The 69256-nt window shown below is 37.6% G+C and overlaps 1 protein-coding gene across 6 annotated transcripts; it reads left to right on the forward strand.

Annotated features, from left to right (window-relative positions):
- The first annotated feature begins 11104 nt into the window (after positions 1-11104).
- On the forward strand, positions 11105-52616 carry TAB2 (TGF-beta activated kinase 1/MAP3K7 binding protein 2). 6 transcript variants are annotated; one of them, XM_014532153.1, is made up of 9 exons: positions 11105-11253; positions 11689-11802; positions 19008-19095; positions 26871-27061; positions 31904-33401; positions 45656-45816; positions 46023-46116; positions 47452-47532; positions 50534-52616. In XM_014532153.1, the coding sequence occupies exons 4-9, from the start codon at positions 26960-26962 to the stop codon at positions 50674-50676; spliced, it is 2079 nt and encodes a 692-aa protein (XP_014387639.1). In that variant the 5' UTR covers positions 11105-11253; positions 11689-11802; positions 19008-19095; positions 26871-26959; the 3' UTR covers positions 50677-52616. The 6 variants fall into 6 exon arrangements, with proteins under 6 accessions (XP_014387639.1, XP_005884755.1, XP_005884757.1 ...); XM_005884693.2 differs by lacking the exon at positions 11689-11802; XM_005884695.2 differs by lacking the exons at positions 11689-11802; positions 47452-47532.
- Positions 52617-69256: the final 16640 nt, after the last annotated feature.

Below are 69256 nucleotides of genomic sequence, written 5' to 3' on the forward strand. Positions count from 1 at the left end.
TTATTCAGGATGAGATAGGAAGCCACTGAAGAGTTTTAAGCCTTTTGCCCTCACTTATAACATGATTTATTTTTTGGTCCTTGTATATGTATAGTTCTATATCATTTATCATGTGTATAGGTTTACGTAACCATCACAGTCAGGATATAGAACTAGAAGTACTCATCACCACAAAGACATTTCTTTGTGTTATCTCTATATAGATGTACCTCGACATAGGATCGGGTTATTTCCAATAAACCCATCATAAGTTGAAAATACCGTTAAGTCGAAAATGTAGTACGCCTAAGCTACCAACATCAAAGCTTAGTCTAAACGAGCTTAGAACACGTTACATTAACCTACAGTTGGGCAATTTTCTTGAGGTTCATTTCAAGAGTAATTGCCTTCCTCTTCTTATCAGAAGCAAGAGTCAAAGATACAGGCATTTTGTAGACATGATGGGATGTGAAAACAAAACACAATGTCCAAAATGCTGGCAACACACAACACTGTAGAACATTGGTTGCTTACCCTGGTGTTCTTGGGGCTGATGGAGAGCTGCAGCTCGCTGCCACTGAACAGCATCACATGAGAGAGTATCTACTGAATATCACTAGCACGAGAAAAGATCAAAATTCAAAATTTGAAGTTCATTTCTACTGAATGTGCATTGCTTTTGCACCATGGTTAAGTTGAACTATGGTAAGTCAGGGACCATCTATATATAGTCAGACCTTTCCCACAACCTTAACCTCTGGCAATCACTGATCTGTTCTCTATCACTTTAATTTTAGTACTTGGAGAGTGTTATATAAATGGAATTATACATTATGTTATCGTTGGTTTATTTCACTCAGCATTATTTCCTTAAAATCCATCCAATATGTTGTGTGTTTCAGTAGTTCCTTTCATTTTAATGCTAAGAAGTATACCATTGTATGGCTGTACTACAATTTTTTTAACCATTGACTGACTGAAGGACTTTTCTGTTTCCAGTTTGGAGTGATAAAAATAAAACTGCTGTAAATAGTTTCGTACAGGTTTTTATGTGAAAATATATTTTTATCTCTCTAGAGTAAGTTCCCAGGAGTGCAATTGATGGGTTGTGTGATAAGTATATGTTTTACTTTATAAGAAGCTACCACTTTTCCAGAGCAGCTGCATCATTTTACATTCCCACCAACAATATACGTGAGATTCAGTTTCTCCGCATCCTTGCCAGCATTTAGTATTTATTTTTTATTTCAGTGATTCTAATAGGTATGTAGTGACATCTCATTGTACCATTAATTTGCATTTCCCTAATGGCTAATGATGTTGAGCATATATTCATGCACTTTGCTATCTATATGTCCTTTTTGGTGAATGTCTGTTCAAGTCTTTTGCTCATATTCTAATGGGATTATTGATTTCTTGTTGAAATTAGTGAGTTCTTTACATATTCTGGATACAAATCCTTTTTTGAGTATGTGATTTGTAAATATTTTCTCATGGTCTGCAGCTTATCTTCTTCTTAACAGTGGCTTTTGCAGAGCAAACAAAAAAAAATAATTTTGATGAAGTCTAATTTATCCACTTTTTCTTTAATGGATTGTTCCATTGTTGTCAAATCTGTGAATTCTTTGCTTATCCTCAGATCCCAAAACTTTGTTCTGTTTTCTTCTAAAAGCTTTATATCTTGCATACATAATTCTGTAATCCATTTTTACTTAATCCTTATAATAAAAGGCTAATATGCAAATTGTCTCCTCGGGAGTTCTACCGCTCAGTATGACGTGGGCTGACCACCAGGGTGCAGTGCAGAATGAAGGAAGGCCCCGACTGGCAGCTGGGGGAAGGAAGGCCCAGATCAGCCCTGATCACCAGCCAAGCCTAGGGACCCTACCTGTGCACAGATTTTGTGCACCGGGCCTCTAGTTTTTATATAAAAGTGTGAAGTTTAGATTGAAGTTTATATTTTGTCTATGGATGTCCAGTTGTTTCTACACCATCTGTTGAAAAAAATATTCTTTCTCCATGGCCTGGCCAGTGTGGCACAGTTCATTGGCCATCGTCCTGTGTACCGAAAGGTTGCTGGTTTGTTTCACAGTCAGGACACATGCCCAGGTTGCAGGCTCCATCCCTGGTAGGTGGTATGCAGGAAGCAGCCACTCAGTGTTTCGCTTTCACATCAATGTCTCTCTCTCCCCCTCTCCCTCTTTCCCTCTCCCTTTCCTCTCTAATAATCAGTTTTAAAAAGTTATCCTTCCTCCATTGAATTGCATTTGCACCTTTGTCAAAAATCAGATGACTGTACTTGTGAGAATCTATTTCTGAATTCTCTGTTCTGTTCCATTGATCTTTGAGGCTATCCTTCTATCAGGAATTACTGTCTTGTTTACTGTAGCTGTATAGTAAGTCTTAAAATCAGGTAGTGAAATTCCTCTAACTTAATACTCCTTATTCAGAATTGTTTTAGCTGTTCCACCTCCTTAACATGTAAAGTTTTGAATCTACAAAATAATCCTGCTGGGATTTTGGTAGGAACTGCACTAAAACCATAGTTCAATTGGGAAATTGACATTTTTATTTTGTTTTTTAATCCATTAACACAGTATATCTCTCCTTATATATAGGAGATCTTTTAAGATTTACACCTAGAACAGGGGTGGGCAAACTTTTTGACTCGAGGCCACAGTGGGTTCTTAAACTGGACCGGAGGGCCAGAACAAAAGCATGGATGGAGTGTTTGTGTGAACTAATATAAATTCAAAGTAAACATCATTACATAAAAGGGTACAGTCTTTTTTTTTTTTTTTAGTTTTATTCATTTCAAACGGGCCGGATCCGGCCCGCAGGCTGTAGTTTGCCCACGGCTGCACCTAGAAACATTTTTTTGAAGCAATTGTAAGTACTGCTGTGTTTTTAAGTTATTCATTGCCAGTTTATAGCAGTATGGTTGATTTCTGTGAGTTGACCCTGTATCCTGAGACCTTGCTAAACTAAACTATTCTAGGAGGTTTTTTTTATTGATTTCGTACATTTTCTAATGTGTCTGTGAATAGAGACAGTGTTTTCCCTTCTATGTGCCTTTTATTTCCTTTTCTTGCCTTACTTCTCTGGCTAGTATTTCCAGTACTATGTGTCATAGGAGCGGTGAAATCAAACAAGCTCGTCTTGTTCCTGATCTTACAGGAAATGCATTCAGTCTTTCACCATTAAATATATGTTAGTTGTAGGGTTTTTTGCAGATTCTTTTTATTAGGTTGACAAGCTATTCCTAGTTTAAGAATTTTTATCATGACTGAGTACTGAATTTTGTCAAATGCCTTTTCTCCTTTAATTGATATGATGATCATATGGCTTTTCGTCTTTAAACTGTTAACTGATGGTATCTTTTCTTTTTAAAGATTCATCCTGGCTGCTCCCTGTGGAGTAAACTATCAATCTGTTCTCTGTGTCTATGAGTCTGTTTCTATTTTGCTTGTTAGTTCAGTTTGTTCATTAGATTCCACATATGAGTGAAGTCCTATGGTACTTGTCTTTCTCTGACTGGCTTATTTCACTTAGCATAACGTTCCCCAGGTCCATCTATGCCAGTGGTTCTCAACCTTGGCTGCATGTTAGAATCACCTGGGAATCTTTTTAAAATCCTGATTTCTGGGCCTCATCCTCCGGAAATTCATTCTGTTTTGTTATGGGGTGGGCCACAACATTAGTAACAAAGAAACAGAATTTCCGGAGGATGAGGCCCAGAAATCAGGATTTTAAAAAGATTCCCAGGTGATTCTAATGTGCAGCCAAGGTTGAGAACCACTGATCTATGCTGTCACAAAGGGTAAAATTTTATTCCTTTTACTGCCGAGTAGTATTTTATTATGTAAATGTACCATAACTGTTTTATCCACTCATCTACTGATGGACACTTGGGCTGCTTCCAAATCTTGGCTATTGTAAATAACAGTGCAGTGAACACATATTCATTTGAATTAGTGTTTCAGGTTTCTTTGGATAAATACCCAGAGCCTGACCGGCATGATTCAGTGGTTGAGCATCAACCTATGAACCAGGAGATCACGATTTGATTCCCTGTCAGGGCACATGCCCGGGTTGTGGACTCGATCCCCAGTGTGGGTATGCAGGAGGCAGCCGATCAGTGGTTCTCGCTCATCATTGATATTTCTATCTCTCTCTCCCTCTCTGAAATTAATAAAAATATATTTTAAAAATAAATGCCCAGAAGTGGAATTGCTGGGTCATAAGGCAGTTCTAGTTTTTTATTTTTTTGAAGGATATAATAATTATTGTTAAGCCTTTTTTCATTTGTCTCTCTTGATCCCATTCTTTTCTGCATTTTATCTAACCTTTCTGACCCCTTTTTAGTTAGTTCTTGGTCTTCATGTCTCCTCTCTTCCTGCCTAGCCTCTTTTCCATTATTCCCAAGGTCAATATCACCACCTTCTGCTGAATTTCACTAAAATTATCTTTCTTTGTAATCATATATTCTGTATATTATGCATTTAAAACCATTCTGAGTGGAAATATGTAGCTTTCTCCAGACTGGCTTAGGGGTCCATGACACCAGATCTAATGGAACCAAACTGGGGATGGTTAGGAAAACATGTCAGTAAGTTTTAGTTGAAGTGCTAAGCAGGGGAGAAGCCTAGTGAATTTTTCATTTGTTTTAATTATGAAATAAATGTTAATTTAGAACATTTTTAAATTTTATTAAGTTTTTAAAAAGAGGGAAGACCTCTTTTTAGCTCACAACGATAGATAAGCTAAGATTTCAAGGTAAAAAGAAAAAATTGTCTATAATCCCACAATCACTTTTGTTACCCTCTTATTGTGTATCTCTTCCAGCTTATTAATTTCTTGTTCAAAGGAGTAAAATATTTAAAGCGGTTATGTAGGGGCATTTCTTACTCTGCTAAACAGTACTTGATAGGTCAAGTGGAAAGTCCTTGCGGGCAGGGAGGTAAGCTGTGGTCGGGTCATTTAGATGTTGGATGATTGGGATAGGGTGGTAGCAGTAGGGGTGGAGTAGACTTGACTATTCCAAGAGGTGTTTAGAAAGAAGGACTTACAGGACTCGGTGGTAAATAGTGGGGCTGAAATGCATGGAGTGTAAGGGAAAGTATCAGAAAGGAATGGAATAGGGTGCCTAAATTAGTATTGTTGAAATAATAATGCACAGATCCACAATACCATATCCAAAATCCAGAGGACAGCTGTTTTTTAGAATTCAAAATATTTAGTTTTAACATATTGTATATATATAATATAAAAGCCTAATATGCAAATTGTCCCCTCAGGAGTTTAACCGGGAGACTGGGAGTTCGATCACTCACTATGATGTGTGCTGACCACCAGGGGGCAGTGCAGAATGAAGGAAGGCCCCCCGCCAGCCGGAAGGCCCTGATTGGCCCTGATGGCCAGCCAGGCCTAGGGACCCTACCCGTGCACGAATTTTGTGCACTGGGTCTCTAGTATTATGTAATACTTAACACCCTCAGTGAGGTCTGAGGCATCACTCAGTAATTAAACACTAATATTTCTGTTGTGAAATATGGAAATATTCACAGTAAGTAGGCCTATTAATAGCCTCGAATCAGTTCAAAGCAGATTTTTGCCACTACCAGATGAGTTTTGACATGGAGTTTCATGAAAAAACCTTTTCAGTACTTTTTAGATTTCAGTACTATGGAAGTGATAGTAGACTGTATTGACTAGCATCCAGTGAGGAGAGTCTTAGGAATTGTGTTTTAAGAAGTCATAGTTATTAAGTGGATGAGATTTAAAGGAGTTGAGAAAGGTAAAGAAAGGCAAGAGAAGAGCTTAGGTAATTTCAGTTATCAGGCTAAAAAAAGAATTCCTACGTCTTTTAAAAATGAGAAGTTGAGAAGGGAAGCTAGTTTAGAAAAGAGTTTTAAGTTTTAACTTGCTTCACATGAGTTTCCCTTTTATGTTTCATGTATTCCATATCATGGGTAAATGAACTTAAAAGTTCGGATTTACTGGACTAAAAAATTTCCTTTTAAGATAAGCTCTGAATTTCTAGAGCCTTCAGACTTTTGTAGGTTGGGAGTGGTTGGAAAGGTGTTCCTAGATAACTAAGAATTGGGGCCCTGCACACCTGGAAAATAGACTGAAGGAGTGGAGTTGAGGTACTTGTCCACTAATAGTATTCTTTTCTGTATAGTTGAATCATTAATATGGCCATATTTATAATGATATAAATATATTCAAAAGGAGTAATTGTTGCAGCACCAGTGGTAGCTGACATGTTTTGAATGCTTACTATGTACCAGGCACTGATCCAAGTGCTTTACAGCAAGCAGTCTAGTGATATCTGTTTCTGCCTTGTAAATTGGGGCATGATATCAACCTAGAGCATAGGTAGTGGTGTGATTTTTGATTCCCAGTTCACTTTAGAAATCTGAAATATAGATAATTAATGCCTGAATATATAGAATTGAGTAGGTTTTAACTGTATTGCTATTCTGTGACTTTTAAAAAAATCTACTTTTAATACTGGAATCAGTACATTAATACTGTCATATAAAATCTCTTAGAAATAGGGACAAGTCTTTAATAAATATGAAATGAAGTCCAGTAATTACACTTAAAATTAGTTTAATTGCTTTATATTTACTGTGTATAAATGTATGCATTATTTTGTTATTCATACATATTAAAAGGCAAATTTTGTCATAAACTTTTATTCAAATTCTGCTACCAATTTGTATTATTTGAACTTTGTTTTTCTTCTTATTAAATAAAGGTCTTGGACTAGATAGTCTGTAAGGCTCCTTTTAGTATCGAATTCTATGATTCTGAATATTTAAGTTTCATCAAGTGAAATAGAAAACTTAAACTTTAAATCAAAGGAGATTCTCCTTATATTATGCTCTTAAGTGTAGATGAGATAGATGCCAAAGAAAGAAGGTAGAGAATGAGCGCCATAACTTTGCACCTACATACTTTTGATAAACATTAGAAACAAATACAGAAATAAGGATCCTTGGAAACTAGAAAAACAGACCAGAAAAGTTTTTAAGAAAAGAATGATCACTAATTATTCAAGTTAGTAATCAATCAATAAAGTTAATACAGTCTAGAAGAAGGAACTCTGGACCTGGAGTTAGAAAGCCATGAGTGCATTTCTGTCCCTAACTCTGCTGCTTATTGGAGTTTTGATAATCAGTAAATTACTTAATTTTCTGAAACTTGCAAAGTGAGAGTAATAACTACCTCGCCTTTCTCAGTGGTTTCATAAGGATCAAGTGATAATGGTGAATTAGAAGTGCCTCTAATAAAACTTTAAAATATTTATGAACCTAAGTTATTGCAAAAATGTGAATGAGGATCCTTTAAGAGGTTGGATTTGGTGATTTGAATAAAACTAATATCAAGGGAAGAAACTTGAAGGCAGATTAAAACAAGTTGAAGCCAAAGTATAAGTATTCAGTAGATAAGTTTGGCATGGTATGAATGGTAAGAGATACATGGACTAGCATAGCATATTCATTCTTTACATTGCTATAGCAAGGTTTTGTATTCATGTTTCTGTTTCTTTCTGGATTAGAAGTAGGTAGAGGACAGGAACTGCAGCTCACTCTGTTTCCTCAGTGCCTTGAAAATAGCAATTTCAATAAATAGCTTTGTGAATAAATACTTGCTAAACAGGACATAACTGGTAAAGAACATTTTTGTGATATGAGTGTGTACATGGATATTTGTGTAAGATGGTGAAGACTTAAACATGTTCATAGGTTGAAGGGAGAGAATGAAAAGAAAGGGGTTGGTTTCATCAAGAAAATATGAAGGAGATAGCATCTGGAACCATAAATAAAAAGTGCTCATCTTACTAGTTAGTAAGAGACTTCCCCGAAAAAAGCACCAGACCCAGTAGGAGGTTATACTGTTAAATTCCTTAAAACATCAAGCACCAGATAACTATATTAGAACAGAGAAGGCAAAAAGGTAAGCTTCCCAGTTCTTTTTACAAAGACAGCACATATCCTATATAATAAAAGGCTAATATGCAAATCGACCAAACAGCAGAACGACAGGTCGCTATGATGCGCACTGGCCACCAGGAGGCAGACACACAACACAGGAGCTGACCCCTGGTGGTAAGAGCGCTCCCACAGGGGGAGTGCCACTCAGCCAGAAGTCGGGTACACAGCTGGTGAGCGCAGCGGCGGTGGTGGGAGCCTCTCCTGCCTCCGCGGCAGCACTAAGGATGTCCGACTGACAGCTTAGGTCCGCTCCCCACGTGGGCTCCCGGACTGTGAGAGGGCACAGGCCCGGCTGAGGATCCTTCCCCCCACCCCCCGAGTGCATGATTTTCGTGCACCAGGCCTCTAGTTATAAAATATGAGCCCAAAAGACTATACACCAAACTCACAAAAGTTGTTGCAAAAAAAATGCTTAATAAAACTGTCAAATGGAATTTAGCATTACATTAGCAGAATAATACTGTAATCGGATTCACCCTAGGAATATAAGAATAAATCAAATTAAATTATATTATCAGGTGAGAAGGAGGGGGGGATGACTAAGGAACCAAAAAGGGAGAAATAAATGTTTACTTCTGATAGGAATCCTTAGTGAAACAAGAATAAATTAATGTACTTAAGATTTTATATATCTCAGACCAGAAGTCAGCATTTTTTATGGTAAAAAACTAGAATTCCTATTTTATTATTTAGTGAAGTACAAAATTCCTTTTAAAAAGCCATGAATCAAAAAAGGTGTGGCCAGCATTAGTATTACATAACATTGTCTTGGGAATGCTGGCCAATGTAATTAGACAAAAAAAAAACAAAATAGGTGTAATTATTTGAAAAGAAGGAGGCAAATTCATTATTTATAAGTGACATTATATGTGTGGAAAAGCCAAAAGAATCAACTGAAATATTACTGTAATGAGATTTCAGTATGAAACCTAGTTAATCTAAAGGGGGGTTTTTTTTGTGTGTTTCTTTTTGTTGTTGCTTTTATGACCTTTAAACTGAAAATCTATCCATATAGGTTAATGGGGATTCTCATTCTTAAAATACTTTTTTTTTTGGCCTTCTGGAGAATGCACAGACTTATTTAATCTTATCTCTAAGTAAATTGCAGTCTATTTTGAATAAGAGACTTTTCAAGTTAACTTCTAAAAACTACTTTGAGCCCAGCTGGAGGTCAGGGCACAGGCCTGGGTTGCAGCTCGATCCCCAGTGTGGGATGTGCAAGAGGCAGCCAATCAATGATTCTCTCTCAATATTGATGTTTCTCTCTCTCCCTCTTCCTTCCTCTCTGAAATCAATTAAAATATATAAAGAAAAACTATTTTGAAATAAAGTTGCAGCAGTAAATACATTTAGAAGGACTTTAAAGTTTTTCTTTATTCCTGTGGCTGTGATACTTGCTCTATTGCTTAGTAATGCCAGGAAAGGTGTAATTTGATCTTTGAGCCATATTTGGTAAATAATAATTTTGTGTGGAAACCACTGTTCTGTCAGTAAGAGGAAAATTATTGCACAAATGTAAGGGTTTTCTTTGCCCTTAAGGCATTTTCTGACTTAAAGACTTAAGTTATATCATGTATTGATTCTTTTGTTTTTTAAAAAGCACTGTGTAACCTTAAAAAGGGTATTGACAAAAGTATTTTCTACTTTACTTGGAGAAGAATTGCATGTCTTTTTGTTTGCCACTAATTCTCTTTATATCCTAGATGTAAATTCTTATATTTTTATTCATCATTAACTCTCAGAATTGAACTCTCACACAAATTTACCTTGTAGTTCTGCAAGCAATGATGAAAAATGAGTTATATCTCTTAGGATGTGATGCAGATGATTTATTTAAAACTAAAGCTGGTTACACAGCTGTTGCTTTAGCATTTATGAAAATGAACACTTAAGTATATCCATGTTTAGAACAAAAAATGTATTGAATACCTAATATATGCCAAGTTTTTAAGTGCTTTATAGACTTTAGCGAATTCTCATGGCAATCCAGTGAGGTGGGCAGTGGTGTCCCATTTCATAGAAAGGAATCTTCTGCAGAGAGTTTTTGTCCAAGGCTAGATCTATCCCTCCCAGACTTTTTTTTTTTAACCAACCATATACCATCACAGTGATGGAAAATTTGCATTTTTCTTAAAAACTACTTTTACTCTATTTTGCTTTGTTGTATTGCTAGTTACCAAGAATGCAAAAAGTTATTTGAATCCTTGTCTTCACTTTTTTATTTTTTTATTTTTTTTTTGGTCCTGTTACAATTCTCACCAGCAGCCATCATTTGGCAGCAGCAGAGAATTCAATTTATTTTGACTGCTGTGGGATTGGTTTCTTGGAAAAACTCCTTAGGGTGCTAGCCTGCCAAGTATAAGGACATTGTTTGCAGGCCTTAGTGATCTAATTAGTACACCAATCTACCACTTTTCATATCCTACCATTTCTGTAACCTTTGTAGTTGTATGGTTGTTGTTTTTAATATGGACCTAACAAAAACTTTTTAAAATAATTGAATCTAATTTGGTTATGGAAAAAAGAATTTCCAACGTGATGCAGAGTCACTATAAGCTATTCTTTGCTTCCCTCTTTAAGAATTACCAAGTTTGTTATTTTTTATTAGAACTTGAAATTAAATTTACTGCTTGGATGTATCTAAAGCATTTTTTAAAGAAACCTCTGAGAATTGATTTTAGGAAATTAGGGGAACAGTTAGAAGACCATTGTAAATAAGATAGCAAGCAAAAGAGAAAAACAAAATGACCTGAAAATGAGGACTTTGGAAAGTTTTACCATTGAAATTGGGTTTATTGTTTTTCTCTTTCTGTTATACTCTGTGGTCTGATGTTGGACAGTCTATTGCTGAAAGCCACTAGAGATTTCATAAAAGCTACTATTTCAATATCTAGAATCGGGAGTCCAGAATAGAATTGGGTAGATAAAAATAATGACAGCGAATGTAAATAGCATCTTCTGATAACTTGTAATTTAAGAGACCCTCTTTCCACTTTGAAATATTTTATGTGAGAGACATTGGGAACTACCTCACTGCTGTTAGATCTCATAATGTTATCTGGTCACGTTTCTTGTTCTGCCTACCTCTAGTTTACTCTAGTTTCTCTTCTGCTTTCAAGGCTCCAGACCCCGTTCCTGGACCTGCCCTGGAAAAGAAGTATCCAGTAGAGATGAGCTCACTGCAGTTACTTAATTAAAAATTTGTAAGCTGCAAAAATGGCAGTGAGCCAACCAAGAACAGCTACAATTTGAATTTTTCTATTTCCAGGTATGCTAAAGTCAATGGCACCAGTCAAGCTTAGCCTATGTAACTGCCTTACGATGAAATCTATAATAACCAAAACTTTACTTTCAAAATTTGTGGTCATCTTGCTTTAAAATATAGTAGCCTCCCTAACATCTAGGTAACTTGCAGCTAGTATTGACCTTAACATACCTTTTGCGTGAATATTCCTAATTGAACTGTTTGCTAGTGGCAGCAAACTAATCCAGAAATAATTTAAGAAAAATAAATTTGAAATACTATTGAGTTAAGCCCTGTAAATGTACAGAACGTAATCTGGTCTTCATTAAAGAGTAAACATTAACCATAATAGAACTGTCTTCCTCTCGGGTTCACGTATAGTACAAGTAATATAGGGAATTAAGTAAATGAACTAGTTCTCCATCCTGCGTTTCTCAACCATTTCTAAAATATCTTTAGGTAAAGAGTAAACATATTCTTCAGTAACTGGAAGTCATAAGTAAGACTTCTGGATATACAACCAAATAATGTATTATATAGAACCATTACCTGAAGAAGTTAATTATTTTAAATGTAAGTATGTAACTAATATTTGCTATATTTTTTTTCTTGAGTGCGCAAAAGAAACCAGACTAGAAAGTAGTTGGAATTTTAGCAACAAAATTAAAACTGAGGTTTCCTGCTGCCTTAGATTTTAACCAAGAGAAAATTTATGAATATTTTGAGGGTTGAGGTCAGTTAGCTTTTAAGGACCTTTATTGCTTTTACCAATTTGTACAGATTTAGAAACAGAATTAATCCATAAAAGGTGATTTTATTTACTAAAAAAAGATAACCATACATATCTTTTGATTTTAAAGGTCAATTCAGATAGGTTAGAGATTACCAATATTGAACAGAGGAATATTCCAATTGCTATCTTAAGAGATGATACTAATATTCTAGCTTGTGCTTTCCTTATATTCCTACGTTGTTAATGTATAATTAATTTAATGTTAGCCAATCTAGTCAGCATTAGGTCACTGATTATGTGCCATATTATTTGTTTGGTAAAATTTGTTTTGAAAAAAATTTAATATGAGTGTTGAATTAGGACTGGAAAGGGAGCTACTACTAGAATTATAGGAACATTACCACTGTTATATGAATTAAAGGAGAAATTGTAGAGGGAATTGCATCTGAATTTCAAGTCTTATTAGTTATCACTGGGGCTATCAGAAATGGTAAAACAAATCTATATTATTGAATGCAAGTTGTGTTTAAAGCACTGTGCTAGACACAGTAAAGATGTCAAAATGAATAAACCTTACTTTCATTGATTTTATAGAGAGTAATTTTTTTTAAAGTATCATAATAGAGGTATAAACAATGTACTTGAAAGTACCAGAGAGAATCAATATTTTATAAAGGGAAGGTAATGTTTCTACTGAGCCTTGAAGGATAGATAGAATTCTTCAGAGAGAGTGGAAAGAGTATTTCTAATTTATGGAAATGAAAGTAAGTAATATGATCTAGAAATTGTGAACAATCCATTGTGCCTAGAGAATAGTGGGGTACAGGATGATATGATGGGAGATGGAGCTATGCTATACATGCTTTCCAAAGTCAAGTGAAGGAGTTTGATTTAATTCAGTAGATAATGGAATCCATTCAAGATATTTTAGGCCCTAACCGGTTTGGCTCAGTGGATAGAGCATCGGCCTGCAGACTGAAGGGTCCCAGGTTCGATTCCGGTCAAGGGCATGTACCTTGGTTGCGGGCACATCCCCCAGTAAGGGTTGTGCAGGAGACAGCTGATCGATGTTTCTCTCTCATCGATGTTTCTAACTCTCTATTCCTCTCCCTTCCTCCCTGTAAAAAGTCAATAAAATATATTTTTTAAAAAAAATAAAATTAAAAAAAAAAGATATTTTAGCCCTGGTGTATTTAAATCAATGACTCTTTTGAAAAACTGAATGTGGCAGAGCAAGGGTTGCTTGATAAAGTTAAAGATTAGGCAGTAGTAATACCTAATAAAGGGCAACATTTATTATTATATGTCAGGGATTGTGTATGAAGAGTTTTATGTGCAGTTTCTCATTTAATCTTACTTCAGGAATATTGTGAGGAATAATATGTGTTAACCATTTAGCACAGGACTAGTAATTATAAGCTCAGAACATTGTTCTTGTCCACATTTATGTGTGATAAATCCTATGAGAGTGTTGTGTTTATTGGGAGACTCTTAAGATAGTAACAATAAACTTATTTTTCTACTACCCCTTACCTCTTTCTTTTAAACATTTAAACTAAGGGTGGGGGATCTTTTTTCTGCCAAGGGCCATTTGGATATTTATAACATCATTCGCGGGTTATATAAAATTGTCTACTTAAAAATTAGCCGTTTATATTTGGTCAAACATTTAATTAACTCACCTCTAATGTCTTGGCAGGGCCAGACCAAATGATTTTGCGAAACTGGATGTTTCCCACCTCTGTTACTTAGTTTGAGGACTGCATATTAGTTCATGTTGAGTTAACCTTAGGGTAAAAAAAGAGAGAGATATTGAATGTTAACTGTAATCTTATCTAATAAAGACAGAATATGCAAAAAAAAAAAAAAAAAAGAGAGAGAGAGAGAGATAGACCAGGCCTTTTTTATTTTTTTTAACCAGTGGATTGATTATAAGGTACAAGACTAAACATAGAGGTAGTCTTGAATAAATTACATTAATTTAATTAAAACATAACTGTAGATCTCATCTGTCAAGCATCCCGAAAATTGATAATTGTTGCAGCTGTTAACAGCTATATCAGTAACAGTTTCAACATAGATAACATAGTCCTTTAAGTATTTAAAATTACATATAGTTGGCTAAGTACAGGTACTTTCAAATAACTCATTCCATTATTAGTCTCCTACCCATGTATCAGAATACAAGTTACGTTATGTGAAAATATATAGGAAATAATTTTATAAGGAAAATCTTCTGCTCTAATTATCTCAATTGTTTATGACTAATTATACAAATAATACATGCATATATATTCTTATGAAGAATGAAAACATAGCAAAGATGACTAAACCTCCTTGGACCATCTTCTATCATGAGTCCTTTACCCAGCTCTCTCTTCCAAATAATTAGTGATATCCTTTCAGAACCTTTCCTATACATACATATAAAATATCTGTTTAAAATTTCTCTTTTTTGTATCTTTTTTAAAAAACACAAATCTATAATACATGGGTTTTGCATCTTTTTTTCATTTGGTAATGTCTTACAAGTCTTTCCATATAATTATCTGGATATCTTACTCCACTTTTTAAAAACGGTTGCATGGTATTCCTTAGTATTGCTATACAATGATTTACTTATTCATTCCTCATTGAACATTCAGGTTGTTAATACACACTGAGATGGTCATCCTTGTATGCTCCTCTTTGAATACCTATGTTTGTCTAGATTAGATGCTTTAATTTATATAGATAGAGAGGTAGAACTCTGGTACTTTATTACTAGCAACTAATTTCATTCAACTCATCTCACAACTGATTGTAGTAACAGTGGGTAGTGACACCACAGTTGATCTGCTACTGACTCCGTTGAAACTAAATATATCTGTTAATATGTCTTTGCGTGATTCTCTTCAGTTTAAAAAACTATGGTATAACAATTGTCTTCTCTGCTCTATATGTGGGGAGGATAAAATGACATAACAGATGTGCTGTGAGAAGTCCAGTATAAATCTGAAATCTAGATTATAATCTTCTCAAAAGCATGGACTATTTTATTCATTTTTGCATAATAAGAGCACATTGCATAGCATATAGTAGGCAATGTTTCTGGAATGGATCCCAGGAATGGTGAACTAAAAAGTGGGTCATATCTATGAGAAAGTTCCAGACTAGTAGAATTTTCTTATATGTATATTTTACATTATCTGAAAACTGTTTATTTTCACTGAAAATTTCTCACCTTTTCATCTTCATCTCACTTCTCAGCTGCATTACAGCCATAATTCCTCAAATTTATCATGTTCTATCATGGTTTCCCCCCCAATACAGTAACCAGTGATATCCTGCAAGACTTTTATTATTTACTAGAGGCCCGGTGCATGAAATTTTGGGGATGGGGGTGGGGGGCAGGGACTGCCCAGCCTGCACCCTCTCTAATCTGGGACCCCTCGGGAGCTGTCCGACTGCCGGTTTAGGCCCGATCTCCAGGATCAGGCCTAAACTGGCAGTCGGACATCTCTCTCACAATCCAGGACCACTGGCTCGCCTGCTTGCCTGATCACCCCTAACACTGGCCCCCCTGCCAGCCTAATCACCCCTAAGCGCCTCTGTCTGCCAGCCTGGTCACCCCCAACTGCCCCTACTGCCGGCCTGGTTGCCCCACGCAGCCCGCTGTTCAGTCGTTTGGTCAGCCCTCACTAACCCCCCTGCCGGCCTGGTTGCCCCACACAGCCTGTTAGGTCGTCCGTTTGGTTGTTTCCGTTGCAACAGTCACTTAGGCTTTTATATATGTAGATTTTTCGTGGTTAAGCTCAAGTACTGCATTCTTTGTGAAGTTTCTCCTGCCTATCTTTAATTCCTGAGTTTAGGCATTTCTTTCTCTTGACTTCATTGCAGCTTATACACCTCTTCATGCACAGAGTGGATATTGCTGAATGAATGCATGCCTACCTATGGGACTTGGTAGAATGTCACAGAACCAGGCAGGGCCTGGAACTTCAGAGATAAATTATCTGAATCAAGAAAGTGAAAGGCATGCTGTTTTTGCTGACTTATGGGATGTAACATGCATGGTGCAAAGAAGGGAAGTTAGATCTTCTATAATGTAACCCTGCCTAACCCTCTTCTTCAGCCTCATCTTTCATCCCACTTTCTCCTTAGTCTCAGTCCCTTTACTTCAACATTAGCCAGCTACTTATGGTTTCCCAAACTTTCCATGCTATTTTACTCCATGAAGTCTTTCCTCAGGCAACTACTTATGTCTGAAATATTCTTTTCCTCTCACCTATCTACCTAGTAAACATATTTTCATCTTCCAAGGTCCAGCTTAGCTGTCACTTTCTGTAATGAATCCATTGAAATCAGAATTAACTGATCCCTCCTTTTCCCTTGTGTACTGCACATTATATCTGTAACTACTCAGTTATTACATGTCTTTGATGTGTGTCTTTTCCTACTAAAATTTGTTAAACATAGGCAACTGTGCTTTTATTAATTTTAATATTTTAGCACCAATTATAGTATTTTTTTTAATTTTTTTTATTGCTTAAAGCATTACAAAGGGTATTACATATGTGTCCTTTTTTTCCCCGCCCTTGACAATACCCCGGCTTCCCCTACCCCCCAGTGTCTTATGTCCATTGGTTATGCTCATATGCATGCATACAAGTCCTTCGGTTGATCTCTTACCCCCCTCCCTCCTGCACCCCAACCCTCCCCAGCCTTCCCGCTGCAGTTTGACAATCTGTGTGAGGCAGCTCTGCCTCTGTATCTATTATTGTTCAAAAGATTATAATGGTCTCTATTATCCATGAATGAGTGAGATCATGTGGTATTTTTCCTTCATTGACTGGCTTATTTCACTTAGCATAATGCTCTCCAGCTCCATCCATGCCGTTGCAAATTGTAAGAGTTCCTTCTTTTTTACAGCAGCATAGTATTCCATCGTGTAGATGTACCACAGTTTTCTAATCCATTCCTCTACTGATGGGCACTTAGGCTGTTTCCAGATCTTAGCTATGGTGAATTGTGCTGCTATGAACATATGGGTGCATATATCCTTTCTGATTGGTGTTTCTGGTTTCTTGGGATATATTCCTAGAAGTGGGATCACAGGGTCAAATGGGAGTTCCATTTTCAGTTTTTTGAGGAAACTCCATACTGTCTTCCATAGTGGCTGCACCAGTCTGCATTCCCACCAGCAGTGCACAAGTGTTCCTTTTTCTCCACATCCTCTCCAGCACTTGTCGTTTGTTGATTTGTTGATGATAGCCAGTCTGACAGGTGTGAGATGGTACCTCATTGTTGTTTTGATTTGCATCTCTCGGATGATTAGTGACTTTGAGCATGTTTTCATATGCCAATTATAGTATTAAGTTATAGGCATGCAACAGGTTTATTAAGTAAGCTACACACACACGCACACATGATACATATAAAAATATAATATATGAAAAATAACACATTATAAAATGTTATTTCATAAAGATGCTAATTAAATTATCACTTGCATATATTTTACAGTTCAAAGTTCATATTTCATTAGGGAAGTCTTTCTATACTTATGGATAAATATTATAGGATGAGATTCTGATTCTTTTTTATTCAATTATACAATTAAAAATATTAATTGAATATTCCCTAAGGATACCTATAATTATTTGGAAAAATATGAAACAGATTTATATATAATAAATCTGCTGAGATAGGAGTTTCTATACAGTTCTGAGATGATTCTTGACAATCTAACAAAAATTCATTTTACCATAGCCATAATAAGATGAATAGCCAACTATACAATCAAGTGTTGGATTTGAAAGACTGGCACATACTTAAGAAAATTATTGCATTGTACATATTGTATTTTAGAGACTTGATTCAGTTCAATATTGTTTTATTAGTTTTAATTTTGCTCATGTTGAATTCTCTTTCTTTTTAAGAATCTGAGTACTATTATAGTGATGAAATCTTGTTTAAATGTTTTCCTTTGCACATAGATTTTATCTTTGTTAGCAGGCTTAGAGGTCTCATAATTTACCATAGTTGTCAGATTACCAATCAATTTTATGTGTATAATTTAAAATTTGCCAATTTAACTTTTGGTTAGTTATGAAAAGTTTTAAGACATCAATAATAACTGTCCATTTACATTATGTCTTACTTGTGAACTTAGTTGTCACACTCCCAGTCACATTCCCAGTGTTAACCCAGAGCCATAACACATACCTAGCATCTGGGTATCAGTTCATTCTGGGGAAAAGTCAACTGAGAACCATTACGTTAGAAAGAAGATGGGCAAAGTGATAGAGAATAGGAAAAACAGAGCCAAGAAAGGATTGAAACTGCATGGGGATCAGTTGGTGAAAGTTCTCATAACTTTCTCTTAATCTTCATAGTAAGATGCCATTTTAGATGAATATTTTAACCAAATTATTATAATTACCACATTAAATCATTAAGTTAACTGGTTCATTACAAATGTTTATGGTTAATGTGACATGGAAATTGGTTCTTTCAGATGCTTTCATTTTCTTTCTCCTTTCCCCCCTTTTTACTCATAAATAGGACCTTATTGTCATACCACATATTTATAGCATCTTTTTTTAAAGATTATATTTATGCACAGTATGGATTATCCAAAAATTAAGTAAAAAGAGGGGCACTAAACAGTAACTCTGGTTTTTTGTTTTTTGTTTGTTTGTTTAATATATATTTTTATTGATTTCAGAGAGAAAGGGAGCGGGAGAGAGAGAGAAACATCAATGATGAGAGAGAATCATCAATCGGCTGCCTCCTGCACACCCCCTATTGGGGATCGAGCCCGCAACCCGAGCATGTACCCTTAACCAGAATAGAACCTGGGACCCTTCAGTCCGCAGTCTGACGCTCTAGCCACTGAGCCAAACTGGCTAGGGCAGTAACTCTGTTTTTATCTTAAAGCCCTTATGTATTGGAAAATAATGAGAGGTGAATTGGAAAATACACAAAAAGGTCGTTATATAATATGTTTTGATGAATTATAACCATTCTGTCTTAGATTTATTGCACTTTTTTTGATCCTTAGAAAATGGTAGCACTCACCACAAAACCACAGTACATAAATTGCCAAGTGTGGCTGAATTGCACATTCCTTTTAGAAGAACGTATTACTGGTAAGCCTTTTAGCCATAAGAAATGGTCAGCATTCATAGACTTGAGTCAGTGTATTAAAAGAGAAAATTGGGAGGCTTTATTTTTAAGAAGAGGTAGTGTACATCATTATGTTACTTCATCTATTAATGTTTATTATTTTTCTTTAGAAAGTAAATTAGTATAGGATTATAAAGTTGAGAAATCTATAGTTTGGTAACATGATTCATTGCTCCCTTTTAGCTTATAAAGAACTCTAAACATAATAGTTAACCTAAATTAAGTAGCATTCATATGATTGATTTAGTATGTTGCTATTATTTTATTTTTGCAAATAACTGGTTAATGATGTAAAATTATTAAATATGACATCTGTTTTATGCTAAAGACAGATTATAATTATCTTGTTTTTAATCTTGAATGGTTGTTAGTATTTGAATTTTAGATTTTTTTTTACATAGCTATAATTCTTATACTTGAACTTGTAGAAAAATAGCTTGATATAGATTTGCGGGGGAGGGAATTTTGCTTTGCTCTCGTAAATTTGTAACATCATGTTCTAAGAAATATAATTCTAATTTGCTGTTAAAAATAATTTTGAAATTTTTCATGTTTAATGACATTTGTAAATTCTTTTAAAGTTAAAAAATTGAAGTCCACACTCATCATACGAGGAATACAACTGTCCATGGCTTGTAGGCAATTTGAATCTTAATTCTTATGTACTATAACACCTCATTGACCCCCTCGTCATCAGGGAATGAGGCATTCTCTGAACGTGCTATGTAATTTAAGCTTATCTCTTAAAGTACTGAATCACAAAAATAGACAAGAAGACTGGTTGTATTGTTTACTTTCCCTCTGAAATAAACAATACATTTCATACTTGAAATTTTATGATTCAAACCATCATCTTGAGTGAGAATTATATTGTGTGGTTGTAATTTATATGTGGTAGGAATTGAAACATTAAAAGGGGAAAAAATGTGAAGTGCATCAGTTATTACCTAACTGGCACTTGATGACATATGTACATAATACATCAATAATGTAAAAGGTGCTTAAAATTGTATACGTAACTAGGCAGGTAATAGAATTATTTTTCTGGCTAAATCCTAAAATCTTCCAAACCTTCCAAAAGGTTTCAAAATTTGCTTTAACTTTTATTTAAAAAATTAATAGCATCATCCTGCTATTTTTATTGCATATCATTACTTCTTTCTATCATAGTTATTCTTTAAAGAATAACTCAACTGCAGTGTGGTAATGTCAGGCAATCCACAGAAAAGGCACATTATAATTAGTGATAAGAAACTGCTAACACAGCCGTGGGCAAACTACGGCCCGCGGGCCGAATAAAACTAAAAAAAAAAAAGACCGTATCCTTTTATGTAATGATGTTTACTTTGAATTTATATTAGTTCACACAAACACTCCATCCATGCTTTTGTTCCGGCCCTCCGGTCCAGTTTAAGAACCCATTGTGGCCCTCGAGTCAAAAAGTTTGCCCACCCCTGTGCTAACATCATATTGACAACCAAAGATAAGTTGAAACATTCTGCCTTCACAGTAGACATCCTGGGGAAGTTAGTGTTAATATTTGTTGGGGTCAGAGGGGCTTTGCAGTCGTTCTGTTAACATTTCACATAGGTATTTATTTCTAAAAATCACCATGCTTTGCAAATTGTACCAAAAACAAACAAACAGGGTTTATGGAAAAAAATAGAATTTGGGGTACAACACTCAAAAACTTCATTAAGTGAACATTAAAAAAAGATAGGAACCTTAAAAAAGCATGTATAAATGTTAAGCGGTTAAGAAATATATAAATATTTATACAGCATTTATACAAATAAATATTGTTCTTTGCTTTGAAAAAGCCTGAAGTTTGCTTATGGAAGTAAACGTAAGTGTGGCAGCTTATTATTGTGAAGTGGTCAAAGGAGGGTTTTCTGAAATCAGAAGGAAAGTTGTAACTCAAGATGTGGATGGATGTGACCAACTGACTGCATACAGATGCAGTGAGTGAGGGAGCTAGCAGATGTTTGAGGTGTGTTCATATTTACATTTTGTGTATTCATTAACTTGTTTCAGGTGAATATGATTTTCTGTATTCATCTGGTATTTCTTACAGACAAAATCACAGCAAAATTTACTTAATGTTCAAATTGTTCCCTAATATATCAATTATATTGGAACAAATATGCAGTTTCAAGGCAAGGTATTATAGCAGCACTGACTTATAGCTGAGGGTAAGAAAATCACTTTAGTTTGGAGAGACTACTACTTTTTATAGTAGTCTTTAAAATAGATATGTATTCTGATGCATAGAGATTCCTTGCAACAGATATTTACTAAGCATCTTCTAGTTGCCATACACTTTCTAAATATTTAGGATACAGCAGTGAATAAGTTACTTTCTCCACTTTGAAACTAATCCTATATAATAAAGAGCTAATACGCTAATTAGACTGAACAGCAGTACGACTGTCTGGACAATCTTCCGAACAAAGCCAGGGCTGCAAGGGCCGACCGAGGCTGAGAGGGCCAGCTGGGGCTGTGAGGGGCTGCGAGGGCTGAGCCCCTTGCACAGATTTTGTGCATTAGGCCTCTAGTGTTACTATAAAGAATTTGTTGCCAAGAGTTGGTTTTTAAGAGGTAAAATTGGACAGATATGTGAAAGAGGAAGTCTAGCAAGGAGTCTACTGCGCAACAAGGCTTTTCTCTAACCTCTCAAATTACATACTTTTACAAGATTTCCTAGATCCTGTGTAACTCGAGATTCCTATATTCACAGAAAAAAAAAATTATCTCCAGAGCTTACATCCCAAGTGCCCATCAGTAGATGAGTAGATAAAAAAAAAAAAAAACAGAGGTACATTTACACCCTGGAATACTATGCAGCAGTAAAAAAGAAGGATCTCTTACCCTTTGAGACAGCACGGAGGGACCTGGAAAGTATGCTAAGCGAAATAAGCCAGTCAGAGAAAGACAAGTATCACACGATCTTACTCATATGTGGAATCTAAAGAACAAAATACTTCCTAAATATCTTTTAAGTTTTTCCTTCTACTCGGTCTCCATTGGTTTCTCTGCAATTACAAGCTGTTACATTTCCTGGTTAGACTACAGCAGTTTTCTAACTGGTCTTCTCACATATTCTTTTGCCGTTTTCTCTGTTATAGCCAGCCGTTCTCCAAATATACGTTATTTCTCAATCATGTCACCTTCCCTACTTCTGAGCTTAAATCCTTCAAGTGGCTTCCCATTACTCTGAAAGTAAAACCTCCAAATTTTAATGGCCTATAAAGCACTTCATGATTTGGGCCCTACCTTTTTCTTGCTCTGTTCTCTACAATTTTCCATACCACCTTTTAATTTCTGTTTTTGAATGATGTGGAAAAGATGAAAAAATTGACTGATAGCAAGATAAACTGAGATGGCAGGCATCAGATCTGGTAGCAGAAGGAGACAGACAAAAGATAAAATAGTGGGCAAGTTAAAATTGTTACCTAAATATGAACGTGTATTTAACCCATGGGTTTCTGTGGCCTGGAGAGCAAGGGCATTATGAATGACACATAGTAAAGACTGAATTCTATTGTGTTCCTCCAATTAGTATTGATATTTGGTTGGTTGTTTTGTTTGCTTGCTTGTCTGTTTTAGTTAACTTGGCTGAACTCAAACTATAGACTGAAATCTCAGTTTTATTTTAGCCTTAGCCTGGCTGCTTGGAATCACTCACATATGTGTAGTTTGGGGATCAGAGATGTGTGTAGATAGAATATGTAGAATTTGGTGCTTCTTTTCTTTCTGTGATTTACTCACTAGTTTTCAGCTGTTGTGGTTATGTCAAAGTCTGTCCTTTGTTTCAGTAAGCGAGTAAGGTTGCAGGTTTTCTGTCTAGGTTTTATCTACCCGAACCAACTGGGGCCTGCTTTCTGGCTATAAGCTATTTTTAAAAATGGAAAGTCACCCTATGCTGTACTCTCTCCTAAGTACTGACTCCCTTCTCCCCATCCGTAGCACCACCACCACCACCCCATTGCTGTTTCTGCTTTCTGCCTTCAAGTAGTTGCTTTTTATACTTTGTCTATTGTTTATAGTTGTTCTTGGTGAGAGAGTTGGTCTAGTAGGAGCTACTTAGCCATTACAGAAAGTAAAACCCCCAAATACATTTGTACATTTGAACAGTTTCTTCATTTGTGTACTTGATAGTCTTTATGAGAAAAGCAAGTGATAGTTTTTTAAAGAATTTTAGAGCTTTCTGTATATGTTTTAATAATGAAATAAGTTGAAATTTATTTTCATGATTTATCCTCTTTTAAATAATAAAATGTTCCTGAATTAGACTGAAAATGTATTTGCTTCGTCCTCTGGATAAGCTTCTCCCTCTGGATAAGCTTCTCCCTCTAGATATTTGCTTCTGGGAGCAGCACATATCTAGATTATTAGAAATGTCGTGAAACAAAGGAATTTGAAGAAATCAAACAGTAAAACCTTCATTTCATCGAAATGTTGCTTCTTTGACCTAGATCCTGGGGAGACAGCAGTAAGCTTCAAAGTTCTTAATCCTGTGGAACTAACATTTTGGAGATACCTAGATAGATAATAAGTATATGTCATGCATCGATAAATGCTATGAAGAAAAAGGGTATAAGAATGTGATGGGTTGGTAGACAAGTGTGGCATTATTTTAGATAGATTGGTCAAGGAAGCTGTTTCTGAGGAAGTGACATTTGGTTAGAGATCTTCATGAGGTAAGAGAAGGAGCCATGCAAGCAATCCGAGGGGAAAGTATCCCAGACACAAGGAACAGCCAGTCCAAAAGCCTAAGGGAGGAATGAGATTGGCTTCTTTGAGAAATCGAAGAACCAAAGGCTCAGTTCAGAACTGAGGGAACACGGAGAATGGTAGGAGATGAAGTTTGAGGGTTGGTAGTTAGCCAGGAGCTGTGTGTTGTAGGATTTTGAGCAGGGAGAATGACTGACTTAATTTTTACAAAGATCACACCCCTCAGTAGAGTGGGGGATGCATGTAGAACAAAGAGTGAAGCAGGGAAGATATCAGTTAGGAGACCTTTGCTTTCAATCTAGGTCAGTGGTTCTCAACCTTCCTAATGCCGCGACCCTTTAATACAGTTCCTCATGTGGTGACCCCCAATTTCATTGTTACAAATTGAACATAATTAAAGCATAGTGATTAATCACAAAAACAATATGTAATTATATATGTGTTTTCTGATCGTCTTAGGTGACCCCTGTGAAAGGGTCGTTCGACCCCCAAAGGAACATAATTGCATAGTGATTAATCACAAAAACAATATGTAATTATATATGTGTTTTTCGATGGTCTTAGGCCACCCCTGTGAAAGGGTTGTTCGACCCCAAAAGGGGTCGCGACCCACAGGTTGAGAACCGCTGATCTAGGTGAATTATGATGGTGGCTTGGACAAAAACAGTAACAGAGATGGGGAAATTCAGATTCAGAATTTTTTTTGCAGATATATCTAACATGATTTGATGATGGATTAGATATGGGATGTTAGAGGAGGAGCAACTGTATGAATGATGGTACTATTTGCTTAGATGAAAAAGACTGGGAAAGGATTGGTTTGGATGGGAGGACATTAAGAATTTGATTTTGGACACACTAAGAATTTTGGATATACAGAAGGAGATATGTCAGGCAGGCAGCAGGCCATATTAGTCTGGGACTCCAGGGTGAGAGCTCCCTTGGAGTTGGAGATACAAATTTGCAAAGCCTCTGTTTAAAGCAGTGTGTTTAGATGAGATTACCTTGAAGAGGAGGAGTGTAGGTATAGTTGAAAAGAAACCCTAGACCTGAACTCCCTAGCCCACCAACATTTAGATGTCAAGAAAAGGAAGAGAATCTGAAAAAACTGAGAAGGAGCTGCCATTGAGTAGGACGAAAACCAGAAGAGTATAAATCTTGGAAGTCAAGTAAAGAAATTGTTTAAAGAATGAGGGAGTGACTGAGGAGAGGTCTGTAAGATGAAGACTGAGGACTGACCTTTAGTTTGAAAATCCGAAGGTCTGTGACAGCTTTGATAAGTATAGTTTCAGTGCAGGAAAGGCTATGAAACCCTGATTGGGATAGATTTATAAGAGATTAGGAGGAAGGAAATGAAGATGATTAAGTATAAACAACCCTTTCCAGGAGTTTTAGTCCAGAGGCGGGAAGGGGCAGAGTAAAGTCAAGGGTAGCTTTCTTAAGATGAGCAGCACCCCTTAAATTATTTTTAAATATCATTTACTAACTTTGAGTGCTTTTCTCCTGCAGCCCTTTTGTAGAAACACTTTCAGTGCTGAAATTGTGTGTGTATGTGTCTTACATAGAACTAGATTTTGGAAATTTATATTGCAAGTAACTTGGTTTGACAGTGCTTTCACCTAATATGTAACCAAGCTAGTCACATAGAATTAAGTAAAATTTAATCAGATGATAATAAAAATCTGAAGGGCTGTACTGTGCATGCTCTCTAAGTGACTTATTCTGTTGTGGACTCAGGAATTCTGTCATAACTAAATTTACTAAATAGTTTAATATCAACTGTTAACACTGAAAACTGTCTACAAAGTGCTAGATTTACAATAATGAATCAAAGAGACCTAATTTCTATATTCATGGAGTTTACAGACCTGTATTTTTTTAAGGTTATGTTAATGAGGTTAAAAGAAATACTACAGATAAGAAATTTGTTTTAAAGAGACTGTCTTTCTGTTAAATTTATCCTAAAATGAAATGTATTTTAATTATTAAGAAAATGCCATGATTGTAAATATTTTATTATACTATTTTAGTTTAATATACTTATATACTATTTATATCCCAGAGAGGCTTAAATAAGAATCAACGTGGTTTACATTAGGAATAAAAATAAGGTAGACAGTTCTCAACTTTGGCCACACATTAGAATCACTTGAGGAACTTTAAAAAACTTATATGCACAGGCTCCTCCCCAACCAATTAAATCAGAATCTCTGGAGTTGAGGCCAAGCATTACTATTTTTTAAATACTGATTTAATGGAAACACAGAATAAAGTGCTTCTAAGCACCTGAGAATGAATTGATTACACTTGAGGATTAAGTCTATCTGAAAATTAACAGAAAATGTCAAATGTATTGGGTTATAGGTAATTTTTTAAACAAAACATGCAAAGTTATTTGTAGGACCAAAGTTTTTCAGGTTCTTAATTTTATGTAGAATAAATGAGAATTACTCTCCTCAGGCCATCCTCTAATCATTAAGAAAAAAAATCAGCCCTAACTGGTTTGGCTCAGTGGATAGAGCATCGTCGGCCTGCAGACTAAAGGGTCCCAGGTTCGATTCCAGTCAAGGGCATGTACCTTGGTTGCGAGCACATCCCCAGTAGGGGGTGTGCAGGAGGCAACTGATCGATGTTTATCTCTCATCATCGATGTTTCTAATTCTCTATCCCTCTCCCTTCCTCTCTGTAAAAAATCAATAAAATATATATATTTTTAAAATAAGTAAAGTTAGTCACTTTCCCCTTTTAAAAGAATGAGGGAGACTACCTGGACGATAATTTCTTTTTTAAATACCTATGGGCACAGCAGCTTGCCATCAGGAGTTAAAAACTGAAAAGATAGTATAACTTATGTGGAAAGCATTGTAGGACTCAATAATATTTTTATAATTTATATTAAATAAGTACTAGAGCACAATACCCTTTTGTATTGAAATTTTAAATCCACAACAATATTCATTCTATAATCAGTTCTCATTAAATTTTTTTTTTCTTTCTTTCACAGAAAATGCTTGGACAGAAGAGATGAGTACTATTTCCACTAAGGCCTAGAACTGCCTACTGTATAAGTAGTCCTGATCGGGCAATATACGAATGGCCCAAGGAAGCCACCAAATTGATTTTCAGGTTTTACATGACCTGCGACAAAAATTCCCTGAAGTACCTGAAGTTGTTGTATCCAGGTGCATGTTACAGGTCAGTGTTCAATGATTTCTGAATCTATTGATACAAACCTGGTATTTTGTTAAACATTGGAAGAAAACTCTTATCTTCTTGTTGGCATTAATGTGCTATGATGAAAAGAGATGAGCTTTGGTGTCTTATAGTTATGTGGCCTTTAACTAGTTATTTAGTCTCTATCCCATCTGTAAAATGGACAATACCTACCTTGTAAAGTAGTTGTGAGGATGAAATGAGATCCCAGTAAGCATTGGTACATGGCTTATACTTACTATGAGCTTGCTTTACTCTTTCCCCTCCTATTTTACCAGGTCGAAATGTGAAAGTGAGAAAAATCATTAAATAGGAGTCGAGACTCACTCTTGGGTTCTAATCCTAAATAGGTACCCCAAGCATATTTGGCAAGTACTATGCCTTCTTTGTACTTGAGTTTTGTTATCTATAAAAATGAAGGAATTGACTTGACAAACTCTAACAACCCAATTCTAAAGAAAAAAGTTTGTCTTTATATTTTTAAATTAATCTGTAAGTTTTCCAGCTAATAAATTTTTATATTTTATTAGTATGCACAATTTCAGAAATCCATACTTCTAAATATTTAGTGATATTGTGCCTTCTCATTTGATTAAACTGGAAATCTGTCAAAACTATTTTTTAGTTCAAATAGAGATAAAAGAGTAATTTGGATTTAAACATATTTACTCTTGACAAATTATTTTTAAAGTTTGAATTTGTATGAAAATTTTAAAGACTATTTGATATTAAGTGACTTCATTTTGTTCACACCCTTATTGCCTTCTTTTTTAATATTTTTAGTGATTTCAGAGAGGAAGAGGGGGAGAAGGGGGAGAGAGAGAGAAATATCAATGATGAGAGAGAATCATTGATCAGCTACCTCCTGCACCCCCCACATTGGGGATTGAACCAGAAACCCAGGCATGTGCCCTGACCGGGAATTTGACTACGACCTCCTGATTCATAGGTCGGTGCTCAACTGCTGAGCTACAACCAGCCGGGCCACCCTTATTACCTTTTATTCGTACATGTAATTGGTGTGTGCCTGCCTTTACTCTAACCTTGTTTGGTATCTCCCATCCATCCTCCTCACTTTTGCCAAAGTGTCTTTCTAAATGCTGATTTTAGCATATATTTACCTGCTTAAACCTTGTTATTGTTCCTCGTATCTTCAGAATAAAGTTCACATCTTGACTGGGGAATAACTAGGTCTGTGATCTGGAATTTCCCGTCTTCTGCAGCGTGATCTCTAGCCCAGTCTTTCCTCCTTACACTCTATGCTGTAGTCATCCTCTGTTGGAATTCTCTGAATATGCCTAGCTCTTTAAATAATATAGTATGTTTTAATACTATAATGCCCAAAGAGTAGATCTCACCACACACACAAAAAAAGTTGACTCTCTGAAGTGATGGATGTGTTAATTAAATTGATTGTGGTACTTTCACAATATGTAAATACATGAAATCATTGCATAGTATATCTTTAAAAAATCATATTGTACAACCTGAATATGTACAATTTTTATTTGTTAATCATACGTCAGCAAAGCTGTGAGGAAATAAGTAAAAATAAAATTTAAAAACAATAAATAGCATATGTTTTGGTGATAAACAGGTTTGAGTTCAAGTTTTGACAGTTACTAGGAGTATTTAACTTCTCTGATCTCATTTTTCTCAACTGTACAATGGGAATAAAAAAACTTCACAGAGTATTAAATATACTACAGGTAAAGCAATTAGTAGGGGGCGTATTAAGAATGGAGTCAGAGATTAAAGAAAGTATAAGCAGGAGCAGAGATAGTGGGGGAAGGTGTCTCCCCTAGAACCCAGGTACCTCTTCCTGATTTTTCAAATAGAATTTTGTGATAAAATAAGACTATGCTGAGAATGTTCCATCTGTCACAGAAAAATACTATAGGATCTGCAGTAAAATTTTGTAAGAGTTAATATTGAAAGGACTGTTTAGAACAGTTTCCCAATAGCACAGCTATAGAGATTTTGAAGTACCTTAACTGGGACTAAAGCATAGAACCTTTTGTAAAATTATTTAAAATATTTTCTGTTTTTATGTTTTTAATTTTCAATTACAGTTGACATTCTATTTAAAATATTTTCAAAAAATAAAGAACTGTATTACTCTTACAGTATAATCTTCAGGAGGGTGTATTAAGCTAAGAAAACAAAACAGATCAGTATATATAGATAAGAGCAGGGGGAATAAATATATACATGTTTATATATTTGCCCATGTTTGCATGAAGAAATGCTGGTAGGGTTAAAAACACAATTAATAAAAAAACTGTTACCGATAGTGGGCAAGAGGAAACGAATCAGATATCACCTTCCCTGTGTTAATCTGATTTTACAAATCAAACCTTCCTACAACATGAACTCTGTTTGCTTGCCAGATACCCATGAGGCAGACCATATACTCGTTCATATTCAGTTATTAATCATTCTGGGCATCCCAGTAATGTGCTGTTTAGCTGATGGGACAAGAAATTTAATAAGAAAGGAACAGGGAGGGCAACTCGGGGGATACAACTATAGTGTAAGTCTTCCCACATTTGGAGAAATAATTTGAAATTGTAAAGGTAAATTAAGCTACATCTAAATGTAGTATAAATCTATTTAGTGACAGCCTTTCTTTGGAAGCTGCTCTCCCTTTCTCAATTGTGTTGGTATCTGTCCTTTCTCTGGAGAGATCCTCTTTATAATGTACTGGTTTAGAACTTTTCTAGATGAAAAAAAAAACACATAGTATACAAAATATAAGAAATAAGTAGTTATAGGATCATGCCCCACTGGCACTTTTCTTCTTAAACATCATGCTTCTTAGGAGAACATAAGGCTCTATCCTCTGTTCTCTTCTGAACTTTATTTACTGCTCAGATCCCTGTTTCTGGAACTACTCACATCACTTCCTTCTGCTCTGGAGTCTCTAAGATAGCTATATTATCAGTAGGTGTAGTTCATATCTTTAAAATTGATTGATGTTTGGTGATAAATCTTAGAATAGTATGAAAATATAGCATAGTTGGTACTTTGATTTTTTTTAACTGAATTTTTCACTATTCTCTTAATATGATTGAACCTGTAAGTTTAAAATTGCTATTTCTTTTCAAAGTAATGCATTAAGTAGTGTTCATTCTTTTTTTGTAAAACTTAGTATCCTTAGTTGATGCCTTCTTAGATGACCTCCACCTGTAGTCTTTATCCATATTTCTGTTAAAACACCTACCATTCTGTATTATATTTGTGTACACATTAATCTCCTCCACTGGACTGTGAGATCTTTAAGAGTAGTGATTGTATTCCTTTCTACTTGCCTAATGGGTGCTCAGTAGATACTGGTTGAAAGAGTGAATGAATAAGAGTTTGAGAAGGATGATCATAATGTATACTTTGATTACTATCTATAATCTCCATATCTGTACAAGAAGCTTGGGGAAGAATGAAAGAGGAACTGGAATTGTAATTCCGGTTCTTTCGTAGCTTTGAAGAGATTGCAGATTTGTATGTATACAAAAAAGTAATGATGCTCAACCTTTAAAAAACTCATCCCACCTGTTTTGATACACTTAAAAGGAATCCTCTACAGTTTCCCAGTAAAAGTAGTAAGGGCTTACTTGAGAAATAGTTGATTCCAGGTCTAGGGTATGGAATGTACAAGCTGAGCTGAACATTTTTTCATGTTGGAAAGCAAGGGAGCTTTGAAAACTACTGGGTTCATGTCAATGTACATGGGAAGCAATTTGAAGTTATTCCTGCTAGCCTGGAAATAGGGTATAATGAAAACAACCAGTTACACACATCAGAATGTTAAAGACACAGGAGTTTATAATGATACAAAAAAATCTTAGTCACCTTTGGAGGTTGCAAGGGTACCAATTCATTACTCTACAAACCAGTACAGAGAAATTATTTATTTATCCTGCCTCTTTTGTGCAAAAACTAACCATGCCTACATACTAACCATGCCTACATATTCTGCAGTAGCCTACAATTTTACTCTCTGTTGAATTTCAGTACCACTTATTATTTGGCAAATACTCAACATTTTAATGTTACCTTTTCAAAAGCCCATGCTTGGTTTGTCTCTCTAATCTGGTTGCAAACTCTTCTAGGGAAAAGTTGGGTTTTATATGTCATTGAGTCTTCTGCAATCTCAGACAGGGTTCTGTGCGTATTGTGGGTGTTTAATAAATATGTTTATGGATAATTTATGAATAGTGATTAGTCTCTTCTGAGGATTCTTTAGAAAAAATCTGGTTGGTTTTTTGTTTTGCTTTGTTTCTTATTTCTCTGGAGTGTATTTTCCTATGGTGCTACCTAAAGACAGATAATAAACTCAGTTACTCTGGAGGCAATCTGGAGCTGACATTTCACTTATATATGTGTTTTGGGGTTGTTTTTTATTTATTTAAGTACTACAAATTTTTTGAAAGGTGATTTTAAAAGGATTTCTATAGCACTTAAAGATGTAAAATATTTAATCATACAGTAGTATATGCTTAAGTTGAATGATCAGCACTCAGATTGTATTTTTAGTTAGGTTGTAGTTTTATTTGCATGAGTTCATTTTACTATAAAATAGCTTCAAAATAAAATAATGATTTGGTTCACTTAGCTATTGCTAGTTAGAGAACGTTTCCATTATATTGGTAATAAGGATTTTTAATTCAACTCTTTGCATCAAAATATTTCTTCTCAAATTAGTTTCAAATATATCTTACAATTTTATTAACTAACATTTGTTGATTACGTAATATTTTAGTAATAATGAGCATAAACATTAGCTTATGGTTCTTAACATCAAGCTGTTTTTATTTTATTTTATAGAATAATAATAACCTGGATGCCTGCTGTGCAGTTCTCTCTCAGGAGAGTACACGGTATCTTTATGGTGAAGGAGACTTGAATTTTTCAGATGATTCTGGAATTTCTGGTCTACGCAATCACATGACTTCTCTCAACTTGGACTTGCAGTCACAGAATGTTTACCACCATGGAAGAGAAGGAAATAGAATGAATGGAAGTAGGACTCTAACGCACAGCATTAGTGATGGACAACTTCAAGGTGGTCAGTCCAATAATGAACTATTTCAGCAGGAGCCACAGACAGCACCAGCTCACGTTCCTCAAGGCTTTAACGTTTTTGGAATATCCAATACATCTGGTGCTTCAAATTCAGCACCACATCTTGGATTTCACTTAGGCAGCAAAGGAACATCTAACTTTTCTCAACCAACTACCAGATTTAATCCCATCATGGTAACTTTAGCCCCAAATATCCAGACTGGTCGTAATACTCCTACATCTTTGCACATACATGGTGTACCTCCACCTGTACTTAACAGTCCACAGGGAAATTCTATCTATATTAGGCCTTACATTACAACTCCTAGTGGTACAACTCGACAGACACAGCATTCTGGCTGGGTATCTCAGTTTAATCCCATGAACTCACAACAAGTCTATCAACCTTCACAACCTGGTCCCTGGACTACTTATCCTGCATCTAATCCTTTGTCACATACCTCAGCCCAGCAGCCAAATCAGCAAGGCCACCAGACCTCTCATGTCTACATGCCCATCAGTTCACCTACCACCCCACAACCACCAACAATTCATTCATCTGGTAGCTCACAGTCTTCTGCCCATAGCCAATATAACATTCAGAATATTTCAACAGGACCTCGAAAAAACCAGATTGAAATCAAACTTGAACCTCCACAAAGAAACAGCTCTTCAAAATTGCGTTCTTCTGGACCTCGAACTTCCAGCAGTTCCTCTTCTGTCAACAGTCAGACCTTAAATAGAAATCAGCCCACTGTTTACATAGCTGCCAGTCCCCCAAATACTGATGAGGTGATGTCCCGTAGTCAACCTAAGGTCTATATTTCAGCCAATGCCACCACAGGAGATGATCAGGTCATCCGGAATCAGCCTACCCTCTTCATATCCACAAACTCTGGAGCATCTGCCGCCTCCAGGAATATGTCTGGGCAAGTGAGCATGGGTCCTGCCTTTATTCATCACCACCCTCCCAAAAGTCGAGCAATAGGCAATAACTCTGCAACTTCTCCTCGAGTGGTGGTCACTCAGCCCAATACAAAATATACTTTCAAAATTACAGTTTCTCCCAATAAACCCCCTGCAGTTTCACCAGGGGTTGTATCCCCTACCTTTGAACTTACAAATCTTCTAAATCATCCAGATCATTATGTAGAAACAGAGAATATACAACACCTCACGGACCCTACTTTAGCACATGTGGATAGAATAAGTGAAGCACGGAAGTTGAGTATGGGATCTGATGATGCTGCCTACACACAAGGTAATAATTATAATAATAATAATAATACTGAAGGGGGATCATTTTCCATTCCGGGCTTAGTGCTGTACATTTGATTTCACTGCAGAAATTGAGCATCAGCATTTTTACTTCATCTTTTAAGAGTCTTTGCAAGTATTCATATAAATTTTAAATTTCAATTTTGTTATTGTATATAACTTGAAGTTTGAATGATCGAGTTGTGAAATGTTTAGAATAATCAACTCTTATTTATTTTTTTAATGTTTATAACACATTTTCAGTTACTGTTTTACCTATGGTGATGCTTACTTTCCCTTTAAAATTACTGCAAATAAAAGTTCATAAAAACATTTTAATAAGAGTTAGTGGACTATAGTAAGTCTGTCTTCTTTGATCAGAATTCTCTTCATTTCTCTAATACATGTTCTTCATCTTATTTTATATCAAAGTCTATATTGCTATGAGTCCTAGAATAATTTAAAGAAAAATTTGAATTCTGTTCTTAATATTTGTCTCTTTCAGCCTCACTTTAAGAAATAAGTTAATGCAACCTTTCCTGTTATTTGGAATTGTCAATAAGAATGTTAGTTTTAAATCTATCTCACTTTAGTATCCTTTTCTGAAATAGATTAGTTGATATTGGCATAGTATTAAATTAAATATATACATTAATTTATGTTTCATAAGAAATACATTGTTTGATATGCCCTCTGCTATAGAATGAGCAGAAGAAAAAGAGGTAAATTAATGAAACTTTTACCAGGAACCTGCTCATCTCATCACCAAGTCTGCCTCCATTACCACCACCAGCTCAAAGGAATAAAATTACTTTTGAGTCCTTAAAGTACTACAGGAATCAGAGACAAAAATGAGTGCTGAATAGGAAAAAAAAAAAAGATTTACAGAGAAATTTTAGCTTAAAATCTATAGATATGAAGAAGAGTCTTATTTTACCTATTAAGAACAAATATTGAAATGCAAACTGCTTACCAGTAATAAGGATACTGGCCAGATACCTATCTACACTTTTCTGTTTCACTCATACCACCTGTCTCTACTTAATTTCTGGAAAGTACCAATAAATACTTTATCATTCACTGTATTCTGAGACTTTCTGGTGTTTTCTCCCATTCATAGACTATGCTTTTTGTAATATTGGCAACTCATTCAAACCAGTTTTCTTGGAGGGGGTGGAAAGGCCTGCTTCCTGTGTTTCGTTATAATATCCAGAGGCTCTTATAAAACTGACGTTGATGCCAAAACTGTTTTCTTATTCTCTAATACCTGTACAGAAATCCACCTGTGGTATTGATCTAACGGTAAACTACAATGTTTTTTTTAATTACTTACTAGTATATAAATATATAAACATTTTTAATGATATTTTAATACTTTCTTTTTCATTTCATTTTTGATCTATATGTCTATTCTTATGTCCATGTCGGTACTACACTGTCTTGATTATTGTTACTTACTTTGTAAGTTTTGAAATTGGGATGTGTAAGTCGTGCTTTGTTCCTTTTCAAAATTATTTTGGCTGTTTGGGATCTCTGACTATTCCATATAAATTTTAGAATTAATCAATTTTAATTTTATTACACTCAAATATTTTTTTCTACATATACTTGTGGGCTTTTTTTATTTTTAATTAAGTATATGTAGGAACAAAAGGTTCTATAATGAAAAGTTACCCTCACCAGAGACAACTAATAGCTATTCACAAATAGTTGATTTTCTATTCTGCTGGAAATTGAAATTATGTATCAAGCATATGTATATTAACATCTCTTTTAAAAAATGGAACATAGTATTTTGCTCTTTTTCTTTATCTTTTTTTTTCTTTGACTACTCCAGGTCAACAAGTGTAGATCTGCTTTCTTTAAAAATGGCCACATAGTATTTTGTACATAATCTCTAGCCAGTCCTTTCTTGATAGACCTTAAAATCTTGCTTTTACAAACTACTGCAGTAAAAATTCCGTATATACATATTTGTGTCCTTGTCCAAGTATGTTGGCAGAAGATATTACTCATAGTGGAACTGCTATGTCACAGGATATATGTATTTTTTATTTTGATGTATCATTTAGGCTTGGTTATGCTGCATTGACAAACTGTGTCTTCAAAACAACAAAGGTTTATTTCTAGCTCACTTGCCATTATAGATTAGCTGGTGGGCTCTGTTCTATATCATCCTCACTCAGGGACCTAGTATGAGGGAAACTCAGTCTCTAGGTTTCCAAGACAAAGGAAATACAGCAAATGTACACTGACTCCTTAAGCTTCTGCCCAAACACATGTTACTCTTTAGCTAAGACACGTCACATAGCCACATTAATTCAGACAGAATGGAGAGGTTCAGTTCTATATACAGTAGTGCCCTCTTTTCCGTGGAGAATATGTTCTAAAACCCCCAGTGAATGCCTGAAACTGCAGGTATTACCAAACCATATATATGTTTTACTTACACATACATATCTGTAATAAAGTTAAACTTATAAGTTAGGCAGAATAAGTGATTAACAACATTTACAATAAAACTAGAGGCCTGATGCACAAAATTCGTGCAAGGGGTTTGGCCCTCGCAGCCAGGGCTACATCCAGGAGGTCGTTCAGCTGTCCGATCTAATTAGCATATTATGCTTTTATTATTATAGATGAGAAATGTTAGCAACATACTGTAATGAAAATTATATGAATGTGGTCTTGGTCTCTCTTCCTCTCTCTCTCTCAGTATCTTATTTACTGTACTCACCTTTTCAATTATGGCTTCTCTTTGGAACATATGAATGTATCTGAATGGCCAGCATCACCACTCCTGTGCTATGGGAATTAGTAAGTAAAATGAGGGTTATTTGAACACAAGCACTGAGATACTACAGTTTATCTGATAACCAAGAAGTGATTAACAAGGTTGGGAGTGGGGAGGTCATGGCATGTATGGCGCAAGATTTCATCATGCTACTCAGAACAGTGTGCAATTTAAAACTTATGAATTGTTCACTTCTGGAATTTGTGATTTAATATTTTCAGGCCATTGTTGACCAAGGATAACTGAAAGTGAAACTGCAGATTAGGGGGAATTACTATACCTAGAAGGCAGAGACCCAAAAATATTTGGTGAAGGGCATGACTACCACAGAACATGTTGCCAATTTTAATTTTGAGACTCTCTAAAGAGATTCTTCTACTAGAGTATGAACTGGTACAATATTTATTTTTTCCATATTTATAAATGGGGAACATTTGGCATCATTTTTAAGAAGGTACTTTTCTTTCATCCCTCTCCCACCCACATTATGTAAGTGATTGAAAAAAAATACATTTTTATCATTCTGTAGGTAAAAATGTCCTGTTTTGTTATTTTTCATTTACATCTTTAAATATGAGTAAGCCCTGGTTGGTGTGGGTCAGTTGGTTGGAGTATCATCCCATGCACCAAAGGGTTGAGAGTTCGATTCCCAGTGGACATATACCCAGGTTTGATTCCTGGTTGGGGTGTGTGCAGGAGGTGGCCAATTGATGTTTCACTTTTCACATCGATGTTTTTCTCTCTCTTTCCCTCTCCCTTCTCTCTCTAAAGTCTCAATACAAGCGTTCTCCAGTGAAGATTACAAAAAATGTAAATATGATTAAGATTGAGCATCTTTTCAAGTATTAATTTTTTAAGCCATTTGTATTTCTTATTTTGTGAACTTGCCTTTTTTTTTTTGTAGAATGCCTAGTCTGTTTTTTCTAATGTTATTTTAACTTAGTCAATAAATTTTTTTGTTTTATTATTTTTTTTACTTTTATATATTTATGCTTATCAACCTTTTTTTCTTCTGGTTTCTGGGTTTAGTTTTATGTCTTATTTACAAAGCTCTTCTCCATTCCAAGATTGTGGGGGGAAAAAAGAACAAAAATCTTATGTATATATTTTCTTTAATTATAATACTTGTTTAAAACCTTGAACTGGCCTTTTTCTCTTTCATATGGCATCTCTTCAAAAACTTGAAATAGCCACTATATTCCCTTTTAAAGTATAAACCTTTCTAAACTATAAACATTCCCAGTTCCTATAGTGGTCCATCCAGTTCATCTTTGAGGCTCTGAGCTTTGGTGTGTCTAGACCCCATTTTTCTTTTTCTCTAAAACAAAAGTTTTGGACAGTGTATCTTAACGCTATAAGATTGCTTTCAGCTCTTAATGATATTCAAATGAATGCCAACAAAGTATTATCAATCAGAGGCCTTATGTTCACCTGTTATTAATAATGCTGTACAAGTAATTGAAATTTCTCAAAAATAATTATAGAGGTTAAACATCATTTCTCATAGTCTTCTTTCTATGTTTGTTGCCCAAATTATGGGCCTACTTGCAGAACTGTTACAAGATCTGATTTTTAAACTGACCTTAAAAATGGCAAAATTGCCAAAACCGGTTTGGCTCAGTGGATAGAGCGTCGGCCTGCGGACTGAAGGGTCCCGGGTTCGATTCCGGTCAAGGGCATGTACCTGGGTTGCAGGCACATCCCCAGTAGGAGATGTGCAGGAGGCGGCTGATCGATGCTTCTCTCTCATCGATGTTTCTAACTCTCTCCCTTCCTCTCTGTAAAAAAATCAATAAAATATATATTTTTTTTAAAAATGGCAAAATAGATGAAACATCATGATGCTTTATTTTTGAATAATTGCCATCTCTACATTCTTTGCAACTCAGTCACCAAGTGACTGTAATTAGTGGCGTATAAAACAGATATTCCTGCTGTCAACAGTTACACTCTAGAAAAATCTTGGTTTATTTTGGAAGCTGATATTGTACCTCTTTAGCTACAATGACTTAGACATGTACCTGACTTAAGCATATAAAACTTACCGTGACTGGCAAAAACCTAAAAGAAGTAAGTACCTATTACATTTCCAATGGCAAATTTAAAAAAAAAAAAAGGCCTAAGCCCTAACCACTTTTGCTCAGTGGTTAGAGCATTGGCCTGTGGTTCAATTCTGGTCAGGGGCACATGCCCAGGTTGTGGGTTCGATCCCCAGTAAGGAGCATGCAGGAGGCAGCTGATCCATGATTCTCTCTCATCATTGATGTTTCTCTCTCCCTTCTCCCTTCCAGAAATCAATAAAAATAAAAAAGGCCTAAGATCTTTGTATCCATAAATAGCTGGTACATTTTCCAGTGGCAAAGGTATTTTGTTAATATGCACATTTCATTTTCTTTTTTTAGCTTCTGGAGAAATTAGACATTATTTAAACTATTAAATGCCTAAAATTAGTAAAGCTTACACCATCTAGACTCAGAGCTTCAGGTGTGTTTCTCTAATTACAAATAAAGTTAAGTAAAAATTTATCTTCATTGTTCATCAGGAACTGACAAAAGTTTAGTAAAGGCTAAGTTTTCTAAAATTGCTATATAAAACATCTAGCAAACTTATTGGAGTTCTTTGAGAGCCCTAGTTTTTTAACTTATCAACCACAAGAGGGAGTTGCATGCTTAAATTACCTTTATTAAAATTTTTGACTGAAAGATGATCTAAAAGGTACTAAATATTTTTTTACTGTTATTTCTCCTTTTTTTTGGTCTATTTTAGAGGACAAAATAGGTAGGTAAGTTTAGAAAACCAAAGAAGGCAATGTATGATAGATGTTAAATAGGTCACTTATTTCCTTGTTAGAACAAGCATATAAAAAGCCACTGTTCTGCAGTGTCAGCAACCTAAAAGTCTTGCCATATCTCAAAAATGTATTGTCTTACTAAGTGAAAAATATTAAGACTAAATATAGGAGACTTTAATATAACTGTCAACTTTTCTGTTAATATTTCTATTTCTTGGACTTAATATTAGAATTTTACTCTATTATCCATTAAAAGTCAAATTGTTTCATTATTTTACATATAATAGATACCCATCAAGTGACTATAATTTTCAAGGTTTAATATAAAAATTCAATTTTTATCCTCAAGGAACTTGAAGTTTAATTGAGAAATATACTTGATAATGAAAAATCTAAAGTGCTGAATTTTTCCAAATGTGAAATGAAATGAACTTTATTCTGAACTCTGTTTCAGATAAATTTCTTATCTCTATTTCATTTATCGTTCTTCTGGAGAATTCGCTAGTTCTTTCATTTGGGGTTGTTCTTTGTCTCCTCCTTTTGGTTGTCTGTCTGGGTTTGTGACTGTTTTAGGTAGGTCCTCTATACTTCTCAATCTCTAGTGCAGGGCGGTGTTAAAGGCTGTTTCTGACAAATTGGATCAGACAAAGCCTCCAGAGACTGCCTCTGTCTACTGACTAATAGGATTCCAACTTGAATTGCCCCCAGGTATGGCGAGAGTTTTTTTTTCAACAGGGTGGGGCAGTTGCTTCTGCCTGGAGCCTAATTGTTACTTTTATTCTCTGAAGTGGCCTCAGGGCAAGGTGTTTTCCAGTAGGGTGTGTCGACTGTCTGTCTTCCCCCCAGGCAAGGCAGATGCTCTATGGGAAAGATGTCCTCCTCTGCGTGAGGAATGACTCAGCCCAGGAAACTTGGGGCGTCTGCCTTCTAAACTCTATCCCCTGATTCCCCAGTCCTGGGTTCTGCTCTCACAGCTCCAGTCCATTTCACCCTCTCTTTGCCAGAGCACAAGGTGGGTGGCTCCACGGGGAATTTTTGTACATTGGCCCTTTAAGAGGATGCCTGAACTTTCAGCTGCCACTCCCTGGCAGCCAGCACCCCACTGCTTTTCACAGCTCGATATTATGTGGGTACCCTCTTCAGCTTGGTGCTATCTAATGGGGAGCCCAGCTTTGGGATTACATCCCAGAGTTCTCAGTGGCACCCGTACAGCTGAGATATCTCTCCGGGACTTCATTTGCCATCTGTGGGTGCCTGGCCAGCCCTTTCGGGCCTTGGGTATCAGGGTTCTCTCCTGTGAGTTTTCCTTTGATTATTTGGGAAGGCTTTCAGTATTTCAGTTGTAATTCCAGCTTGTTCCTAGGAGCATGTCCGTGAAGCATCCTCCTACTCTGCTGCCATTTTTTTGTGTGATGATGATTTATAAATACAGTGTAATGATCTGTAAACTCTTGAAATAGTGGTTCAATGCAAATACCACAAATGAAACTGCAGTATAGTCTTTACCCAGACATATGGTTTAAATATTTGTATATAATTGGATATTTCATTTTATCAAGTTATACATATTTGTATGCATACATTTATATATGTTCTGTATGCACATTATATACATTGCTTCTGTACATAGACACAATGCGTCTGGGTGAAGTCTTTTTTTTTTTTTAATCCCTTGTCCCACTTTCAGTGGACCCCCTCAGTTTAAAAACTGGTAACTCCCTTCAGCCATTCTGATTCCCAGTTTCTCTGTTGTCTCTTTATAGAACTTCACTTATTCAGCTATTTAACATTCTGGACCAACTTTTTATTTATTTTGCATTGTTATATCCTCATATATTCCACCTTGTCTTTCCATTCTACAATTTTTGTTCCAATCTATGTATGAAATGTTCATTTCAGCAGTGATGTTTTTAAATTTCTAATACCTAATTCTCTAGCTCCTTTTTCATAGCAGATTTGTGTTTTATGGGTACATTATTGTCTCAAATCTGTTAATGATATTTATTAGAATTTAAGTTCTCAGCTCTCTCCTCAGTTATCTCCACTTAACCTAGATTTAGTCTTTCCCATTGTTTATCTAGATCTTTTTCTTATCAAATGTTCCTCAGATGTGTTGTGGTCCTTGTCTATTGGTTCATATTTTTTAAGAATAAAGGACTATGAAGGCTAATTGAAAATCTTGTGTAAAAAGTGAGATTAGTTACTTGGCAGACTGCTTTGTGTTGAATAAGTCAGGAGCCAGCTGCTACAAGAGAACACTCCATCATCACCACCTAGCATTCTCTACATTTGTGGACCAGCTTGAGAAATATGTTTGGGAGCCTTACAAATAAGCTTACAGGTACTTACCCTTCAGTGGGATGGGGAGAGGTTGACTGTTCTATAAACAGACATCCAATTAAGCTCCTGATTTCTGGCCCATTCCTCACTTCTGTCTCCTGTTGTTACCTGTATTCTCCAAAGTCTAGAGACTCTAGATTTCTGCAGGGCAAGTTCTGCCTCTTTATGTTAAGTGCTCTCCTTATCTATGAGACTGTAGCTTTCTTCACCCTCCGTCATAAGTCTATGCCATTTCATCTGCTCTCATTCAGTCTTCCAGAAACTGGCTGAAATCTCTTGTCCATTAATTGCCTACTTTCTGTGGTACCACTGGATTGTACCAGTTTTATTCATATCATTTTCATGGTGTTTTAGGAGGCAGTAGAATATATATAAATAAAATGCTCAAATTATCCTTAAACAAAAATCTTAACTAATATAATTTATTCTTAATAGCTTGGCATTTTAAGTCCATATTAGTCTATCTCGGTGGTCGGCAAACTGCGGCTTGGCAAACCGCAGCTCGCGAGCCACATGCAGCTCTTTGGCCCTTTGAGTGTGGCTCTTCCACAAAATACCAACTTCTGCGCATGGGCCACAAAGTTTCAATCGCACTGTATGTGCGTGCCCCCATGTGGTATTTTGTGGAAGAGCCACGCTCAAGGGGCCAAAGAGCCGCATGTGGCTCGTGAGCCATGGTTTGCCGACCACGGGTCTATCTATCTATATATATAAAAGCCTAAGCAACTATTACAACCAGACGATAACTATGACGTGCCCTGACCACCAGGGGCAGACGCTCAACACAGGAGTGCGCTTCCACAGTAAACCTCCCACAGTCAGCCAACCTCCTGCAGTCCCTCCCCCTGGCCAGCTGGCCCCCATTGGTCCCAATAGGCCCTGATGATCACCAGCCAGGCCAAGGGACCCCGCACTTGCACGAATTTGTGCACCAGGCCTCTAGTATATAAAAGCCAAGTGATCAGAACGGCGGAACAACCAGTCACTATGACACGCACTGTGATGGCCAACTGGCCTGATGTGGGCCCCAATTGGCCCCCCAAACCTCCTGTGGCCCCTCCCCCTGGCTGGCCTGGCCCCCAATCAGGCCCCCCTACCCCAATTAGTTTTTGAGTGGGCAACAAGAAAAGATGGAGACAGGAAGTGGAATGTAGGCAAAGGCAAAGCCAACCTCCTGTGTCCCCTCCTCGCCCCCCTGCTCCACTGGCCTGACCCATGGGGGGGGGGGCGCGGCAGCCGGACCCCACCCATGCACGAATTTGTGTACTGGGCCTCTAGTATGTAAATAATAGAAATGGAGAGATTTCCTTCAGCTTACCCACTGCAGTCTGTAACAAATCACCCCTCCTATGTAAGTACATGTTACTGGATGTGCATGAGCTTATTAATTCATGTGTATGTGTGGTTGGTATGTGTGGTTGGTATAATTTTGTTAGATAACAGTTATTTCATTATGCTAGGAGAAAGAAAAACATAAAAAGCCAGTCTAAGGGATTCCTTAAATCCCTATTCAATCATTTCCCATAGATGAGGTAGAATTTTCTAGCCTTTTCCCATAACTGTAGCCCTCATTTTTGTAAGCTTTCCTGAGTCTCTTTCCAAGCTTTTCCCCTTTTTTTAGACCCTAGAAATAAAATTGTCATGATTCTTTCTTCCCAATCAACACTCAACCCTTTTTCACTTAGTGGAAGCTGATCAGAGTGAAAATGTCTATAAATAAACAATAAATATTTTTCTTCATTATGAGTCTGATATTGTTTCTTAATGGTATGTACTGTAATATTTTATACAATGCAGGTTAAAATTGCAAAAACTACAACTAGAAAAAAGTTTCATTTTAGCTGAATTTTTATAGCAACTTTTAGAAATTTACCTTGACACTTTTCTTTGTAATTTATTATTCTCAGATTTCTATGTAAAAATCCCAGACCACAAATGAAAAGGGAACTAGACACATAAAAATCTGGGCACATAGAAGAAAGAATTGCTAAGAAATAGAGATCATATCTCTTTCCTACTGTTTTCAGAGCATTTATAGTTTGTTTGTAATTAATAGACATACTTAAGAGATCCTGAGTAGCCTACAAACTAGGTTTGTCATTTCTAAGTAACATAGTCATTCTAAGATTTTATTTTTACAAGAAAGAAATACCTCTTAAATTCGAAGACAGTGGGTTCATAGTATTATTTTAGGGCTTCAGTTTAAGCATAGATATATTCATATTTGGTCATAATTTTTCTATTGAGACCTTCTCTTCATTGAGTATTTTTCCTCTATGGATCCCATTGTAGTAGCTCCCTGGTGGTGGAAGTGGGTTGCTGGAGCAGTTTGCATTTGCTTCTCCCAGGCACCCCAAGAAAATCACCAGCCTGGGGCTAATGGTTATAATAATTTCAAACCCTGAAGTCTCTGTCTGCCCTGTGGTTTAAATTGTGACCACTCAAGTGTGTTATAAACTGAATTTTAATTTTAAATCTTTTCTCATCCCCCCTCTCCATAGATAATATTGAATGAAATCACAAATGCGTATCTTATTTTCTAATTTCAGCATCAACAAACCATCATTTAGTCATTAGAACCACTAAGTAAATGTCTTTAATTATTCTTTTACACATTTAGAAAAAAAATATAACTTTTTGGGAGAAAATCTTCAGCATTTTAAGAAATGCTACTTTAAAATAATTATTAATTTGAACAAATTGTTAATTGATGCCACTTAAGACATGTTGGTTGGTGGCTGGAGTTTAGAAATGAAGGAAAGTATATTACTTCTGCTTTGCCTTTGCCTTTGCCTTTCCCTACATTCCACTCCCTGCCTCCATTTTTTCTTGTTGCCCACTCAAAAACTAAAATCCGTGTCCTCATCTTCTTTTAGGACAATAAATAAACCCTGATGCAGAATTCCTATATTTTGGTAATAGAGGGATAAAACTGTGCAGTTCAAATAAAATCAAATTAATAATACAAGCTTGACAAAACAAGCTGGGATAGACAGGTTTTCAACCAGGAATATGTGTACCTTCAAAAACACCTCCCTGTGTTACACAATGTACTAGTATATTAAAATGGCAGGGAAGATACCAGGATTTTCGTGCTTATCAGAATTAACCATGGTTTTTAAAACTGAAACATAATGCCCTGTATTTGTTTCTTCCAGTAAATAAGAAAGGAAAATTACGGAGGGAAACATCTGTGGATTGTATTAGTGTCATATTTTTGTTAGGGAAAATTGTCAACTGTTTAAAGTTCATTTTGAAGTACTTGAGCCTAACAGCCTTCCCCAATCCACACCCTAATTCTGGTTCTAGAATACACTAGATTAAGTGACCTGAATGTATGTTAATATGCCATAGCCTTTCCCTTATTTTTTAGATTTATGGAAGTTTGAGTTTAGTTGAAGATGACTGTTCAGCATTAATCTAATCTGTTTAATCTGCTTGTCTTTTTATTTTAATTACTGTTTTTCATTTTTAAAGGTCATTTATTGTGCTTTTCCAAATCTGCCTGTTTTCTCATGGTAGAATCATCCCAAGCTGCCTTTTTATAGAAGTGGATTCAGGTATCTTCACTTTCAGTCCAGTACCCTAAAAAACATGAGCCTCATATTGTCCAGGGATGGCTCACAAGAACATATATCAATTTTTATGGCTTAATAGGTTTCCCAAGCAGTTCATCATTCATGCTACAAAATTACTTGTGTGCTTTTTAAAAATATCTTAGGAAAATATTTTTATAAAATGAGATTGGAATATAAGAAAATAGGTTTTTGATTTCTCTCAATATATAGTTTTTACTCTGCAATTTCAACAACTTAATGTTAACATTTATGTGGATTAAAATCAATCTGTTTTATTTGTTGAGTCATCAAAATAAATTAAACCTAAACCACCCCTTCTAAAATATTTATAAAATGTTTCTATTAGAATACCTCTGCATAGTTCAGACATATCAGACTTTTTGGAGTAAAAGGGCTTTCAAGAGGTCAGATGTAGATTAAGTAGTAGTAAGTAGGTTAATTGACTAGACTAGAGCCTTTAGAGAAGTAATAGCCTAAAAATGTTATCTTTGGCCATAAAGTGGGTTTATCCAAACCCTTAAAAAAATTTTTTTTAAAGAATGACATTTGTCCACTTAAATAATTAAGGTAATTTTCAAGTTAAGAAGTTTTGAAATTTCAAATGTTTAAACTCACAATATTTTGTTTTAATGTATCTTTGGCACTCTTGGCAAACTCTTGTCACAGAAATATTCATTTATTTTTTTTGCCAATGCTGCTGAAAGGTTAATTGACTAAAGTGGGTGAGTTCTCATGTTTACTAATATGTATTGCAGCTCTATTGGTACACCAGAAGGCCAGAATGGAACGACTTCAAAGAGAACTTGAGATTCAGAAGAAAAAGCTGGATAAACTAAAATCTGAGGTCAATGAAATGGAAAATAATCTAACTCGAAGGCGCCTGAAAAGATCGAATTCCATATCCCAAATACCTTCAGTAAGTCTTTCTATAACTGTTGTGATCTCTGTGCTTGAATGTGTGAATAGGCAATCTGTCATAAGTATAAAAGCTTGATCTAGTTTTAAAAGCTCTTAATTCATACTTGTTCTTCTGTTCTTACCTTCCCCTGCCAAACTCAACTTTTTCTAACTAATTACACGAGAATTCAATGTAGATCCTTCTCACATGGAATTATCTTTCAGCTGGAAGAAATGCAGCAGTTGAGAAGTTGTAATAGACAACTCCAGATTGACATTGACTGCTTAACCAAAGAAATTGATCTTTTTCAAGCCCGAGGTAAAGTTCAGTGCATATTCAGCAGAAATTCAATGTATAAATATACCAACTCTTTTCCTGTGGCTGAAAACAGATTTATCAATCACAGTCTTATTGTTTCAGATTTGACTTTGGATCCAGATAGTGCTAAAGAACTATTGGGTTTTTATGTTCTCTTTCTCTACCCCCAAAAAATATTATATATTTGATTGAGGAATAATTTGATACATTTATATTCTTCAAATCTGCTTCAGTCATGTGTTAAGGGAAGACAAGGATTAGTATCTCTGGCTGCATTGTCAAAAGTATTAGCCATTATGTATTAAGTGAAATGTGTTATTAGCTATTATGTATTAGAGAAATGTGTTACAATCACATTTATTAACATTAAAATGTATGTGCTCAGGCACCTTTTTTGTATTTCCCTTTGCCCTTTTACCTTTCAAGAATTATGCTTTTCAAAACATAATTTAAAAAGCATCCCCACCTAATGACACTATCTTAATTGACAAATAGAGAAGAGAATAAAAATATTGCTTGTACATTTTTAGAACAATGATAGTTTATTATGCTTGAACTATTATTGACAAGTAATCGATGCTTATTGTAGTTAAAAAAAGTTGACAATTTAATTCACTTTCATAGACAATTAGAATGAAATTTTATAACTTAAACCTAATTCTGAGGTTGGGAAATAATAGAAATATATACTAGTAAAATGGAAAAGATAGGAAAGGGAAGGAAGCCAACAAAAAAAGAAGTCCTTAATAATACTTTTGAGTGTGTGCCAGAATCCATTAAAACTGAAAGATGATTCATTCTATTTTCTTTTAAAACATTAGTAAGCTGTTTATCTTGAAACATTCATAGCAAATGCCATAATTTAACTTTGGAGAGAAAAAGAAAGGGCTGGTCTAGAAACTATAATTCTGAACTTGTTCCTTTTGTTTAAAATCTGAACCATTATATTACATCAGTGCAAGGTTTTTATACTTATTGGAGGCCACGCTGTTTAGTTGCTAAAGGCCATGTTTGGTCACTTAAAATTAAATTTTAAATTATTAAATTTTTAGGTATTTTGTCCCATAGAACAGGGGTCTGGTTCTAATTATGTCACTGTATTACTAGCATTAATTTGACTTCTTCCCCAATTTACCACTTATAACCTCTCTTACAAGTACTGTACTATGCCTAGCTCAGCTGTTTTGAAATCCTTACATATAATTTGAGATTAGAGGTACAAAATAAATGAAAAGCATTTCTGTGACTATTTTTTAGAAATAAAATATTTGGTTTTTAAAAAATAAAATATCTGGAGCTATAAACATTGAAATATTTACTTTTTATATATTTCAGGACCACATTTTAATCCCAGCGCTATTCATAACTTTTATGACAATATTGGATTTGTAGGTCCTGTGCCTCCAAAACCCAAAGGTTAGTGTATCCATTAAGTGTGAAAACTGTTACATATTGAAAGCAAGATTTCAGAAAACTTTAGCAACCTTCCTCTCTAGAAGTGCTTCAAACCTAGACATTCTTGGATGGATTCATTAGGAACATATTTGTTGATTTTTATTTATATGCTCAGAGTTGGGGAGGATGCAAAAGTGTAATGTATTTAGCTCTTAAAAAGTAGTAGGTTTCCTTAGGATTCATTACACACTCCCAAAATATCAATCTTGGCCAAAAAAAAAAAAAAATCATCAGGTGTAAAAATTTGTATTCTTTATAATTTTTGACAAATGATGAGGAAGATATAATAGGAAAGTTTATTTTTCATTAGTAGCCTGTTTTATTAAATTTATGCATAATTTTGTATAATCAAATACTGTGAATTTCAGATAAGTGATTTTTGAAAACTATGACCTACTGTCATTTTACATCATTGATATTCATAGAGTATATGCTCTACAAACTAGGAAATGTCAAAATATGTTTGTAGAATTTTTACTCCAGGCATTAATTTAAGTGTAATTTAATTAGGCCTACCTAATCTTGATATTTTGTGACTTAAATGTTTTGAGCTGAAATGTAATGAACTGTTACTATAGCAGAGCAAAAGTGAGATTAGGGTATTTGGCACAGTACACAAGTATTCAGACACTGGATGCTATTTGGTGTTAAGGAAGGAATAGAGAAAATGGTGGCATAGCCTATTTCCTTAAAAAAATCAAAGTAGGTATTTCAGATTCTGAATGAGTTGCCTCTAATCTTTTTACTCTTTCAAAAATCAGAATCTTTCTAAGAAAAATTTTCTCTTTTGCTTCAACATAAAGTACTTGTGTGTTGAGTGTAGGAGAGAGGTGGAATATATATAAAATAAGACTGGGTTTGACAATTATTGAAGCAGGATAAGTGCATGAGGGTTTATTTTACTATTCTCTCTACTTTCGTATATATGTTTGAAAATTTGCATGGTAAAATTTTTTTTTAATTCATTACTTAAAAGCTTTTTCACAAAATATAGAAACTTGTAGCTGGTTATTTTTTAAGAAATAACAAATCAATCATTTTTGCCTTGAGGCTAAAATGAGAAGTTAGTAGTTTCACGGATTTATTTCATTCTTAATATTAGATCTGCTTCACAATGCAGTTCTTTAAATAGCTGAAATTACAGGTCATCTTTTGCAAAGTAACTTCTTTTTTCAATTCTGATGGTTTAGTTTCCAAGTACCTTTAATAAAAAGATTTGTAATTCTAAGTTCTAAGTGAGATTATGCAGATGTAAGAAAAGCAGTAGAGATTGTTCATTTAAAAAGGTATAGCTCCTCTATTAATTACCTTAGATATTACTAATTAAGAAGACGCTGGTATTTAATAATAAATTGAAATGTTATTATAGATTGAGTGGCCCCTCCTACCTAAAAATCCTTTGTAGTTAAACAAAAAGGGTAGACAATTTCAAAAAAGTGTGCCAAGAATGTTTTCTAACACCTGAGTAAAACAAATTCTAGTAACTAGGATGGATCCCCAGATTAAAATAATCATTCTATAACATGTTTCCCAAGTATGGAATATGAAATAAATTTAGATGGTAAAAAGTCAAACTTTTTCAACTGTATTTATTTTAAGGTGTTTTAGGGGATACTAACTAGTATTGTCAGATCCTGGATTTTTCAAGTATTTTCAAGTTGCTCATGCATGTGCCTAAATATTGTGACCAATGCCTGAAGTTGGGAGTTTTGCAATAAAGTGCTCCTGAAAACTAATCAGTAAATAAGGTACTGCTAAAGGGGCATGGAGTACTAAACACCACTTAATTATTTTTAAATTATTATAAAAACTTACTATATTTTCATCTAATAATACAATAGTTTGTCTTTTAAAATAGAAAATATATCATTCAGTTACTGTCTCAGTAACTGAATGATAGGGAGAATTTGCAAATTAATACACACTGTTTTAATAGTTTAAATCATTAAATACACACTGATTTAATAGTTTAAATCATTAAATTAAAAACCTGACATGAGAGCTCTAATAACTTTTACTTTAAACTTTCCCAAAATAATTTGAAGGAATACTATTCCAAATTTATAATGGGATCCCCCTAAAAAAGATCCATAAGTATAGTTTCATTTTAGTCACAACTTTGGAGAAATATAATAATTTCTCATATTTAAGATACCTCTATTCATTCAAACACTCTAGAACATTGGCCTCTTAAAGCTGCAGTGACTTTATACTATCAGTAAGAAAGATTAGACCTAAAGGATATATGATTTATCTAAGATCACAGAGGAAAGAAATCAGGAATTAGTAGCAAAGCCAGATGTAGAACTCCATTCTCACAATCTTCAATCTAGTGTTCTTTCTACTGCTTCATAATAAATTTGATTTAAAAATAAAATGAAAAATGGTAAAAATTTTTACCCTGTTAACTTCTCCAGGCCTCTTATTAGTTATATAAGATTATAGAAATTATTTCATCTTTATATTTTGTTTGTGTTCAAAGCTTACATTTTCAGCAGATAGAGAACATTTAACAAAAACTTAATTCCTGGTAGAAAACAGAAATATAAATACTGCTCAGTGGGAAATGAAACTCTAACTTCAATATAAATTCACTGTAAGTATTGTGTTATAGTAGGACACCTTTCCACAATCTTAGGTGACATTATGGGAATCTTTGCTATCAGTCACTATATGATTTGATTTCCCTTTTCTCCTGCTATAAATTGGGGGAAATGATGCTGGCTTCCCCTTTTAGAAGATATTGAGGTGACTGACTACATAATGTCCATGTAGCTATTCCCCAATGGAGAAGTAACAACTTGATAGAGATTGGTAAGGACCAAGCTTGTGTGTCAGTTTAGATGCTTCATCTGGTTAACAACTGGCTTCGTGCTGTGCAGTACAAATAGTGCTTAAGATTGCCAGTAGTTTATGACTTGGTGATTTTCCCTTCTAAATTAATTATTTTGCTTCCTTACAGATCAAAGGTCCACCATCAAAACACCAAAGACTCAAGATACAGAAGATGATGAGGGGGCTCAGTGGAATTGCACTGCCTGTACTTTTTTGAACCATCCAGCCTTAATCCGCTGTGAACAGTGTGAGATGCCAAGGCATTTCTGAGCCAGTAGGCCTTACTTCTTCTCCAAAACCACATCTGAAGTTCAAGAACTAGTCTGTCATCAGGGGGAAAGTTTCACTGCTACGTAGGATTTTGTCAAATTGAAGGTGTGACAAGATGGTGTTTTGCTAATGTTAAATGTCAGCCCACGGAGCTAATAATACCTCAGTCTAATATCATGGGCAGTTGAAATTCATCACATGAAAGGTAATCTGCTGAAAGACTTGGTTGCCCGCTGCCTAACCATGTACAGTGTTACCAGTAGCCCATTATGGATAATTCTCCATATGTTGATGCCTGCGTGTTCCCAATACCTTTTTCCCCTCATGTCACTACTGAATTTTGACAGGAGGAAGGAATAAAATGATGGCTTTTTTTTTTTAAGCTTTCAGTGAAACACTACAAACGTGAAGAAAAAGAACAAGGTTTAACTATTTAAAAACTGTTTGCTGCCGCATAGTGCCCACGGATAGGGGAAGAACTTCACAAATCTGTGGTACTCTTGGCCTTGTCTTTGTCTTCCCTGAAAACGTCTCCACTCTGAAGCCAGCATCTAGGGTCTAAAGATGAAAAGGAAAGCAGCATGCATTGTCTGTACAAACATGCAGTGAAGTACCCCAAAGCTTTCCTACTGTACAGATCTCTCAAGTCTGCTTTAAGTGATTTCTTTTCTCCTTTATTATTTCCTTATATTTCTATATGTATAGTGTAATAGTCTTTTGTTAACTAATTTTCTTTTTTCCTTTTAGTGATTAAGCACGATCATGTCCCTTTTTAAGCCTTACCCAAAAGAAGCAATGCCTTAAAATAAAAAAAGCATTAATGAAATGAAACTATGCACAAAATAACTTTCCTCTACTTATTCTGTACTTTACCCTCATGAGTGCCGATATTCTGTGAAGACATACAGATGCTGCACAATGAATTGCAAAAGATATTACAAGACCTTTATCTATAAGTCACATTATATACGGACTAGTGGTGGGTGAAACAACAGTGTTTTGTCTTCCACAGGGAAGCTTAAAACAAGATATTTTTAATCCACTGAAAGAGCAACAAGGTTAAACTTGCTTCATCTGCCTGGTGTCCCACAGAACTTCCACAAGAGATTACTATTGGGAAAGTACAGTTTCAAAACCAGCAACAGCAGCAGTACCTACAGCAGCCCCTTTCTTTTTTTTTTTTTTTTTTTTTTTTTTTTTTTTAGAGAGAGAGAGAAAGAGAAGTTTAAATGCTTTACTGTTGGGGCAATTTGTTTCTAAACCTGACTTGGTGGCAGTATCATGTGTATTTATAAAACAAGGCTAGTCATATTTAGGACAACTGAAGAAAAGCTGGAAAAAAGAAAAGCAAACTTGAACACTGAAGCAACCTCAAGCATCTCTTTATTTTCATGATATATTTTTATAAGGAAAATAAATAGTCAGATGATCAGGAATGTATATAACTAAATAAAATCAAGAAAAGAAATAACAGTATGCATTTAAAAAGAATTATGAAATTATATATCAGTGCTTAGAATGGGGCTAATGGAAGTGCTGAAATGTAGCAAAAGATAGGAGATAATGTAGACTGTCACCCATTGTAAATGTTTGCAAATGGATATTTTTTAAATAAACAGGATTATTACAGGTGATCTATATGAATGTCAAAGCCTTGAATTCCAGGTTTTGCACTGTGTATATGTGAAGAAATATGACAATCCTAGTTAATTAGACAGTAGACCCACAGCCCTTACATTTGATGCATTTTGCTTTAAAAATAGGCCTTGTTTTTCAGCTTCCTCTGCAGTTCTATGTGAAGATTGATAAATCAGTTTTTACTTGTTTTATTAATAAAATGTAATTTGGATATCTTGAGTTGATGGTTTTGTGATTTAGCTGGGTAAACTATCTTTGTAACAGATAAGTTATTTATAAAAATTAAAAAACTTATATTCTAATGTGGATTTTGTGACTTGTTTTTAAAGTTTGTGGGACAGGAGATAATTTATAGTTAATTGAAACCAGAGAAACTCATTGTCTGGAGTCTTCTCATGACATCATGGCATTCAACTGCATTTCTTGGATTATTTTTATTAATTTCCCCAGGCTTTTTAACTGATGAGAGAAACCAGGTTTCAGCTGAGCAAGAAAAATGAATATAGCTTCTTTTTTCATAGTTAGAGCTTTTCCTTTCCTTTCTTTTGGGGTTTTTTTTTAAGTTTACCCCATTGTTGAAACTGTGATTTCTTGGGTCATTTAGCCTGAGGAGTCATTTAGTTAATGTTTGCTCTCGAATAATGTGTCGGTGCTGAGAATGGTGTTTCTCTTGAAGAGCACCTTTGTATTAAGAGTTTTCAACAACTTATGACTCAGTTTTTCTGAACTTGAAAAGAGCAAAGTAGCACTTACTGATCCCCTTGTGAACTATAGAAAACTCTGCCTTGCCTTGATTGGTCTTTTAAACCTGGTGGGACAGAAATATTCTCTACCAGGTCTGGAGACCACCTTCCAGGACTCATCGCACTAAGAACCTCAAATGGGAAGATGGACTTCTGTTTCTCGTCACTATCTCTGGGTGCTGACATTCTCTATATTTTAAGGGGAGGTGGATAGCAAGCAGTGCATGTAAACTGGACTTCTCAGGAAGACTTTTATATTAACAAAATGTTGACCAGTATCTACTGTCATAAATACATTATATGGAGATGGGTGTTGTATTACAAATTTGTATGGGGGAAAATAAAAATTTATTTTGCTGTTAAATTTTTTATTTTTTAAAATAACCTGGATCAATCTATTGTCTTATGCAGAAAACCATAGATAGTCCAATATTAGCTATTAACTTTTTTTTTAATCCTCGCCAGAGGATATGTTTACTGATTTTAAAGAGGCAGGGAAAGGGGGGGAAAAAATCAAAAAACATTGATGGGCTGCCTCCAGTGCGGGCCCTGACCAAGGAATCAAACCGAAGATCCAGCCAACGGAGCTGCTCTGGCCAGGGCTTAGCTGTTAACTTTAAACATATTTTAATCAAAGCATTCATAAATAGCAAAGTTAACTTCCATTTCAAAGTTTCCTCTGCCCCAATTTAATGTTGATGGGAAGTTTTTAGTGAGCAATGATAGGTTGAAGAAGTGAATGGTGTAAGATACAATATTCAGTCCATGAGTAATTAAAGTTGGCTGCATTGCCTTAGAAAATATAAATCCGTAGTGACAACAAAGGACATTCCAGATTTAATATCTGCCTGCTGGGTGTTAGCATAGTTTTCCATATAGTATTACAAAATACTTCTATTTCTCTATGACAAGTGAACACATTTCTGGCTTCAGTTTTCAGAAGCTACAATTAGATCCATTTTACTTGGAGATAAAATCGCTCTGGGCTGCATTTTAATTTTTATTGCTTTCATCTGAAAATATAATCAGGCAACAGAGAAAAGAAAGGACTTTTTCTAAAGAGAACAAAATTTTGTAGCTTTTTATTTCTCGGGTTGGGTTTTTCCCCTCTATGTAGCAAGCTGTTTGGATTTCTTTTTTAAGGGAGTGTAGTTGATCATACAAAAATGTTTGGTAATGCATTATGTTTGTAACTATAAATTTCCTATATTGGTTCAAAAATAGAATTGCTGTGTAGTATAATAATTTATTGATTTACCTAGTTGCTTGGAAAATTATGAAAGCAACTGCATTTTAACACGGACACATGGTTGTTCCCCAGGTCGACCTCTCAGATCTCAAGATTCAAGACAGTTAAACTGTGCCATCTCCCCAGATCTACTCCTTAACCTTGGGATACTTCCTTGTTTTTTATATTCACATTAAACCCACCTCAGAAGGTGTTAGGGGACTAATGTGAAACTTCCTGAACCAATCCCTTCTCTCACTAGGAACTGGATTATCCTAAAGTAGTAGGCCATGTTCTTGTACAAATGAGTTTTAAGGCATTTTTCTCCACAGTGTTAATGAACAAAGTGGTAAGTTTGCTACTTCTCTGAATTGGTCTAGTGATTCCCAAAGTAGGCGCTACCGCCCCCTGGTGGGCGCTGCAGCGATCCAGGGGGGGCGGTGATGGCCACAGGTGCATTTGGGGTCATATATCTTTCTGTTTAATTGCTATTAAAATTTTTTAAAAATTAATTTCCAGGGGGCACTGAGTAATATTTTTTCTGGAAAGGGGGCGGTAGGCCAAATAAGTTTGGGAACCACTGGTCTAGACACAGTGGTTCTCAACCTTCTGGCCCTTTAAATAAAGTTCCTCATGTTGTGACCCAACCATAAAATTATTTTTGTTGCTACTTCATAACTGTAATGTTGCTACTGTTATGAATTGTAATGTAAATATCTGATATGCAGGATGGTCTTAGGCGACACCTGTGAAAGGGTCGTTCGACCGCCAAAGGGGTCTCGACCCACAGGTTGAGAACCACTGGGCTCTAGAGATATATCGGGGGCTCGGAATTTAATATTTTAGTCACTGTGGTTGAATTCTTTGCTTTATCAAACGTTTGGTTGCTTTGCAAAGATAAAATTATGCTGACCTAAAGATCAAGTGTGTTCGTATTTCTGTTACTTGTCCAGCTATCTAAAGAATGCGCATTTTATGGAGCATAACAAATTATTTCTCCAGGAAAATAAACTCTTCAAAGGACTCCAATGTTTGCACAACTGCATATTTCTTTTAAGCCTAAAATTGACCCAAGGTACACTTCATTCTAGTTTCTTTCTTCACAGATCATCTTTACCTCCTCCTTTTCTGAGGGCAGGGACACATTCTTCCTCTGGTCTCAACTACATAGTAGAACCATTACAACTTACAGATCTGCATTCTGAAACTTTGTAATCCTCATGGCACAGTGGACAAATACTGCAGCATCTTCACCATGGAAGTGCTTCCCAGAGATTAAAAAAAAAAAGAAAAAGACTTTAAATCCCACTCATCAGTTCTAGTAGGCTTAGTGCCTTTTCACAGTCTGATCTAATTAGTCCCCTGCCTCCGGCTCTTATACCTGGGCACACTGCAGCTAGAATAAAGAGAACACCAAGGGAGTCCGCACGCTGCTGCTCAGAAATCTGTAAGGTTCTGTAGTCTGGTCCTTACCTCCCTCTTCTAGATGGTTTGTTACTTTCCAACAGAATACTCTTGTATTAACCTGGCCTAGTCACTTCCCTTAACACATTTCGGACCAGTAGTTGTATTGCTAGCTTTACTCGGGCCAGGTAAGTTTCTATTGAACGAGTACAAAAAACGTTTTACATAAATGTTAAAAGCATACCTTAACGTTAAATACCCATTGCATTTTGAAGTTATTACATGTTCTTACAAGCTAATATCTTTTTAAAGTGTGATACTTTGTAAAACACTGTGTAATATGAAAACACGAGAATTCCTGTGATCCTTCCTCAATGTGTAGATATTTTCCACATTCCCATTAATGTACTTTTGTCCATCTCATTTCTCATCTCTCTACTTAAGTTTAACTTTCAAGGGTCAAGATTATGAGACCCTTCCAACCCTTCCAAACTGCACCTTTTCTTATTTTATTCTGTGTTTTCTGCCCGCTTGGCATTCATTGCTACTTTGACCTCCACATTCATGTACTGATATGGAAAATGTTATGGCATACCCCTCTGTGTCCCCCACAGTAAATACCTTTATGCATAGTAAGAGGTCAGTAATTGTTGACAGTGATAATGATTCTTGCAGCCCAGATTTATTTCTAACATTTAATTCTAAGTTAATCAGTGGGTACAGCCATTTTGAATTTGGTATATATTTTCTCATAAGACCAATATTATAATAGGTTTCCAGACCAACCTGGTAGTTAACTGGAATGCTTTGCATTTGAAATATGGAAATAAGGTACAGTACTATTGGGGTGTGTAAATGTAATAGTGACGTTAACTGAGAATGTTTATTATCTCTGTGTGGTTCTGGAAGAGGATGGGAGAGTAGAGACCTCTGTAGATATTCCAGAAAATTAAGAAATTGGCATTTGAAATTGAGGATGCTGATTCTGTTAACATCCGATTTTACTTCAAAGCTCAAATGTTGCCTTTTCTTGGATACAGATATTTGAGTGGCTTCTTGTTCTTTAACAAGAGAATCAATTTTTTCCCCTCAAGATTGAAGCACAGAAGAATGAGGGACTCTTTTTCCTGAGGAAATTGGTCAGGAAAAGAGGGAAGAAAGAAGAAAATGGAATGCAAAGTGTGTAATAACCCTCTCCTCTTAACCAAGAATGATGTGAAAAGGGTGGGCTTCCGACTAAAGGAATAATAGAAAGCAAGAACTATTTGTATGTTTGTAGATTGGTTGTACATAACCAAGACACTCTGTGAGGAATACCATGAAACAAGTGTGTGTTTTATTACATGAGTTGGCTTGAAATTTTAATTACTACTTTTTGGGTTTTATCAGTGATTTCACAAACCCTTTTGCTGAAGTGCCAGGTTCTTTTCCTAATAGGACTGTGCACACATAGAACACTAATTTACCAACCCGGGCAACCACACCCTGCTAAGCTACTGAATGTGAAGCAATTTCATTTCATGACAATAGGTGATTTTTATGAAGTTGCTCAAAGCATAATTATATTTAATGTCAAATGATAAAAACAAGCAAAGTTTTTAAAACTTGCTACCTGAATTCCTCCTTATTAAGCACAAACTTACTTTTCTATTATTGATGACTGTTAAGATGCTGCTGTTAAATGCACTGGCTTCACATTACATGAAACAAATGGCCTCCACATTCTAAACAAGTGAAATAAAGAATAGACTCACTGAAAACCTTAAGCCCACTGTCATTTTTTTTCTCTGGGCATACATGCTCTGGTGTCTACACTTGCTGCAGTGCAGAAATCTTGAGACAACTAACTCCCCCTGAGAGTTGTATAAGGCTTTCGTTTTCATAGTAGCTTGACATAATCATCCACCCACGAGTAAAAGGATTTTATTACTATCATGAGTCTCGTTGATTCTGTTTTCTCAGTTTTCTACAGTCATGATACAGAGAGAGAGAGAAAAAAAAGCCATCATTCTCAATGCAAGTCACACTTCTGCTTTCTCTTCTCCAGGTAGAATAACAACCTTCAGTCTTTCTTCACACAATCTACTTTCCTTCCCTTAGGGGCCAGCTTCCTCTACCACGTTTTATGAATTGTGCTTGGACATTGGACCTTTGGCATCCCGGTTCATTCAGAAAATGGGCTGAATGCGTGTTTTCTGGCCCTGGCATGCCGTGTGCTTTTGATTATGTCAGGGGCGTATTGGAGGTTTCCCACTGTGGCGTTCAGCACTGTGCCTGCGCTTTTACAACGACCCCGGCCGACCTCAGAATTGTGCAATCAGTTGCTCCTTCGGTTTTTGCTTTTATAATGTGTGTTTTTTAATCTACCAGTGGTTTTACTTCAGGGCTATTGACTTTATGCTATTTTATAGAGTTTTTTTTCTAATAGTTTAGATTATTTAAACTTTACTTTCTCTTTCATTGTTTCCAGTCCATTCTTTTTTTTAATATATATATATATTTTATTGATTTCAGAGAGGAAGGGAGAGAGAGATAGAGACATCAGTGATGAGAGAGAATCATTGATTGGCTGCCTCCTCCACACCCCACACCGGGGATCGAGCCCACAACCTAGGCCTGTGCCCTGACAGGAATGGAACCCTACCTCCTGGTTCATAGGTCGATGCTCAACCACAGAGCCATGCTGGCCAGGCTACAGTCCATTCTAAGCTGTCCTTCCCTGGGTATCTGAGCACCTTCTCAGCAGCTCTGTGTGTCACTCGCCAAGACCCTGAGCAGAACGGCAGTGCCGATGCTGAGCCTAAGTGTCAGGTATCTGTTCAGCACATCCTTACACCAGACTGTCCGCCTCAGGGCGAGGACTGCATCTTCCCACCCTAATAATGAGAATGGCTCACATTTCACGTCCTTATTTCTCTGAAGTTAACCAAATTGATCTGACAAAATCTGCTTCCTCAGATAAATTGAGTACTACTGTACAAAATCTTTACAACATGATTAACAAGTGCTTATTCCTATGCTAGGCACTGTTCTAAATGCTTTACAAATATTCTCATGTAATCCTCATCACAGCCCAGAGGTAGATGTATGCTATCCCCATTTTACAGAAGAGGAATAGAAGCAAAAAGAGGTTAAGTCACTCACCCAAGGCCATACAGCTCTTTAGACTCGGGGCCAGAATTCAAGGTGAAGCAGTCTGACTCCAGTACGATGTGCTTTGAACCACTATGATCTTCTGCCTTCAGCCTCTCCTGGGGCCTGAAATTGATTTTTATTTATATTAATTCCAAGGTAGCTCACGTACGTTACCAACTCTCAGTCTCTAAAATCATCTCCATTTGAGGAGAAGTTTTACATTTCAAGCCTTGCTACTTCCTCCTTTTGCTAGTCTTCCTACTTGTATTCTTACGGTGAGGACAGGGTCTCTGATTTTGTTCACCACTGCATATCCTGCTCACAGTGTGGGCCTGGCACACAGTAGGTGCACAAATTGTAAGTTACCATATAAATGTGTAACCTAGTGTAACTTTGTTTTTCTATCATTCCTCCCATAGTCAGTGTGGCAGACAACACCGGAGATAAAGCAACCGCCTTAGAGAGCTTACAAAAGGGAAATCATCATGCACATCCCAGCAATTCTCATCCTTGGATTCCGTAGTTTGTGAATTTGCCTTCTCACTGTAATCATTCGTGGACTCATGGACATGCATAGAATGGTGAGAATGTTGAGTCTCCTTATGCTCATGTGCCCTCTGAGGTCAAAGAGGCTGTTTCAGCTGCCACTGTCACAGTGTCCTTTTCTGCGGTCTGTATACTGCCACATTGTTTGCATTTTTGTACGCTTTGTTGATGGCTTTGCTGTTTAAAATGACCCCAGCCCTGCCATTGTGACTCAGTGGTTGAGCATCGACCCATGAACCAGGAGGTCACAATTCGATTCCCTGTCAGGTCACACGCCCGGGTTGTGAGCTTGAGCCCCAGTAGGGGGCGTGCAGGAAGCAGCCGATCAATGATTCTCATCATTGATGTTTCTTTCCCTCTCCCTTCTCTCTGAAATCAGTGAAAATATATATTAAAAATTTGTTTTAAAAGGAGGTTTAGGGGAGGAACCATCTGATACGATTCAAAACATACCCCATCCTGATGAACAGACACCCATGAAAAAGGCAAAGAGAAAAGCAGAAACAAAACAAGTTACCAACTGGATAGTCTCTTAGTCATTATCAGAAATAAGGTAAAACCTTGTCATATCTGAAGCCAAAGACTCCCAGACATCATTCCATTTGAGGACTTCCATTTTCTATACTATTGCTAACTTGTGTTTTATTTATAATTTCAAATTAGTCGTATATATACAAATTCCTCTATGATATACCACCGCTTTATAAACAGTGACCAACGTTTCTACGCAGCTACCACCAGGTGGTCCATAAAGGGCCCAGAGCGTCAGGTGTGGACATCCTGTGGGCACAGCCTCTGGCCTCACACCTGCTCAGATGCTCTCAGCCAATGTTCTCCTCAAGCCATAACCTACTGAATAATGCCAAGAAGCTGACTGGACGAGGGCCAGCCCATGTTGAGGAGCATTGTGGGGCCACCTTTTCCTTCCAGCCAGCACTGCGGCATCGGTGCCCCTGGGTACACTGTGAAGTGGCCGAGTGAGCTGTGCCATAAGTCCAAGATCAGCACTCTCCTCGTCCTTGGGTTCTTCTCGTCCTTCCAAAGGATCATTCTTTCTTAGGAAGAGAGGAGCTGCCCTGCTCCGGTGGTGCTCACACTCCCACGCAGCCACCACCGGTGGTCCATGAAGGGCCCAGAGCGTCAGGCGTGGACATCCTGTGGGCACAGCCTCTGGCCTCGCACCTGCTCAGATGCTCTCAGGAGAGCAACCTATCTTTAGCGGTCCCCAGTTTTGAGTGCCTTTTCCTTAAAGTTTATGCTTCATCTCGTAATTCTCTTGTATATAATACTGATATCTCTGGTTACAATCGCTATGTAGCATCTTATGCTGACAAATCCCAAACAACGATCTGATGTTTCTACTTCCTAGAACAGCCGTGGGCAAACTACGGCCCGCGGGCTGGATCCGGCCCGTTTGAAATGAATAAAACTAAAAAAAAAAAAAGACCGTACCCTTTTATGTAATGATGTTTACTTTGAATTTATATTAGTTCACACAAACACTCCATCCATGCTTTTGTTCCGGCCCTCCGGTCCAGTTTAAGAACCCATTGTGGCCCTCGAGTCAAAAAGTTTGCCCACCCCTGTCCTAGAAGGAGAAATTGGCATTTTGATTTTTTTTAAAAAGTGCATCCTATGTGCCAAGTGCTCTCTGGATTCTGGGGATACAACCTCGAAGAAGACCCAGTGCCACCCCTGTGCCCGTCTGCCCCCGGGGCCCCATGGCCATGGACTGTCACGCCATCAACCTTGTCATGTCCCTTCTCTGTATGTTGCCTGATTGCTTTGAGGAGGGGCTTGTTACACAGTATCTTGGCTTCAGATTCTGATGTGCAAATTCAGAAGAATAAATTTCTAAATGTAAGCACACATCACCTTTGCTGAAGAACAATAAACTGTACCGCTTTTCTGCTTCTGTGATTCTGCAGAGAACCTCACTAGTCAGGGGTGTTGCTAAACGCTCAAAAAAACTAGCTTCCCATCACTTCAGAGCTGGTTTGCGAAAAAAAAAAAAAAAGCGGGGGGGGGGGGGGGGGGGGGGGGCATGGGGAATGGGGTTAAGTTTGGGGTTACCACAGACTGGCGACCTTTGCTCTATGCACCCGGTGCGTCTCACATGTGCTGTGCTTAGCAGCATCGGTTTTTCTTCAAGTTGGATGGGTTTCCAAGTCTGCCATCATTTTTTGTTTCTCTCCCGCGGTCTTTCTTTAAATGTCCTCTTCGATAAGGAAGACAACGTATCTCAAAAGGATTCCTCTCCACCTTAAACGCTGTGCTGGGGCGAGAACTGCACACGTGTGGTTTCTTTCCTAGGGCTCCACTTTCCTGCTTTCTAAGCACATCCTGAGCCCTGTGTGGCTCAGCTCCTAGCTGCTGAGTCAGCAGAATGGAAGTCAAGCACCAGAAAAGCAGGAAGACACACAGAGGCTTAATTACAAGGGACGTTTTCAAGTTGAAAACATTGCTCACCCGGAAAAAACTTTACAGAGAAAAGTCCAAGCTGTTTTCAGTTTTCTCATCAGACAGATTTTCTTACCGAGTTCATATTTCCATCGTTCAAAAAGCACCGTTCAAGCAGAGGATTCAAGTTTTGATTGACTCTAAAAGATGACACAAGTGTGGTCCGTGGCCCGGCAGGCTTCAAACCACCTAATGGTAGGGAACGAATACCAAGCAGAGGATGGGCCCCGGGGGGTTCTGGGTCAAAGGAAGCGGTCAGCATCCAGACCCCCCCCCCCCCCCACACACACACACACACACACACACTCACCTCTCAGCTCCACCCCAGAAGGGACGGGAAATCCATGAGAAGGCCTCACCTGGGTGAGCAGGAAGATCTTTCTACAGCAGGCCTTTACCGACCCATGTTAGCCGTGTTAGGGCATTTAACCTGGAGTAAGATCATCCCTACCCATCTTCACAAAGAACTCATGGAAAAACACGCAGGGACCTCGTGGAGGAGTCCAGCTGTGCCGAGGAAACCAGGTGAGCCCAGCGGGGTGACTTCTGTGGCCCCAAAATGCTAAGCTTCAAACCCACCCCAGTCCATAACTGAGTTTATCAGTGATCTCTGGCAAAAAAAAGAACAGTGTGCTGAATTTTCATCAAGCAAAATTGATTTTGTTTTAAAGGCTGCCTTTTATTCTAACATTTTAAACTTTTTTTCATTCAGTATACTTATTTTGATATCCACTTTTATTTGTAGCATGATCAACAGTGCATTCATTTTTTAAAATAAATTTTTATTGATTTCAGAGAGGAAGGGAGAGGTTTGAGAGACAGAAACATCAATGATGAGAGAATCATTGATCAGCTGCCTCCTGCACGCCCTCTATTGGGGATCAAGCCCACAACCCGGGCATGTGCCCTTTATGGACCGTCACCCCCTTGAGAAATTCCCAGTAGAGCTTTAAAACCCAAAGAGCATCTCTGTTAGTTCACACCCTCCAAGAAGCAGACACTGAGGCCAATTAAAGAGGCAGGAGATGAGGGGGAGTGTCGGGCAGAAGGAGGGGAGAGCCTGCCAGCACTGCAGCTCTGACGCTGGGAAGGAGGGGTGGGAAATTGGGGGAATGGATCTCAGACCAGGGCACAGGCCTAAGTTCCAGCCAGAGCAGTGGGGCGTCGCAGTTGAGCTATCAGAGGAACCTGTGTCTTCGGGGGATGGGCCTGAATTACCACCCAAGCTGTGTCATTGCTGTAAGTGACCTGCAGGAAATCCCCAGGACAAATGTGATGGGGCCAACGGCACTCCCACCGCAGGGCACGGGGCAGGACTCGCGCTCACAGCCCAGCCATGCACCGCACAGGGGGTTCTCTCTCCACGTAGGTCCCAGGAGCAACTCCACAGTTCCCACGCGCCTCTTCCTGAGGAGGCGGTTGGTGGGAGAGACTGCAGGCCACAACTGGTACCCCCTCTCCCTCCTCCCTGCTAATTCCCCTCACCCTCAGCTACCACCTCAGCAGGCCTCCAGGGCCCCTGGCAACACAACCGTCCCAGCCCAGGGGCTGCAGGTGTCTCTGAACAATTACACTGAGGCAGGGCAGGAGCAGGAGGTGGCCTCAGGATCACCTGGGCTCACACATACTCCTCCCCGTTTTAAAAAGCAGCCCTGATATCTTTACCAACACAGCTCCTAGGACAATGGAAACTAAGGAGAAAATAAACAAATGGGACTACATCAAAATTAAAGGCTTCTGCACAGCAAAAGAAACCATCGACAAAACAACAAGAGAGCCCACTCACTGCATGGGAGAACATATTTGCCAGTGCTATTCAGATAAGCGTTTAATCTCCAAAATTTGCCAAAACCGGTTTGGCTCAGTGGATAGAGCGTCGGCCTGTGGACTGAAAGGTCCCAGGTTCGATTCCGGTCAAGGGCATGTACCTGGGTTGCGGGCACATCCCCAGTAGGAGATGTGCAGGAGGCAGCTGATCCAAGTGCTGGCGAGGACGGAATAAAATGAACCCTCCTGCACTGCTGGTGGGAATGCAGCCAGGGGGACGGGCAGAGGCAGTAGTGGCGAGCTTGGCCTTGGTGAGTGAGAGGCCAGGCCGGGCATTCCGCAGCCTCCACCATGGCCACCACGGCCACTCCAACCATGAGCCCGCCAGGCCGAGGACCCTGCGGCCTAACGCAGGTCACTGACACCCTCCCGGCTCAGCTTCTTCCTCCGTTGACGTCCAGCCAGGGCCCAGGATGAGGGAGCTGTGGGACTCTGAGCAGGAGGCTCCTGGCAGAGCACTGGCTGGCCCGGAGGGCATCCTGGTGGAGGCGAATCTCAGGAGCTGGGAGGGGACGTGGGGCAGAGATAGCTGACACAGGAAGGAGCCTGGACACCTGGGGAACTGACCAAAGTCCAGGCGGCCTGGAGCCCAGAGAGAGGCAGGAGCGGGGCCTGAGCAGGCGCCGCTGGGAGGGAACACGGAAGGGCAAGTCCAGCCACTTACCCACGGGGCTGGGGGCCCTGGGCAGCCAGGGCGTTCACAGCGGTGCCTGGTAGGAGCTGCCTCCCAGGCGCTCATCCTGGCCACCCGTGTGGGCGAGGACTGGAGGAGGCAGGAGCTGGCGGAGGACAACACCCAGCAGGCCCGGGAGGAGCAACAGCTGAGGGTGTGGGCCAAGGTGCTGAGCCTCACCTGTGAGCAGGAAAGTGCCCACTCCCACCACCTGCCATGCAGCCCATCGAGCCGCAGCAGTGGAAAAGCTGTCCGTGCCTTTTTGGTGAAAATGTGGGAAAACGAGCTCTGAAACCTTGCAGGAGGACAAGTTTACAGAACCAGTGAGGCTGAGGATGTGTGTACTCGGCGAGTCTACTCCCAGGAAGGTGCCCTGTGGACACCCATCCACATGCGCAGCACTGAGTGTTAGAACGTCTGTTAGCCTGGCTTCTGATGAAGGAAGAGAAGAGGAGGGGAGGGGAGGGGAGGGGAGGAGAGGGGGGGGCAATAACCTGAGTGTCCTCCCCCAATAGGGGAGTAGATGTGTGAGTTGGGATACGTTCATACCGTGGAATCTATACAGCAATTAAAATAAACTGGAGCCACCTGTGCTAACAGAGCTACATCCCAAAATATAAAGTGAAAAAAGCACATTGCAGGCAGGAGGATTATATGGCATTTGGTACCACTTATTAACATTCTAAATGCAAAGTAGAATGTATTTTCAGACTCATACGCATGTGGCAGAAGGATAAAAGCAGAAGGGGTGAGAGCCCGCTGGGGGGAGAGGGGCACGGCAGGACTTAGTCATAAAGAGCATTCAACTCTATCCACAGTCCTGATTCTTTGAAAAGTTTGAAGCGTTCAACCGCCATCATCAGCATTTATAAAATCAGAGCAGTGTGGTAGATGCACGAGTACATGTTATAAGTTTCTGCACTTGTGTATGTTTAAAATTTTTTATTGGGGAAAAATGGGGCTGAGGGGAGAAGATCTGAGTAACCCAGGAGACAGTTCCTCAGGAGGAGTCACAGTGATGAAGAGAGGGCTGGCAGGGAGCAAAATGGATATTTGAGATTTTCAAGTGGAGAGGACAGGGCAGGGTGTCCCCAGCTTTGGCAGGGCCGCCAGGTGGATGGAGGAGACGCTCGGATAGAAGGGGTTGGGAGGAAATTCATGACATCAGGTTGGGGCGTGTTGAGTCCCAGGCACCCATGAGTCATCCAAGTAGCGCTGTCAGAGGGCAGCTGGCCCTGAGGTGTGTTCCCGATGACCCTGAGCGCTGTCAGTGATGAGTCAAGCCAGGAGCAGCATCGCCCAGGGAAAGGGAAGAGGGAGAAAGGTGGCCCGGCCAGCACTCCCTCCCGCGCTTCACAGACAGGCCGAGCCGGACAGAGGGGCAGGACAAGGAGAATCTGAAATGTGTGTCTATCAAATCAGCCATATTCCATAAAACAAACAGAGGGAATGTTCACAACAATAAAAAAGACAAAATAATACGGTTTTCAGCATGTATAGGGTGCTTACAGTGAATAAATAAGAAGCACTAAGACCTTGCTAACCAAGCAGGTAAAATGTTCGCACAGAATTCAATTCACCGGAGAAGAACAAGCGTGTTAACAAACACCTGGAAAAAATGTTCATCAGGGATGTGACGTTTCAGCTGCCCTCCTACCAAATCGCTGGTGTGGCACTGCTGAGGGTGGTGTGGGGTTTCGTTTTTAATGAATTCCTGCTGGTGGGTAGGTGATAAAGTGCAGGATATAAATTTACATGCCTTTTTGGAAAGCAATTTGGCAATAGGCTGCGGAGGCCTTAAAATATCAGTTTCTTTGCTTGCTTCCAGTAATTCCACTTTGAGTAAATTCTGAAAGGGTGAAAATGCTTTATGCCAAAGATATTTATACTTGCAATAGCAATAAATAAATGAAGTTCAATACATTAAATAAATGGTAGCTCTCCACTGTAGAAAACATTACATAGTTCTAACAGATGATGTTTACAAAGTTTGTAATAAGATGATAGAATGCTTATGTTATAATTTAAAAAACGAAATTTTTAAGTTATCTGGGGAATGATCTTGCTCATACATCTGCAAACCAACAATAATAACAACAAAAATTTACATATTGAAAACATATCAGAGGCAATACACCAAAATATTGTGATTTATTGTCATTTTTCTGTACTGCCTGTGCTTTCTATAATGGGTATTTCTTTAATAATTATTTTTCAAAGAAAAAATGTATTGTTAGGACTTCTCACTCACCATGCAGGCGTGAGCAGTGTTGGGGTGCAATGAGGTGGAGTACGACTCCCCTGCTTAAGAGGAGGAGTGTGGGGCGGGAAAGCCTGGGACGGCGGCCGTCGTGTGATTTATTCACCGCATCATCTTTGGGTTCAGCTTCAGTGGCATTTTTATATTTTCCCAGGGAAAGCAATAGTCTTGCATTCTGGCCGAAACCGGTTTGGCTCAGTGGATAGAGCGTCAGCCTGTGGACTGAAAGGTCCCAGGTTCGATTCCGGTCAAGGACATGTACCTTGGTTGCGGGCACATCCCCAGTGGGAGATGTGCAGAAGGCAGCTGATCAATGTTTCTCTCTCATCGATGTTTCTAACTCTCTATCTCTCTCCTTTCCTCTCTGTAAAAAATCAATAAAATATAAAAAAAAAATAGTCTTGCATTCTGTATCACATTTCCTGAAGAGCCCCTTCCGTGAGGAGAGGAGAGGATATAAACGCGGAGCAACCTCACAGGCAGGCCAGCACCAGGCTCCCAGCCGGACTCTGTGCAGACGGCAACCACGAGCCACATGTGGCTGTCCACGTTCACAATTCAGTAAAGTGAAATGTGAAGTTCAGTGCCTCAGTCACACTGGCCACATTTCAAAGGCTCCATGGCCATATCTGTGCAGGGATCTCTCTCTTGGACAGAGTAAAACATGTCCATCCTGACAGAAACTTCCATTAGTGAGCACTAATGGGGAAACTTACCTGGCTTTTCCCATCTGCAAAGATGGCTCACCATTCAAAAATTAGAAAATAAATGCACATTAGCAGATTAAAGGGGGGAAATGTGATTATCTCCATAGACGTAGACAAAGCGTTCAGAGAATCCTTGATGCAGAAAGCCAAGGGCACATAAACTTGGAGAGCTGTCAACAGGGAGCCCAGGTCGATACATGTTGTGTACAACAGTGCCACCTAATGGCCAGTGTAGGTACTTACATGCGCTCCTGGATCTGAAGGGCTGGGCAGCGGGGTGACCCGTTCCTCCAGCAGCTCTTCTGTGAAAGAGAAAGGATTCCACTGGAGTGGGTTACAGTTAATGAACTCCCTTCTCAGTTTAGCTGAATCAGATGGACGCCCCCCACCCCCCACAAAAAGACCTAAATTAGTTCTGAGAATTCCAGGAGTTAGGTGAGCGTCCTGAACTTTTCTCCTAGCATCAAAGCCTCCAGAGTTAGTTATTCTGGGAACACATTTTCCATGTAGGTTTTGGGTTTGTTTTGTTTTTTTGCTAAAGAGCTTTACTGCGGTATAACGGATCTACTATGAACTGCGCCTATTTAAAATGTACAGTTGTGAGTTTTGACATCTGTTTACACCCATGAAACCGCCGCTACAATCGGGAGGATGACACGTTTATCCCCCATGCCTCCTCATGCCCCTTGGAAACCCCCTCCTGCCCCTTCCTCCTTCCCTGTCTGCAGGCAACCTTTTATCTGCTTCCTGGCACTAGGGGGAGCTCACATTTCCTAGAGTTTTATGTAAACGGAGTCATGCAGTACGTACTCTGGGTTGGCTGGGTGCTTTCACTCAGCATCATTATTTTGAGGTTCACTCATGTTGCATATACCAGTAGTTCCTTCCTCTATATTGCAGGCCCTGGCTGTGCTCAGACTCTGAGAAGAGCTAACCCACCAGAATCAATATTAACAATTCATCCATCTCTGCCTCAGGCCCCCCAGCAAGAGAGGAGCCCCAGCCGGAGAAGAGGAGGAGGAGGCTGGGCTGTAGGCCGCAGTCAATGGGACAGGCCTCCCCGGGAAATCTCCCCGGGCGCTTCTTAAAGGGCTACAAGCCAGAGGATGTGAGTGATGTGGCCCAGGGCATCCAAAGGACAACTGCCACTCTGTATAAAATATGAGGCCGAGCCCCAGCCAGGGTGTGAGCCCTGAGGGCAGGGGCCACGAGGTCGGTTCTGGGGCTGGAGGAATAGGGAAACCTTCTTGGCCCTGCTGCTCCTAAATCACTCTGGGTAAACAAGCAGAGGAAAACCTCCCCGGGGCCAGGCAGTGCTTTGCCAACCAACCAAAAGGCAGCGGAGTCATAAATCAGTTGCATTTGCCCCGAACAGGTCATGAAGAGTTATTCTGAACATGACTTGACAAAAAAAATTCCCTGGAACGGAATCAACTTAAAAGCATAAATAGAGAGAATGGGGAAACGTTCATTTCCCTCCTCTCCGGAGTGATAAGGCTGTGAGGCCGCAGGGCTGGGGTCTCCACGGGGAGGGCTGCCTCTTCTCCCCTGCGATCATGATCCTGAGTGTGAGTGTTCAAGGCCCAGCAGGCCACAGGGTGATGGGTCTTCCACGGAACAGCCACGGCAGCCAGCAGGCATGGATCTTTTGGAGGGTGAAGAGGTGGGGGGTGGGGGCCTCCCAAGATCCTCCAACCTGCCCAGGAACCAGGGCCTGCCCAGGACATTCTAGCAGCGCAAGCAGCAGGATGCTCACCTGGACTGTGATGCCACTGAATCAGCCCCAGCCTGTGAGGTTTCTTTCCATTGAATATGCATACATGTATGCAAGGAGGTCTGGGAGGATCTGCACTTTCATATTATCAAATGTCCTGATGTTTCTGAAACTTTTATAATATATATATATATATATATATATATATACACACACACACACACACACACACACACACACACACA

This window comes from Myotis brandtii, unplaced genomic scaffold, assembly GCF_000412655.1.
Source record: "Myotis brandtii unplaced genomic scaffold, ASM41265v1 scaffold847, whole genome shotgun sequence".
Classification (NCBI taxonomy): domain Eukaryota; kingdom Metazoa; phylum Chordata; class Mammalia; order Chiroptera; family Vespertilionidae; genus Myotis; species Myotis brandtii.

What these genes read in the sequence shown, in the direction of transcription:
- TAB2 (XM_014532153.1), top strand. Translation starts at nt 26,960, where the DNA reads ATGGCCCAAGGAAGCCACCAAATTGATTTTCAGGTTTTACATGACCTG. An exon ending in TGATGCTGCCTACACACAAG is followed by an intron (nt 33,402 to 45,655) that starts GTAATAATTATA and finishes TATGTATTGCAG; the next exon opens with CTCTATTGGTACACCAGAAG. An exon ending in CCATATCCCAAATACCTTCA is followed by an intron (nt 45,817 to 46,022) that starts GTAAGTCTTTCT and finishes ATTATCTTTCAG; the next exon opens with CTGGAAGAAATGCAGCAGTT.